This window comes from Gobius niger (assembly GCF_951799975.1).
Source record: "Gobius niger genome assembly, chromosome: 5".
In the NCBI taxonomy this organism is placed as follows: Eukaryota; Metazoa; Chordata; class Actinopteri; order Gobiiformes; family Gobiidae; genus Gobius; species Gobius niger.
Window position 1 is genome coordinate 12,012,197 of NC_136856.1, and position 72,089 is coordinate 12,084,285.

Consider the following 72,089-nt stretch of genomic DNA (forward strand, 5'->3'; position numbering starts at 1 on the left):
GCTCGCACAAACGAAACGAGTACATATCACTCTGGAATTCGTGTAGATTCTTATGTAACCCACGCACAGGCAAAAACGAAGGGACAGACAGAGGAAAGCGAACGAGTCGGTGCCGAGACCACACAGTGCGAGCATCTGTCATTAATATCATACCTTTGACGAGAACGCCGTGTGCGACGTGGAGGCTTGAATCTACTTATACAATGTAAGTGGCCGGGTTTAGGCCAGTGCATGTATGGGCAAATTTGGGTTTTTTAACTGAGCCAGGGGGGCTTGGCATGTCGCGATGTGGGATGTAAACTGCTGTTGCCTAAACACATCCAAAACACAACAGAAATAATAAGCAATAATGCATTTCCTTCCTTTATGTCAGTGATAATATTGGCATTATTCAATCTTTTTGGGGCTTGGTCGTGATTAACATGCTTGCCGCATTTGGTCCCAGGCCCATCAGACTGGAACTTGTGGTCCAAGGACTTGACTTAGTTAGCTCTCAAGTCCTTGGCTCTGCTGAACTCTTAATACACACTTTTAAACACAGAGTGGATATTAGGTGGACGCTGCTTGGAAAATACTAAGACAACTCTTCTTAAGTGGGCTGGACATGGACTCGGACTTGCACATTCAGAACTTGGACTTGCAAAGTAAAGATCTGGACGCCGACAAGTCTAAGTGACTCGAACAATGAGGATTTGAGATTAACTTTGACTAGAAAAATCGTGACTTACTCGACTAAATCGCTACTAACAACTTCATATGAGTCTTCTTAGCTGTAGTGAGAGGTAGATAAGAGTGTTTTACACAGGATCATGGAGCTGCATACTAATTATGACTCTTGCTCCCTTAGGGCAGTGTAAGAAGATGCTGAATGTGGAAACAACCTTGGAGGAACGTTGGCATATGGTGGTTATTATATGAAATTGGATTAGGGCTGCATAATATATCACCAAATTATCATTATCGCAACACAGGTGAAAACTGTGACATTAGAATATCATGCTAAACTATTTCTGTAATTCAACTTAAAATGTGAAACTAATAAATGATACAGACTCATTAGATGCAAAGTGACATGCTAAGCCTATGTTTGTTTTAATTTGGATGATTATGGCTTACAGTACATTTAAAAAATATCATAATTTTCGGAGATTTTTAATTTGGAGGTTTTATAAACTGAGCCATAATAATCAAAAATGTAACAAATAAAGGCTATACATAGCTCAGTGTGCATGTAATGATCATATATTAGTTTCACAGTTTAAAATGAACTACAGAAGTGAATGCACTTTTTAACGATATTCTAAGACTTCTGTACAGTCTTAGGTGATGCAATATCCCCATCACAAGGGATAAGGGACTCCATATACTGCAAACTCACTCAGATCTTCCATCTGACTGACATTTAAACATTTTTGCAGACATAGCCAAAAGTAAAAATAAAACACCTCCTGGTAACCTAAAAAAACAGTAATAGATCAGTTTTTGTCATGGTTCAAGTTTTTCCAATTTTAGTCATTTCAGCTTAGTTTTGTTTTCTTATTTGGGTTTTTTTAAATTCTCCTTTTGACAGGATTGAAAAAAAAAATATGCTGCACTGCTATCTCCAACTGCTCCAATTTGAAATAATAATCTGTTTCCTCTGCTGTTTCATTATCTAATTTTACTGTCTATTTACATACAGTATTACATTATTTTATTACATTGTTAGCACTGGGGAAGCGAAGAGTCAAACTCACAACATGTTCTTAGTTTGTGGATATGTTGAAACTGCGTAAATCTGTGAAGACCATAACATTATTCCAATCCACTTGTTCAGCGCGATTTTCCCCTTGATATTTACTGTACGTGTGAGCGGGCTAATTATGACTTGTGGTCCCCGAGGGCTCAGCACATAATAAAGATGCTGGATGTGGGTGAGTGGAGAGGGGAGCCACAGAGCAACGCAGTGTATATAATGAAAAGCCTGGTAGTTTCTGGTGGCAACATGTTATAGAGGAGGCGGCCCTGCAGAAAGAAAAGAATGCATGGATACAGGGGTTGAACAAGTTGGCCTATTTATATGCAGCGTAATGATATGAGAGATGAGCAAAGTGCAAGTGTGAGCGCACAGTGTACACGGCATCTCTGCGGTGTCTCTGAGAGGAAGGAGAGTGCCCCCCTTTTACCTTGAACACACTTGTTTACCTTCATCTGTTGTTTTTCAGTCGGCCTTGGTGAGGATCCATTTGTAAGAGGGTTTGGCGGACGCACTGGCCTCGCTGCTGCCCAGAATACTTAATGCAGCGATGCCTATCGTTTGAGGAGGCAATCAGAAAAAATTGCATATTTGGGGGATATATGACCTTATTGTTTTTTAAAGATTTGGTATTATGCTTTTTGCTGGTATTTCAAAATAATCTCAAACCTTATCACTGTCTTAAAAGGCGATCTAAAACAACTGAAACACAATATCCAGAAATCCCCATAAGCCCTTCCTCTCGCTCCCATTTGCTGTGCAGCTGTTTCAATAATGAGTGATCAAGAAAAGAAAAAAAGTCTGTGCAGCACGTAGGTATGTTATTTTAATTGAGTTAAAATAATGTGTATAATTATATTATAATAATATTTTCAACAGAATTCCCACAAGAAAGAAAGGACATTATTACCTCCTGAGCTGCAGGAACGGACCAGATCCACATCAGGACACGGTTTTCTTTCAGCTAAACTTTTCTAAACACACTATACTCTTCGACAAAATGAAAGCACTCCACGCGTCAAAGATTTGTTACATTGTGCGAGCGTTCACTCTGTCACTAATAATTTACCAAAACTGCTCCAAAAATGGCTAATGCAGCATGAGCGCTCACTTTATCCACAAACAATCTTTGATCCCAAATGGCTCCAGTGCAGCCGTAAATAACCGATGTGTTTCTTGTTGTCACTACCATTTGTACAACAACAGTACCCAGTCCTAGCAGCACGTGTGGAGGCAGTGAAGCGATGACAAGTACAGTATTTTCACTTCGCAATGAAAGGATTAAGTTTAGCAAGAGACTGAAAGGTGAGGAACACAATTTTTTAGATGTGACGGACTTTAGGTTTACTCGAAAATGTGCTACTCGTGGCTCAAAACACAACTCCGGGTATGTTTTGGATGAGATAGCAACATAATTATGGTAACATGGCATGGTATAAGGCTCTAAAAAGTCAATGTTGCTTATGCTTCAGTGTTGCATTTAGGTTAGAGTTTTTTTTGTGTATGATTCAGACACGGTTTATTTCGATCTACTGTACACCTTTTGTAAATGTGTTTTTTCTTTGATCTTGATCTGGGCCTGGTTAAATGTCTGTGAGATGGTACATGGCATGAAAAGTGATTCTCACCACATGCAAGGAAATCACAAATATTTTTCCATTCCTCAAAATTGGACATCCCATGAACAAAAATATGCAGATTTAGGAGAACCATGATAATCTATTTTGGGTCTTGTCCACACACACTACAATGCATTTCACAAGCTCCTACTGGGTGCAAAATCACCTTTGTGGAGGAGTGTTGAGTTGCCAAATTCTTGAAATAAATGTTAAAAAGTATTTTTAACTGAACAAAGAAACCTCTGAAAAGTTTGTAGAGCAATACCCACTGATAGCAACCACTCATCAATATATTCTCTTTTTCATCATTGTTTTAACTGTTACAACAGTGGCTCAGAAGGTAGAGGGGCCATTTTATAACTAAGCCAACATTTCTGTTACCTAAACTAGAATGGCTTCCAAGGAAAAGAATTAGGAGTCTAAGTGGGTAGGAAGGCAAAACAAAAATTGACATTGAATTCATAAAGTTAAGTTTGAAGTTGTTGCTGACTGTTTTTAACGCAGGCCAACGAAGACGCAAATGCAAAGTGACATTTACATTTAGATTACAAACCTTAGCCCAGTGACAGATATTGCGTGTGTTTGCCAAATCAGCAGCAATATCCCTGGGTGGCAGTGCTCTGAATGAAAGTTATTACAGTAATTATGTCCCTATTAAAGCTCCCCCACACACTCAGCCTGTCAGGTTCATTTGGCAGCCTGCCTTATATCAGGAGAAAGCTTGTTTACCACACAAGCGTCAACACATAGCATAACCTAAAGTACACAATAGACTAATACCTTCTACAAGACACAGTAAGCATTTTATAATTGCATTTTTGACATAAGCAAGACAGTACAAGTAGCCAGGCCTGCACGTATTAAATGTAGTGAGTTGATTTTCAGCTTATGTAACTTTTATATCACTGATGCTCGTGTCAATCAAAGGCCCTTCAAAAAATTAAAAACTGCTGACAGCTTGTATTGGACAGAGAAACTACACAAAAACACACACATACTAGGCAGCACAAGGGTCACACACCGATGTATCCACAACAAAGAAAAGCACAATTATATTATGCCTTATCTGGCAACAAAAAACATGGTGATATTGACAATGTTGCCAACTTTGAGAGCAAGAGAGAAAATGGTGATCAGAAGACAAACGTTCCTGAAAAATGTTTTTGTCAACTTTGTGTTTGCTGCTTTCGTCCCCCTGAGCCTGAGGCATGTTTTATCTGTCGGGCTCGCGGCCTGCGGTGCATGAAATCTGCCTGTCAGGGTCGGCCGCTGCACCTGCTGCACACGCCGCAGCCAGATAAACACAGCATAAACACAGCGGACAGTAATTGGCCTCATGAAGACGAAGGAGAAGTGCCGAATCGCTGTGCGGTCGCCGGGCGGTGCATGTTCTGTGTCCATTTGTCAAGTGGTTTTCTGTGTCTGAGTTCAAATGCCCTGACACGGCTTGCCCTCTAAAAACACCCAATTTCCTGTGAAGCCGCTGGAGTGTGACAGCGGCAGGTGCCTAATGGGCAAAGCTTAGGAAACAGGGCATTACCAAAATCCTGCAAACTCAATTGTATTAATCCTGTGGATTAGCAGCTTTAATTCTCAACACGTTTCCAGTTTAAAATTCCTATTTCCTCGCTGAAAATAGGGGCTGCACGTGAGGCGAATAGGAACAATCCCAACAGTTTATTGCCTTGTTTTATCAGCTGGAAAAAGAAGTTTGGGTAGACTTGGTATTAGAAAGTGTGCAGACAAGCAGCGGGAACACAAAAGCCTCTTGGCAGCTTTTCAACACCTTGGTATCTCTGGTTTACTTGTCACATTCATGACAAGCATGTCGCGTGCTAATTAACCCCCCGCTCAATCCCTGCTCATATTAAAGAGCCATTATCTTAACCCCACTCTGCACATGGCCCCCACAACTGCAAACTGCCACTTGTAATCTGCCTCCTCCTGTCTGCAGCGTCTCATATATGGGTTTATCCGCAGTGATGAAGTGAGTGTGCCCACCACAGATCTACAAGAAAACTGGGAAATAGCAACCGTTGCTGTGGCAAATGTGGCGGCCATCTTACTATTGTCAATTCTAATTACAAGTAAAGTAAAACTGGGGGACACAAATTTCATTGAAAAGTGAAAAACACACTGTGATAATGTTGGAGTCCGAATAACGCAGGAAAGTCCATCTGTGTTGGTTCACTTCACTTGAACATGAACAATAACCCCCAATACACTATACCGGTAACTATATAGAACAGAATGATGGTATGTTTTCATGTCAACATACTGTTTGGATACACTCACCATTAATTAATACATTTACTTTACATCAATTAACTCCTGACTTATCAAAATCCGAAATAATGTCTTTTAAGATATTGTCACATCAGTATGGTCAAACGTGGACGTTAGAAAAGCAACGTCCACATTAAAGTCAAATGAACAAAGTAAATCGCAAAAAATAAGACATGTGTCCCGTTACTTTACAAGCAGTCTTGAGTAGAATAGACAATACCAATATGGCCGCCAGAACTGGACATTAACTCCAATGGATTACCATGGCAACGTCCTGTCTAGGGTTGCATTATAGATCTGTGGAGCGCACGGTAAGCCTTATTGGAATTCTGATGATGTTTGCCGACTGCCTTCACATAAACAGGTGGCTGTGTGGAGATAACGTACATCGTATTGTGCGGATGAGGCAGAGTTGAGCGCGCCCCGTGCACACTGCGTTGTTGTGTGTGCCGTTTTTTTTTTTTATCCTGAAGCTTCGAGCTGGGACCTTTATTAATCTCCCCATTTCAGAGGGTAGCGCGGTAAAGCCCTGGCGTTGTGTTCACAGGGATTCCTGAACAGCTGTCAGCGCGCACCGAACCCGCCGTGACGCGCCGGCTACAAAACAAAAACAAATGTATTCAGTTGTTTTGCCGTTTGAGCGCGTCGCATATTTTGCATTTTCACACGCACTTCCACTTTGGTAAGATAGCTTAGTTTAACCTGCAGACATTAGCGGCTGGCTTGTCATATGAATATTTCGCAAGTGTACAGGAAATATAAAGAAACAGAAGAATTGCTTGGGGTTCTTGGGTTTTTTGGTGCAGTGCTGGGAACGCTGTTATTCGCCGCCTCATTGTCACAGCAAAAACACTGTCATCATTGTGATCTGTAACACTTCTGAATCCGAGCTGAAAATCTCCACATAATACGAGCTGTGTGCCAGAGCCTCAAAGCCAGAGCGTGATAACCTTGCACCTTGCAGTTCCTTTTATTATCTATACCAAATCGTCTTATTCTTGTGTGTCTTTTATACATCTTGGCCGCTTTTACCATTACTTTGCTCACACGCTGACCCTGGCACTTCCCATCATGTGGCAAGCCGAGCTCCGCATTGATCTCTTGTTTCAAAGGCTCTAAAACCCAGGGCTGACAGCGCTGACAAAGCCATTACAATTCATCATGGGTAAATCAAATACACTTCAGAGCGTGATGGAGTGATTTAGCACTCCTATAGGGTTTTTCTCTCTTTGTCGCTCTCTTTCCATTACCATAACAGCTCTACATTGGTTCAGATTTGACCATTTCAGTCAAGGCAGCCAAAGAAGGACATCTCGTTTCATCTGAGATTACTGCAACTGTGTCATAAGATGTTTTTCTAAGCGCTGTCCATCTAATAAGCCTGTTTATTGATCGGTGTTTTACATTATTGCTCTCTAAAGGTGTAAAATCATCTCTGGCAGGGCCGGCCCAGCCTCTGAGCAGACTAGGCAACAGCTTAGGGCCCAAAGGCAACCAGGGGCCCTCGAAGAGTTCATATATTTTATTGCAGAAAATATTAAAAATAGTGTTGTGAAAACTGCAGTGCAATATATTCAGCCAAGTGTAGCTAAATTTATGTTGTCTACATTTATTTTTGAAATGTTCATGTAGTTAACACCATCTCAAAGGACCGTTTTGTTTAAGAAGTAAGAGAAGTTAAATAGAACGTGCGCACAAGACCATGCACTAAGAGCACAATCATCAATATATTAAGTTTAATGAGGAGCCCCAAGTCAAACCATGCTCAGGGCCCCCTAAAGGCCCTGATCTCTGGGATGATAGAAATTAATCAGCAACAGTTTAAAATGTATAAGTGCATGCAACTTATACATGATTTGTAAACCAAAAAAAAAAGGCCTTTAAGTACCAACTCTGTATCAAAACCACAGGGCCCCAAGTTTTTGGAAAAATGTAAAGTAGCTGTCAATTATTAAAATTGCTCATTTTTGAGCTAGAAGTGCAAATCTTTGTGAGCAAACTGAAATATGAACAATAAGAACCATGTATTTAAAATTGTCTGAGAATATTGAATTCTTTGCAGAAGATAAGAAATGGCCTAAATTTATTCTAGCCTGTGCCTTCCTAGGGCTGGGCAATTCATCAAAATCTAATCGAAATTGTAATCTCTACTTTGGTCAATCTCAATAATAGCCTTGGGGTTTTAGAATTGTCAGATGTACAGCCATATCTTTGGCAGAAACAGAAATTAACTAAGACAATGGAAGATTTTGGTGCGTTAAATGATATTTGTTTTAGTTTGAGCTGGGATTTGTATAAAAGGTAAGCATAATCAGATACATGTATTTATTTTATTATGAAAAAACAACATTTTATAAAAAATTGGAATCTATCAATATAAGAAAAAAAAAGTACTTTTTTTGTCATTTCTTCCAGCCTTACGCTTAACCTAAAACTCCCCCCAAAACAAGTTGTTGCATCTCAAGGGGCGCTCCATTAATGAAGTTCATGTTCAAGTTGTGATTTAGATTTGATTGAAATTAATTTTAAATCAAATCCAACCCAGGACCTCCTTGTTTTCAGGCACAACTGCAATCCACTCAGCCACTGTGCCGCCGTGTTAGTCACTATCAGTTTCATAATTCTGCTCGATCGATCAGTGTATTCACAGCCATCTTACTTAATGGCTCTGAGAGACAGTGGCTCATAGAAACACCAGGTTCTTGCCTCGATTTGAAAAGCTCTGTGACTCACTCAGCCCACACATCTGAAATCTACTGTTCACCACAATAGTGCTTTCAACATGCCAGATCATAATAGACCCCGTCGTTATTGATTACTAAGAAAGAACACAAAGAAAATGTTTCATGTTTCATCATTTAGCAGCACCTTTTTTTTCTTAGTCACCTAACCTTGGGCATGTCTTTCGAACATTTTAAATGCAGATTTGCTCAGTGAATCATCATATCAGGTTATCATTCATTCAGCTGATTTAGGGCTGCACGATTGACCACATTCAACTCAAAATGTTTAAAATGTGCACTAAAGATTGATTCATGAATTGCAGATCATAATTGAAATACTTCAATAAAAAAAAATAAAAAAAACGCTATTGTGTTTTTTTTCCAGAATCTCGGCCGTTTAACACTTTACAATAACACAAGGAAGAGGTGTATGTTCAAAATAAACTTCATGTCGACTGCTTTTTTTTCATCCGGAGACGAACGCAATGACTGAAAAATGGACTGAAGCAACGTCTGCAGCTCTGCACCTGATCCCCAGGTTTCCTCAAATAAAATAGCAGCGACAGCTCAAACCACAAGTCAACAGTGTGGATTTTAGGTCAGGGCCACACAGTACTGACAACTACTGAAGGTACCTGCAGTACTTTGCCCTCTTGCCTCACAGTGAGAGAAGGTCCTGGGTAGGTTTCATCAGGGAGGACTGGTTTCCTGGTTTGTGAAATATAATTTTGAGGGTGCACAGTCTGATCTCTGAAGCCCCATATCAGTGTCAAACTATTGCACTGGATAATTTGTTTAGATTCCTTCAAGCAAAGTGTTGTTCTCTCGCGACACCAGACGTGGTTGTAGTTTTAACAAATGAGTACACTTGTTTGTCTTGTCACTCACGGCTTAATTGAAATTGTAGCGACGTGGTCTGAATGCAACGATCATTTGCCTAATCTTTTTAAAGTCGCGGCGATGGCGGCGAGCTGACGAACCGCTTGAGGGGAAACTGGTATGAAAATAAGCAAAAGATGGATGAGTAATATTTACTTTGATGTGATAAGCTTTGTAAAAAAAAAAAACGGCTTAAGCTGTGCCTGGAAGTTGGAAGATAAACACAAACAAAAATGACTTACCTCAAACTTGGAAGGAATGCCTCAAATTCAAAGATTTACTTTTCCTCATGACAAACTGAAAGCATGACTGGTGTGTTTTATCTAGATCTGTGCAAAACATGCTGCTCAAAATAGCTGTGGATGGGTTTCAGTCACGTGACTTTATCCTGTTGTGCGCACAGCTCTGAGGACATTCATCATCATTCAAAGGATAGATTGAACTTTACAAAGTCCACTGAGCGATTCAAGAAGGCTCTGGATTACACAATGTAAGAAAACAGTTTAGAGACGAAGAGGTTAATCTCGTCAGACTGAAGCTTGGATCAGTGCAGAGTCAAGATGGAAGGACGTTCGGACTAAAAAACCCAGAAAAGTCAAGTAAGTGCAATAAAGTAACTTATAAGGCATGGTTTTCGTAGCGATCCAAAATTCATAAGAAACATTAAACAAAATGGGGGTGAACAAAACAAAAGTGTTAAAATCTGAACATATATCTTAACAATTGTGGCCACACCGCCTTTGCTCTGCCCAATTTTGTCAGACCTTGGAAGCTAAGCAGGGAAGGGCCTGGTCAGTACTTGGATGGGAGACCGTTTGGGAACACCAGGAAGCCTGGCGAATGCAGTGAATGAGTGAGTGGTTGGTGGTGGTCGGAGGGGCCGATGGCGCAGACTGGTTGCCTCGCTTTTGTCTGTCTACCCCAGGGCAGCTGTGGCTACATTAGTAGCTTACCACCACCAAGTATGGAGTGAATGAATAGTGCAATGTAAAGCGTCTTTGAGTGTCCCAAAAAACGCGATATAAAACTAATGCGTTATTATTATTATTATTATTATTATTATTATTATTATTATTATTATTATTATTATTATTATTATTATTATTATCGGTTTATGAAGCTGCAAACTAATGTGGGAAAATGAACTTAATACATTTTTTGAGAAGTGGTGCAAGTTCCAAGTTGACGAGATCTGTTTTCAAAGACACATAATTATGTAGCGGTTTTACACCACTTGAGAAAAGAGTGAAGTGTCAATTAACGCAAGAATTATATTTCAAAACAAGTTTGTAGATGTCTAGGGTTGGTGGATGTATATGCTTAACTTTTTGTTGTAAAGTAATGTTGTTTTGACCACCATGTATGTTGTAAACATAGCAAAATACAGACCTTGTTGTATGGTGTTCACCTAAATTTTATTGAGCGATAGAATAGAAGACAGAATTAGAATCTAAATTAGTGAACTTTATTTTGGGGTGGTCCCCGTTCTTCACTTTGCCACCTTTCAAAGCTGTACACGGGCGTGACATGTGCAAATAAACAATTTGCTTGAACAATTCGAGGGATTGTGAGAGACAAAAAAAAAAAAACACAGCTTGTGCAGGAAAAATCCGGTACCCCTGCTTTAAAAAGACATTATCTTGCCCAAATATAGAACAATGTGATCAATTTTTAAAATTAACAACTCTTTACTATACTTTTGGGGATATATCTATGGTGATGGAGCAATATTTTGCAAACCATCAGAAATGTGCAAGAATGTGCTGCCTTTCCCTTTCTTTGTTGCTCAAACAATGTTGACTACAAAAGGGCAGAATATGTCTGTATATTTTTTTCTTCCCCCACACTATTTTCATTTTGCATATAATTTGCATATCTTCCAAACAGCATTTTTGATATTATCTTACTGACCACATTGCATGTACCTCTCTAAACTAAAAAACACCTTTGTTTCATCATCAGAAGACACACAACAAAACAAATCAAACCTTTCCGAACTCTTTGTAACCTTCGGAAAGCCTCAAACTCAAAGATTCAAGTTTCTTCCAGATAAAAGCATTACTGGCATGTTTGGGGTTTGGAGCTCGCACTAAATCTCAGGTCTATCTCTCTTACGTATTCTCCCTATTGGTTTCTGCAGTCTCCATCTAAGCCTCCATCTCGGGCTTCTCCACTGCTCCCCTTCATCTCTGTCACTGTCCCCAAGCTGCTTCAGAGAGATAACTCCCACACGCTGCTCTCCTCGCAGCTCATTGGGCACCAGGAATCGACCAATCAAACGAAGCGTCATTAGCCCCTGACCCTTATCTGGTCCGAGTGAAAACGTCCCATCCACTCCAGCCTATACGTTTGTCTTCAAAACGCTCCGGTTATGTTTACACCTAATTCCCCCTTGGGCAAATCACAGATAGGAGAGTGCTATTACAATGACGGACAAAGTATGGCCTCTGCAAATTAAACTCCCCGTTCTATTGGTTTAGCGCCGTCAGGGTTTAATTTGTGTGAATACTGTCGCTGAATAACAATGACTTCTTGCTTTTAGGATGGAGTGCAAATAGGCGACTTTATAGCTCTTGTCTCTGCAAGCACTTACAGGGAGGCATCTTCGAACGGGTGTTATGAGTGTTATGAGTAATAAAATAAACATGGAACATTGGCTTTTTTTTTTTTTCTACCATTCACATGACTAGAAGCGACATTGTTAATGCTATTGTGTCAAAAAAATCCAAAAGGAAAGGGCTACCATGGGGCACAGAGCATTCAGCTGCTCTGCTCCCCAGCTCTGGAGCTCTCACCCCTCTGACCTCTGTCCCATAGACTCTCTGCCACTCTTCAAATCCAAACTCAAAACTCACCTGTTCAGACAGTCCTAAACCACCTAGCCACGCGCTCACCTTCTCAATCGTTTGTACTCTGTTTTATTTTGTTGCTCTTGTTTTTAGTGTTTTTAATGTGTCCATTGTACAGTGTCCTTGGGTGTTCTGAAAGGCGCTTTTAAATAAAATGTATTATTATTATTATTGTTATTATTATCATTTGTTCAAATATTGTAACTTTCTCACTCTTCTCCTGCAGTCCTGCATCGAATCATTACAACCACAGGGTATACTCACATCTAAAGTACAGCGACACCTTGAGAAATAAAAAAAATGCTAAGGAATCATTTGTAGCTAGACATCGTTGAGATTCCTGGCTCATTCCATTATAAGAAAATGGAGATTATAATATGTACAATACTAACTAGCGTTTGAACACCATTTGAGACCCGGCAGCAGCGCTTTTCTCTTCTTTTTGCTTATGTATGGACAATGTTAAATTAGGCTAAAAACATTCAATCCTGAACAGTTTTGCTCCAGCAACGGCCTGAAATCTCCTGTGTTTATGGTTGTTGAGCTGGCAAACAAAGCAATCAGGTTTTTAGGATATTTTAAGATATTATGTTGGAATTGGAATTTACAACAACCTTCTCAGTGTCAATATGCCGCCGACTATGGCCTCTGTGTTAACCATGTCGGCCTGTCATGATAACAAATTTGAAGTTTGATATATTGAGGCAGGAAAGCATCACAATAAACGATATTATTGACTCTAACGATACTAGATACTGTCAACTCTCAGGCATAAAAATGACAGTAAACTTTTGTTCTAAAAGTGCACCATCATATCCTAAAATACCACACAAGCTGCAATAAACATGAAATATAATGTAACTCAATTTGCTTCTGTTAGAAATCAATGTTTTACAAGAAAAATAAATATCGAGCCCCAAAATGTATCGTTTATCTGTTATTTATTGAACCATAAGTCGATACAGTATTTATCATGACAGGCCTATTTCAATGGGTTACACTGTATTAGCATATTCTTTGTTGACCTGTTTGAGGAAAGTTGAATCTCCACTTACTTAAGACAACATATACATTGGTAATGTCCAACTTCCTACAAGTCCGGCTTATTTCCACCAATAAAAACCTGCCTAAAGAAATACATGTGTGCATTTTTACTTCATGTATTGGGTGAAATGGTACTCAGGCTTAAAGAAACATGAATATGGGGTATTTTTTCTAAACCATATCCGATAGAAAAGTACACACTGATCATATATATGTCACTAAAAGGCCCCCAAACTCAATATTATGACAAAAATCAGTATACTAATAAAGAATATTACATGCCTCTCATTTCTATTCAGACATGATGTTATCAATTTTTGGGGCACCTTTTTGAGATGCACAATGTGTCTGAAATCAATATGTGAAAGATAGAAGCTGAACTAACATCACTAATACTTGTATAATTGTCCTTTATGTTAATTTTAACTTTCTCGCCATATGTTTCTGAACCGCTCCATACATTTTCAAACAGTAATGAATTGGAAATGAAGTCCAATGTTTGGGATTGCCATAGTAGCATATGCAGTTAAAATCCTCCACAAGCTGCGAGCTGGATGCATCGATTGACTACATTTCTCAAAGTTAATGGTAGAGCTCCCCCTGGTGGTTATTATTGATCGGTTACCTCAAAAGTGCTTCGCTGCAGGTTTTTTTTTACAGACAGTCTAATGCTGCCCTCGTGTGTTTTGTCCAGATAATTAAAACACTACAGCATTAAGATTGCTTTTGTTATTTTTTTTGCTGGCTGTACCAAATACATTTTCCATGCAGTGAAAATTGAAGCGGAAGTTGACCATGTCTGTCTGTGTATTTGTGGACAGCGCAGTGTCAGAATGCTCTGACAGTTGCAGTTCACTGTTTGGGCTCTAACCTTTGCCGCCTCACATCCGGACCTCAGGCCTCACATCTGATAACATTTCACACTGAAAGGTTAATGTGATAGCGCGGGTGAGTGTGAAGAAGGTCAAACGCTGTATCTTCTCATCAAGACATAAACAAGTCAATGGGATTTGATTTTGACGATATCATGGGGAAAAGTTATAATTAGCCTCAAAGAGTTGAAAGTAACAACATGCTTTATAAGCTTTTAGCTAACTTCGAAATTGTTTCATAAATAAGCAAATTCCAATGGATACAGTGGAATTGTACCCATTCCACTGTGCCCTTTCCAATGTACCCAGTGGAATGGGCAGAGTGGAATTCAACTCAATTGTTCAGAACATACTGTGCACCTTTGTATACAGCCCCACTGTGGCGCAGTTTTAAGAAGGCTTCTATGAAAAAGCTCAAAGCAGCTTATACTGATGAATTTAGAATCCTGTTGTAAAAGCCTTAGGTACACAAGTGCCAGTCCACTGTTTCCTCAGGCTCGTGTTTGTACTTTTGATGCTCTCATGAGAAATCTGATGTACAGGTGAATTAGGTAAATCCTAATGTCAGTGAGCTCCCTCCCACCGCTCTTCCCCCACTCCACAATCAAGGATGAGAGAAATATAACAAATTTAAAAATCTTGAATCTTGAATACGTTACCAGTCAGCTCAGTGGAAGCACTGGTACAGTTGTCTTTTATAATATTCTTTTTATTTGTGGTGTGTGTCTTCATATGGACCTCAAGTCTGATAATAAAGATGATGATGATGTATGGCTATTTGAGTTGTAAAGTAACATCAGAAGTGGTAGAGCCTTGTTAAGTTACTCAAGAACACATACTTGAGAAACATTTTGAAGTAACTGTTCTTCTTGGACAAGTTTTATCTTTTATCTTTTATATGATGATGTAATGTTTTTTGTGATCCTTTGTAAAGCAATTTGTGATTTTATGGTGCTATATAAATAAAGTTTCTTCTTCTTTATCACACTGCACTTTTTTACTCGAGTAATATTATGATTTGATGATTGATGATGATTTTTTTTACTTAATTCAGTGTGAATTAATTAAAGTGATAAAAGCTTCATGTTGATGTACTTTACTTTTCAGAAAAAAATCTATCGAGTATTTATTTGCCATCTTCTTTGGAAATGTTTTGTTTCTCATAATTCATATCACTACTGTAACATAAATCAAGACTTTTACGTAATTACAGTTCTCAAGTAGAACTTCCACAATTACTTTTTACTCTTACTTGAGTAAATACTTTGGCCATAACTTTCTAATCCTACTTGATCAAAATTATGCAAAAGTAGCATTACTCTTGATTAAAGATTTTGGCTACTTTACCCACCTCTGTGCGACATAGTGGCACTTAGTGGCTTTTTGTCCTTGATTTTTCTCAGGATTTTCACTGTAAAATTGTTTGAGATTTTAAACGTTGTGTATTGTAGAAGTGGAAGTATTGTAGAAGTGGTCCAGATAAAGAATAATAATCAAGTGAGAGTCTTGTGTTACCTTACAGAGGATCGTGATAATCCCTTTCCAAATGTAGCATATGTATGGCACTGTGGATGTACAGCCACTATAACGACACTGCGGTTTTATAATTCAACTCACTTTTATCACACTTTTATCTAATTATGACTTTTCCCCCAAACAGATATTGTGAACTGTCAGCTTTTCGCTTTATCCATATTAATATTAATAATAATACTATTATTTGTAAACAGATTGGGGGCTTCATTTTTACACTCAAGTTCACCAAACCATGTAGAATCATAAAACCACAATAAGAGCCACTCAGTGTTGGGGAGTGAACAACTAAACATGTCAAGGGAATCCATACCAGGACTCAATCATTACATTTTATCTCCATATTGCACAACATTACTAAGAAAGAACTTTTAATGTTGTCATTTGCCAAGAGACTTAAAGAGTTCCTAATTAATGGTAATTGAGTTTAAACAGGTGTTCCAACAATCATAGTCTTCATTTTTGTAATTATACATCATATTTACACATGAATATAATGACAATCAATGTGAAAGTATTCTAAACATATCCAAAGTATTCAGAATGCAGTACTCTGATAAGACAAAGTCACGAAATATGTTACAACATACATTTTAAGGCAAGTATTCAGTAACTAAATACAATTTCAAAGTATTCTCCCCAACACTGGTACTACTGGCCATCTGGTTGGTCAAAAATAATACCATTGCAGTTGAAACATTTGGCATGCAATGTTGGGATTGTGCCAGTAGGTGGTGCCGATGTTATGTTACAGAGCTCCCTACAAAAACAGTGACCTCATTATGATGCAGCTACCAGTAAAGACACTAGAGTCATTCACAAAACAGCCTGATGTCATACAGCAACACAACCTGACACGCAGCAGCAGCTCGTTGAGGTCAGCCTTTGCTTTATAAGTTGAGGTCAGCGTGATTCACAGTCACTATGGCTCTGAGGGATCACTGAGTCACTGGCCCCAAATAGGATTGTGGTATGTGCCCCTGAGTGGATTTAAAGTAGAACTGTATGATGTCACAAGTCATAAAGCTAAATGGATAATGGCTTCGCTAAGACATTGGTATAATAAGCCACAGAGCATCAGGCAGAGAGTGAAAGCCAAGATACAAAAAACTATGTGCAACAATTTATGGCCAAATAAACATAAATCCTAAAAGTCTCTATGATTATGTAGTTTTGTAAAGACTGAAATTCAATCATGATTATTCCCAAATACAAAAACAAACACTATTCATGTTGTACCTTACTGCTTTGTCAGATGTGTTTTTGTTTAATTATTATTATTTATCAAACATTTTTTTATGACTACTTATTCTAGAGAAAAAAAGTGTGCTTGTACTGTTTTGTACCTGTGCAGATGAATTTTAGGTTCTTGTTAGATTATGATTTTATCTCTAAAAATGAATACATAACTTTCTAATGTAAAAAAAACACACACAAAAAACACACATAATCGTGTCACTGTGATGTAATACCAACATAAAGACCAGTAGAAAAAAAAGTTTTCTAGTTTACTTAAAACTGACTTTATAAAACTTTATGAACAGTTTTGTGTCTTCCTTATTGAACATACAAAAGCCAATAGTGCTGATGAAGTGTATTTAGTATCAACAATAAACCAGGCTTAAAACTATCAGCATTTTGACTGCTAAAAGATGAACTCCACGTCTTCACTGCCCCCATCTATTTTAAACTAGGTTCCTTACAACATCACCGGAATCTTATAAGCAGCTGGTCATATCACTGCATTTATTTTGTTCCTTCCATTCCATAAAAGCCAGAGTGAACCATATGCCTGCTCCATCTCAAATCCACTCCTGACCTACTCAGCAAAAGCACTGCATCATCGACCACATTTATTATTATCAATCTCAGATAAGCTACTGAGGCACAGCTGCTTCCTCTCCCTGTGTTGGCTTAAGCTGGCTGGCATTTTCTCAGGGGGAACATTAATATTGATGACAAAAACGGGAGGCTGACCAAGCTGTAAGTCACTTTCCCCTCTCGCTCTCTCTCTCTCTCTCTCCTTCTATCTCTCCATGTGCATTTATCTCATCCCTCCCTCTTAAACCCACCCCTGGATGCACCGGCACACTCACGCAGCTTCCCTGTTATAGGCATCTCTCTCTGTCTCCTCTCTATCCCTCCTCCTTGCCTCAGTCTGCTGGTGCGTTTAGCCCACTGCTCGTTCGAAAACCGGTAAGCCAAAACCATCCATGTTCTCTACTGTGCCAGATTTCATTGTTTCTATCCTTGGGGTTTTTACACGGAGGCAGACAAAGGAGTGGGGTGTGGCCGGGCAGCTCGTGGTAGCAGAGAAATGATCCGAGGGGCGTTGGTGGTACATGGCAGTGATGTTAACGCTGACAGTGAATAAATAATAGGAGTTAATGTTTGGGTGGTGAAGCTTAAAGGGCATCTTAAAATATTGCTGTTGTGTTTTGACAATGCAGCTTAGAGGCTCCATTTGTGCCTTCTTTAGGTACAAAAAAAATCTGTGCACCTCATTTCAAATATTCAGGCCGACAGCCAAGTGTGTCTGAGCCAATTCTATTAGGTGCTATTTGAATCCACAGTAGTGATTTTACAGTAGCTTGGTTTGCAAATGACTAGCTGCGGGCTACTTGGCTTTAGCACATCTCCTCACACTGGCAGACAGAGCAGCGATTTTCGCAAAAGAGGCGTGACCAGCCATGCTGTTCCAAGACAGATTAGACCTGCTCCCAGGGCTAGGTCAGGGATATGACTGTACTGCAGCAGAGAGGAGCTTATGGAGGACTGCCTCGACATCCCAAAGAGCTGCAAGGTGGATGGGGATGAGAGGAGGGAACAAAGACATGTAGGCCGCACACAGGAGAAAGCACAGACAAAGGGAAGCAAGGTAAAAAAAAAATAGGCACATGCTAGAGCCATGCGTGCTGGATGTGAGAAGTCAAGCACGTGCGAGGGAGCCACCCCTCACACGTAGTGGATGTGAATGCAGCATACAGCCACTCCCTTTGCAATCTGCTAGCAGCCTAACGCAGGGAATATGAGGATTTAAAAGGCAGCATTTTATCCAAGTATTTATCAATGCGTTAAAGAGTATAATAGCATTGTCTCAAAATGGCAGACACGTCCCTTCGACTCGCTCATTCACTCACCTTGCACAGCCTTGCATAAAAACGCATTATGATACTTTCATTGCGATAAGTTCATTAGTTTCATTGCAGATACAGAGCAGTTCATGGAAGGAACTCAAAATGGTGGGACATCATTTTAGCATTTATAACTGAGACGATGCTCTGTTATAGCGCTGAGATTTTAAGGATCTGAGCGAGGCCTACGATTCTATTGCCTTGTTATACGGCTCTGCCAAGTTGACCATCTGTATCTTACGGATGAGAGGAGAGGTCAAAGTCGTAAGCTCAAGTGCATTGCTCTATCTTTTGCAGCCAACATGTCCGACAAGCCCAACATGGCAGAAATCGCCAGTTTCGACAAGACAAAGCTGAAGAAGACGGAGACTAAAGAGAAAAACCCTCTGCCCACCAAAGAAAGTGAGTCATCGTGTGCGCCCATGTGTGTACTTGTCAAACAGCGGCGAGCATACTCCACGTCCATCATTTCCGCCGCTGCTCTGCGTCGACCGGGCAGAGGCGCAGAGGAGATAACTCGCCACATCAGCACATCACTGAAAAACAACAAATCCCCAGTAAACACGCTGACTTACCATGTTTTCATTTTATCTTCTAGCCATCGAGCAGGAGAGGAAAGGCGACGCTACCCCTTGACTTCTAAGCACAGGAGAAGAAGAAGAAAGATGCCACCGCAAAAAGCACTTTGTTTTGATTATAACAGTATAAGAAAATGTTGTTTGTCTATGTAAATGGGTGCTCTGAGCTCCCCGGGGTGCTGTAAGGGTATATGGCATTCTAACAGGGGGTTCTCTTACTGGATGGGAGAGGAAAACCTAACGCCTGGGTGCGTGCCTTGTTACTGTATAGCCAATGTTCTCCAGTATTGCCAAACTAGGGAGGAGTGTTGAGTTGTAGCACAGAGCGAAAGGCAGGCATCCAGGCTAAAGCAAGGGACAAAATTGGATAATCAAATGGATGTTTTTCTTAATCGACTTTTTACTTTTCTTTGTCAAATAAATACGAAGATGTGGAACCACACTGTTTTGAGTCTATTCGAGATGCAAGTCTATTGGCATAAAGGTCTACAACAATAATAGGCCACAAGAAAGTTGAAATGACAATGTTTAGGTGACTGTTTAATCTAATTTGAATGAAAAATCTAAATAAATAAAACATAACAGAAATGTATTTGAAGATTGCGGAGAGTAGCGTGATTTCAGTAGAATTCTGGCAATCATTTAATTAAGCATTTTCATATCCTATAATCTTAATGGCCACTTTTCAGTTGTTGCCTAGGTGAGATTAGTGCAATAGAAAGTGCTGGCCATAAAAAATTGCCCACTGGCCAATGTAGCTATAGACTGTTGGTTGACAGTCGTTCATAGCCCTATATAAATTAATCTACAATACATGGAAAATCTGGCAGTGATGGTGTTCGATATTCTTATGGCACACAAAACCAGGCCTAAGTATTAGGTTCAACATGCAAACGTGGCTAGTGTTAATGACAAGCCTTGCAAACTATACTATAGAGGAAGAGCTGTGGCAATTGGCACCAAGAAAATGAATATTGACTGGCAGGAAAATAAATAGCCAAATCCTGACATCTGATAAAAGTACATATAATGGAGGCTACTAACATAAGTTCACTTTACTTTGTAAAAGTGTGTGCAGATATACGCACTCATATAGGTCTAGCGAATAACGGGATGCCGATAGTTGTCAGTCATGGTATCGCAATGGCCCCATAATGGTCTGCATTGTGCGGTAGAGACTCCGTACCTTCCTGCCTGACGCACTGGCGTCACCGCTGCGTGTTCCTCCAGCCTGTGAAGCCTATCACCTCCTGACCTTTAACAGCTCTGTCTCTCGCAGCTAGAGCTGCTATAAATCTTCAATTAACGCCATGTGCGCGACATAATGTCTCGTAAGCCTCTATCATGGAACTTAACGCATTTACGTGTGAAGAATGTCTTATAAATATTTGATCAAAATTAACAAATGGGCGTTTATTTGTAGCAGCTTGTTCGTATCGCTGCCTTACCAAACTCAGACAGTTTCGATGTTAAAATGGATCTGGCCATCATGTAAAGCCCGCCCAGTTGGTGTTCTCAGCGCATTAACTGCTTCAGTCCCGTAGCAGCACATGCAGATGGATTTGTAAAAGTTGTATGTTATTTCTTCTTAATGAGGTGCTATGCTTCTAAGTTTCAGTCATAAACATAATGAATATGGCTCATATCTAATTAGTGGGGATTATCTGCTGCAGCACTGCCCTGCCATTGTGTTGAGGTCCTCGCCCTTCAGACGACCATTGACCACGACACTTAAAGTGAATGACAGTTTTTGTCGATTGAGTGGCTTATAGGGGATTTGGCATGCATATGAGATGTGTCTAAAACTAAAACGTTGTGTTCTAAATTAATTACTAATTTCGCAACTACAGCCTGAGAGAATGTCTACAATATGAAGCAAATTGACCATCACAATAACGCACCAAATCAGCAATCATTTAAGATGTCGTGAACCCCCCCCCCAAAAACAAATAGTTTTATTCTCTATTTCAACGATATTTGTTTATGCTCTTGTAAATTCCAGACTGTTTTCACACCGTGTCGTTTCCCAAGGAAACATCTATTATCCTATTATCACAGCTTCGCCAAAGTCGCAAATGTGTGAGGCAGTATTTACATGACTATATCCAGGCAGCTCCTGAAAGACTTTATGGCTTTGTACTCACTGCTGGGCCCCGTAGGACGCTGGTGCCATTTCCCACATTCACAACGCCCCAACGGGGCATTTCTGTATATTGCGTGTGATATTGGTTCCACAGAGAAGGGATTGTGTGTTTTAAAAAACACTAATTTAACTAAACGATACATCATTGTGTCTCTGACTTATATAGCTCAACATTACATTATTTTCGTAAAATTATAATTTCAAATGACTGACACTATATGATTGGACAAGTGCGCCATGACATATGATATATTATAATTAGTCAATTTGTTTAATTTCAGAGACGGACGCAGTGGGAACGATCCTGGGAACGACAGGTGAATAATGAGGGGCTGTTCTGTCTGCGTCACGTCTTTGAAGTGCACGTATGCACCCGCGGCTCCTATTTGTCTCTAGGACAAGGCAATCAGGATCGTCGCTGAAGCTTTTCACAACGAAACGCTACCTGCAGAACACACCTGTCACTCAAAGGGGCACAACCATATAAATATCATCTGCGCGCACCACAGTCACAAACTCATTCGGCCTCTCTGGGTATAAACATCTGGCAAACTACCAGAGGGACTCTATAGGATTCTCTTACTATGGGACCATTCATTTTCTTCACGACACTTTTGCAGATGTGCTGTCATTTTCACTGCGCATCCTCCTGGTATGTAATCTACGTTAAATTCAAGAACTAGTGCATACGTTTACACAAAATGGTATTTGATTTCGTGCAATTGTATTATCATTAATCTGACCATTTCCTTCAATAGGACGGTCAATAACTTTCTTATGACTGGACCAAAGGCATTTCTGACCTATGCAAGCAGCGTGCAATCTGGCGCGCAGAGCGGCATCCAAGAGTGCAAACACCAGTTTGCTTTGGATAAGTGGAACTGTCCAGAAAGAACGCTGCAAATGTCAACACACAACGGCATCCGCTCTGGTAAGATGTATATGTTTGGTTGTTGTTTATGTTGAATTAATTTTTCTTCAAGAAATTGAAATAATCTGTTGCACAGAAGCGCGCGTCCAGTTTTACGCGCATCTTACGCATGTTTTACGCACAAGGTTTAAGCATGTCAATCAACAGTTGTTCATTATTTAAACGTGCCATATTTGTAGCCACGAGAGAGACGTCATTTGTCCACGCAATCAGTGCAGCAGGGGTCATGTACACCCTGACCAAGAACTGCAGCATGGGAGACTTTGAAAACTGCGGCTGCGATGACTCAAGAATTGGACAAGCAGGTATATGTATTCACTTGTGATGCGTTGACACATTTCAAGACTTATGTAGGCTATATCAAGCATGGAATAATACGTATTTCATTTTTATTGACAGGAGGCAAAGGATGGATCTGGGGAGGATGCAGTGACAATGTAGAATTTGGAGAAAAGATTTCTAAACAGTTTGTCGACGCACTGGAAAATGGACATGACTCACGCGCAGCTGTCAACCTGCACAACAACGAGGCAGGCAGACTGGTAAGACATTTTTTTTCTTTTCTTGAACCACTTACGACAAAGTAATGGGCCCGAATAAGGATGTCAAAAATCTCACCAGTTTTTTTCTTTCTCCCTTTTCCCTAAAAAGGCAATTAAGGCCACAATGAGGAAGGCTTGTAAGTGCCATGGCGTCTCTGGAAGTTGTAGCATCCAGACCTGCTGGATGCAGCTGGCTGACTTCAGAGAAGTCGGTAACTATCTGAAGCTGAAGCACGAGCAGGCCAAAAAACTAGAGGTCGACAAGAGGCCTGCGAGGGTGGGAAACAGCGCAGATAACCGCGGTACTTTGGCGCGCAGTCTGGGGGGCATTGCAAAGACGGAGCTCATCTACCTGGAGGACTCTCCTGATTACTGCATCCAGAATTTGAGTTTGGGATATCAGGGCACGGAAGATCGCGAGTGCGTGAAGAGGGGAAGGAATCGTTGGGAGAAAAAGAGCTGCCGCAGACTGTGTCATGAGTGTGGCCTGAGAGTGGTGGAGAAGCGCATCGAGGTGATCACCAGCTGTAACTGTAAGTTCCACTGGTGTTGCACAGTGAAGTGCCAAAAATGCACACAAACTGTAACGAAATACTATTGTGCGCGTAAGCCTGGAGGGAGGAAGCCACAAAACAAATCCAGGCGCAAGCATCGTATGCGCCGTCCCTGAAAGACTCACCAGTTGCTATTGTTAATATTGGCATGGCCACAACTGCATCATCGGCACTTTAACTCGGATGCGTTTTTTGTCTTTATAGGAAAACAATTTATTTCATAATTTGGATTATTAGGCGAATGTATGGTGAGGAACTTCACAAATTATGAATAAGTGTTGTATTATTGTAAATAGTATTTATTTGAATATTTTTCTAAATAAATGTATATAATAAAAACATGTTCAATTCTTTTGTATATTCGCTCCATGGTCTCCAAAGCCTTGCGCAGAAAAGCAAACCTCCCCTAATGCCACCTTTGAAGTGCACATAAGGCGTTTCCTGAATCAGTCCTCCAATCAGCTTCCTTGGAGCGTGGCTCAAAAAGTTTATTTGCTCTGTGGTTGAATAAGAGAAAGTTGAAGAGTTTCTCACTGAAAGCAGAAGGGTCTGCTCACCCAGAGTAACTATCAAATCCACAATGGCATGTCTCTTCATCTGGCTCCTGGCTCTTCTGCACATATTCTGTCCGGGACAAGCTTGGTAGGTTTACAGCTCACCTTTTAATTATGCTTAAGGAAAACCTGAGACTTTAAATACCTTCAATTTGCTACGCAGGGTCGCAAGTAACTTTTTGATGACGGGATCAAAGGTATAATATTTTCATTCTCTGTCGCCTATGATTTTGATGAAAGGCGTTGTTCTCAGTTTTTGGATGAGGATAAAACCTGACAGTCTTAACCTTTTGCACAGACCTATCTGGCATACGCCGGGAGTGTGCAGGTGGGCACACAGCGCGGGATAGACGAGTGCAAGCATCAGTTCGCGTGGGACAGATGGAACTGCCCTGACAGCGCGACACAACTAAAGGGACTGAGACGAGGTGAGCGAGGCTAAAAGCAAAAGGTTTATGTAGTCGTGTTAAAACTAAAGGTAAACGTTTATCTTATCCGCAGCCACGAGAGAAACGTCCTTTGTCCATGCCATTAGTGCCGCTGGGGTCATGTACACTCTGACTAGAAACTGCAGTCTGGGAGACTTGGACAACTGCGGCTGCGACGTGTCGAAAAACGGAAAAATTGGTGAGTCACGTGACACAACAGAAGAAATAGTGATGCTTTAATGTTGCCTCCCCCCCCCCCACCCCCCCACCTACATCACAACATTACTGTGCACGCGCAGGTGGACGTGGCTGGCTATGGGGAGGCTGCAGTGACAACGTGGATTTTGGAGAGACAGTTTCCAAACAATACGTGGACGCGCAGGAGACAGGCCAAGACTCCAGAGCCGCCGTGAATCTCCATAATAATGAAGCGGGGCGCCTGGTAAGAAGCGAAGATCTATTTATGCAAAGATCATGAAAAATACAATAGGCCTACAGACTATACTATGGTAGACCATATAGTCTAAGTTTGACTTCCTGTTTTGGGCACAGGCTGTAAAGGCAACGATGAAGCGCGTGTGCAGATGCCACGGTATGTCCGAGAGCTGCAGCGTGAAGACCTGTTGGATGCAGGTGTCAGACTTCAGGGATGTTGGAAACTATTTGAAAAACAAGCACGATCAAGCGCAGAAGTTGGACACCGAAAAAAAGCGCACGCGGGCGGGAAACAGCGCAGACAACCGCGGCGCCATCCTGGACGCGTTACGCAGCATCGCGCCAACAGAGCTCATCTACCTGGAGGACTCCCCGGACTACTGCCGAAAGAACAGCAGCATGGGCCTGTACGGCACAGAGGGGCGCGAGTGCCTCATGCAGGGGGTCGGTCTCACCCAGTGGGAGAAGAGGAGCTGCCGCAGGTTGTGCCAAGAGTGCGGCCTAGGAGTGGAGGAGAGGCGCGTGGAGGTGGTCAGCAGCTGCAACTGCAAGTTTCACTGGTGCTGCCAGGTCAACTGCGACCGGTGCACCCAGGTTGTGGTCAGGTACACGTGCGCGAGGAGGGACGGTAACGATGGTAGCGGCTTCAGGAGGAGACACCGAGGTCACAAGTCATAGGAACTATACCGAACAGGGGATCTTTCCGGTTTTAAGTCGAGGGATCTGTGAAAGCCTCAAAAAGTGTGGTTTGCTACTCAAGAAGAAATGTGTATTTTGTTACAGATGATGAGAAACCACTTTTGACGCCATGTTTGCACTTTATGTCTCGTTTACGTGTGTGTTTATTTATAAATTACTAAAATAAAAGTTACTTTTAACCAAGTCTATTTACGTTGTTTCTGTTTTCTGTGAAGGAACAGTGTCATGCTGTGTCTATTTGAATAAGAATGGTGCGGACACATTATAATGGGAATTACACGGATAACGCAGCCATTCTTCACACCTTACCAGGTGTTGATCCAGCGCTGATCCACAATTAGTCTGTTGTCGATGTGTATTCTTACTTTGTTCAAAGGGATAAACCCTTTCTAAGATAAATAAAGAAGGACGGTGAAGTTGCTTATTTGGTTTCCAGGATAATCTTTGTTGTAGGGCCCTGTGCCAGTTCCCCAACTAAGCAATGCAAATCTCTCCCAGCTGAAAGACCAGAGAGGAAACACACTGACAGGGCACGCCAGGAACATTAAGAATCATGGAGCCTGTTGTATTTTATTTTATTATTTTTCTTTCGCTTTTGAGACAGTGAATTCCGAATTTTCTTGCAGAAAAATTTATGTTGGCACTTTTCGTTTTCAGTTCAAAAATGAACTTGTTTTTGACCCATTCATTCAATCATTAGTGTAAGATGTGTCTTCAGAGATTCTCATGTTCAGAGATTCTCAAGCCCAGATGCAATATATGCTTTCAAAATAGTTCTGAAAGCATATTGTGGATTATTACAGAGACTTGTCAAATGTAGTGAAGCAGTGAAGCAGAGGTGATGTCAGTAATAGGCCAATGTTTTGTCTCTCACCTTTAGGCCATGGCAAGTGAGAGCAGGCTTTAATGCGAGATCTGGTTTACACCCATTTCTTTGTGTTTTCAGAGTGTTGGTCCTTGTAGTAGTACCAGGGAAGCCAAATATGTTTTGAGGACAAAATCTTGCCCATTAGTTCACTGAATGAGAAAACACATTGGCAAATCAGAGAGGAAGTCACTAATTTCCTGTTCAAATTTCAATAACATCTGAAGTAATTGGAAAAATCTTATCTCCGCCTTCTGATCTATCGCCACCTTTTTGTCTTCGACCCCCTGTATCTCCCAAAATCCTGTTCTCAGCTGGACGAGTCATAAATCTGTCATTGTCCCAGCTAAGTGACTGATGGCATGGATATTACGTTCAACAGGGGGTCTGTGCCTGGGGCCAAGGGGGTGGCACCCCAACGAAAAAGTTTTATTTTTACATACTGCAAAGGATACCAGTAATGCATTCGGCTATTTGCACTTGTTGCTAGCGAGAAATACTGTTAAAAATGAGAATGAAGTTATCCATGTCACAAGTTATAGGTTCATAATCATTTGATATAACAGAAGGTGTACTTGTAAGTCTCAGTAAACATCTAATGTTATGATGACACACCAAAACATTGTCTCCTGCTCTTCCCATTTGCCCGTTTGTGGAAAGGCTATGTTTTGGTTTCTGAAACCCTGCTGTGGCTTAACGAAGATTTTCCCAACTGGAGAACTTTGCTCTTGTCTCTCAAGGAACACTTCTACAATGTTATCATGTGGAAATGGGCCAATACTCAGGTATACATGACATGTTGTGATTAAAGTAGAGGCAAATAGCAGAGGACCTTGAGTAACAACAGAGGAAGAAGCTCAAGTATCACCAGCACCACAGTTTAAAAATCCTAAGTGTATTGCTGCATGTCATAATACATTTTGAATTGTGAAACAGGCTACTGCTACAGTAGCTAAACAAGCATTACTTCACATATGAGATAAAACAAAAGCCAAATAAAACACAAGGTTAACACTAACAATGAGTTATCGATCTAAACGGTTATTATTTGACTTGTACAAATTGGAAGCTCACTGGGAAACAACAAAGCCTTCCACAAATGCAAATAAAGGAACTTGCGCTGAATGTTCTTCTATATTGAACGATAAGCCGATAGTGTGATTTACTTCTTTACTAAAAGAGTGGGTGAAAGATACCCAAGTCTGTGTTCACTTTGAGTTTTTCAGACTCCTATTGCTGTCCTAACTTTAAGTCTGCTTTCTAAGTTATATGCCCTGGGACAACCAATGGAATTGAGCATTTTTATAATTCTCTGGCATATTTACAGTTGTTATGTTTAAAATGAAGTACTTTAAGCACTTTATGACAGGGCTGCTTACAATTAGCAGTGATTCAACCTCTCATACATCTGCATATGTCGCATTGACTTAGCCGTAATTACACGGTGCAGCCTCCACAGTGGCCCGAGATGAGGCGAGTGGGGGGTGTATGTTTCTCTGCCAGATGAGGAGAAAAGGTGGAGGAGGTGGTACTAGTGAGGAGGGGGCGATTTCCCAAAAAGGACCCCCCAGGAGGACTGAAATATTCGAGCACACACGGCCCGGGGCTCTCGGGGATCTGAGGATGATTGATCAGTGTTGCCCTCCCCTTACACCTGGGTGCGAGATACCAACGGGCCCCTACAGGACGTGCTGGGGCTAGAGGACAACATCTGACAAAGGTAACGTACTTACCCGTTTGCAAATAGTGATATGAATCAGAGAAAGCACTTAACTTGCATTTTAGCGTGCAAAGATGGCCTGTTCATGCATGTGGCAGCAAGCGAAATAGAAACTGTCAGCGGCTATCTTTAGTGGCACATGCATGAACTGAGAGTCTGCTTGAAGTCATTTTGCACTTCCATATTTGTCACATAACCACTGAAACCTTCCGCGTTTATGTGACGACGATTAACATCAGCTCAGCAGAGGCAACAAAAGGCCATTGGTGAAGTCCATTTCACAGGTGTGGGCTGCAAAGTAAATAAATAAGTGTGACAGCACAAGTAAAGCAACATTTGTATGAGGTACGCATGGATTTAAGCAACGCTCCTTCAAAATCGCAAGTTATGAGCGGGAAGCCACGGCCTCTAGTTCCCAAGAAAAAAGTAAGTAGCAGTCAAATGTTGGTACTCAAGTGCAATAAATAAGATAGACCTAATGTGTGTGAAGTTATGAGAGACTCTGAGAAAATAGGTAATTGTTGCATTCTATGAGACTTTGCACTGAAAAGTATAGAAACAAAATGTGGCAATATACATAAAATGCATTAATATTTACTGTCTCTGCAGATTAAGTTTACTGTTGTGACAAAGTTGTAACACAAGAAAATGTAACTGGGGCAGGCTTTCTGGTAATTGCAAATAATAATTCACAATATTCAACAGTGTTCGCATTATATTATTGGCAGGAAATGAGAGGGAGTGACCTTCAAGTGTTGTCCAGTCCTTATGCCCAGTAAGTATTACTTTAATACTAAATGCTATATTTAAAAAGTATTCATTGATCTAATGCATAGTTATCAAACTTTTTTTCATAAAATATTTAACCTTCCAAGTTCCACAAGGCCCATTATGATCCCATCAGATCTAAACTGGGTAAAAAAATAAACCAAAATTGGACAAAATTGAGTCTAAACTGGGTGTAAACCATGCCTGAACCGGAATAACACAAATTATTTCCAAATAAACTGAATAAAGTTTAAAGATTTTGGCAGATGAACCTGAGTATCACAGAAAAAAGCTCAAGTACCACCGATGGTACACATACCACAGTTTGAGAACCAGTGTATATTCACATGAAACCTCTCTTATTTTTAACAGAAAAGTTAAACCAATATTTGATAGAAGCCAACAACCAAGGTAAAGTAAAGGAATCCTGCACATTGAGTTGTTATAGCAATTAAAACAATATTTGTGTTACTTTTTAGAGTAAACAACAAACATCACCAGAGACGAGGTAATTCAATTCCGCAGCATTTTAATGACACAACATGCACTTATTCTGATTTCTACCTCTAGCTGCATCTGTACAAGAGGAGGATGACTATGAGCTTGATGTAAGGGAATCATTGTTACTCGAATCAATGCGATACCGATTCTGAAGTATGACAGCAAATTGTGATTTTAAGATAAAGTTCCAATTTGCCTCTTCTCTCTATAGGCTGCTTCTATCTGCACTACCATCTTTGTTGTTATTACTGTTAATATTGACTGATTACATAGTCGTCGATTCGACATTTTGTGGAGATTATGCTTACTATATTTACCCCAAAACTGTAAAAGCACAATTTTTAAAAAATAAGTTAAAAAATAAATAAATTTAAACAAAATTTACAAAAATCAACTTCTAAAAGGAATCCTATAGTTACGCTGGTATCGGTACTGGTCTGAGACTAGATGACTGAAAGAAGAGCCTTCATCGGCCGGGGCAGACCTCCTCCCAAGGGGTAGGGGGTTGCTCTTACTGGTGCCTCCTCCTTCAATCTGCCTCCTCCACTATGTGGTGTGGGCGATTGGGGAGGGGAGAGGCTCTCCCCCTCTGCTGCCCTCCCCCTCTCCAATGGGTAGGCACTGAGGGGAAAATCGGTTCATTGTCCGATCACACTGGAATAGGGGAGAAGTGATGATGATAATAATAATAATAATAATAATAATAATAATAATAGTAATGATGATAACAATAACAATAACACAAAACTTTCAAATGAAATACAATACAAATAGGGAAAGGGAGAAATATCCACGTGTGTATATGTATATGTACTCATATGTAATGGGAATCCCAATCGTAGTCTGCATAATCCCTACGTATCCCAGCAACAATCATTCAACAGAGGTAGTGACGAGCGAAGCAGCACTTGAATTAGTAAGCCAAAATGATATCTTATAAGCAAACATGTTTTGAGTTTTGTCCCTTTTCTTTCTTTTTTATTATTATTTCTCTCTCTAGCTGAAACTTACGCTTGTAAATTAGGTCAACATGTTTAGAACAAAAGGAAACGTATAACCACACACACACATACACTCACTCACACACACTACACTTTTATTTTCTCTTTATGTTGCCTTCATACACATTCCATTCCCTTTTTTGTACTGTCTTATGTCAATGTGTTGTCTTGTAAGTGGTATGTATGTCAGCATTGTTAAAATAAAATTATAAATATAAAAAAAAAAAAAAAAAAAAAAAAAAAGATAAAGTTCCAATTTGCCTTTTGCAGGATACTTATGACAATGACGGTTTAAATTGTTCACTGGCAAAGATAACGCTACAAAAACATCAAAATCTCTACCAAGGTGAGCTCTCTTTTGTCGAATGGATTCAGGATTCATGAGGCGAGTGCAAAATAAAAAACATCTTACTTTTTATTTTATTTGGCTTCAACACTCTCATGTTCGGTACTGACAAATAAAACAAACAATGCAATGGAATCCCAAACAGATATTGAGGCGTTAACGTTTACCATTCCTCTCACCTCTTTACAAATCCACAAGAGGGCAGTGTACACAAGGAAATGCGCCTTTCCACCGGCTATGCTCCGCCACAAACCGACTCATGGAAATCAAGAAGGCAAGTCAACTTGAATAGTCCAATGTATTGTTTCCCAGATATAATAAAACAATTATGGAACAAAAATGACCAATGTTTAGTGTGCACCTTTCTCTCTCCCAGAGCAAACCAGCCTTTACCTGCACAAAGTTCAGAGATGACAGAGGTAACAATTTTCATCTGAACAATGTTTTTAAAGTTGATGCTAAAAAACAAACCTGCACCAGTAAAACCAGTATTTCCACAAGGCTACCAGCAGATGGCAGTGTTGTAAATGCTACCACAGTTAAAAAAAAAAAAAAACTAGCTCATTGGTACATGACATTTCCCTTAACATAAACCTTCAGAGCTTAAATGTCATCCTCAAGACAAAAGCAGTCCTTACTATGGCTCTTTGTGTGCAGGCTTTAGATCCCACATGGTATGGAGGAGAGCTGACCAGGCAGGAGGCAGAGGAAGCTCTCAGAGATGTGGACCAGGTCTGGAGTGGATGTTCTCTTCTGTATTTACAAAAACAAATGAAATCATGTGTTATGGTTGAAGCAATGCTCGATTTTTCTGTTCAGGATGGAGCATTTGTGGTCAGGGACAGCTCTAAAGGCCGAGCGGAGCATCCCTACACTCTCATGGTGCTAAACGAAGACAAGATTTATAACATTAAGATCCGTAAACAAGAAGAAATGTTTTTCCTCGGCACTGGCCTCCACAACGACAAGGTAAACCGAATGGTATTATGTCATTTTCTCTGCAGTGTTGGAAAGAGCTAAAAGGCCTGTTTTCTGACTCAAAAGTCCACATCTCTGCCGTGCGCCCGGGGGGATGTTTGGCGCCGACTTGTCCTGCGTCATTAGGCCCCCGTCATATTTGAGTGTGCTTGTTTCTGCTCTAGAGTTTCCCCGGGGTGAGAGAGATCATTACCCATCATGCCCACGCCCCACTGCTGCTCATCGATGCCCCGGACCGCGGCGGCTCGGAAACGCACCGTCTCCTCTGTCGCCTCCTGCACCCGGTCGGGCTCAACAAGACCATCGGCTGAACGTGGGGGTGCAGCCATTTATGTAAAGCGTCATCATTTGAGGGGGGATGTACTTTGTGACAACTGGAAACATAGATTCACATTTGGTTTGTGTGTATGCTCTCACTTGTCCAGGAGCGTTCTACTGCAGTACTCATTTAAAAAAAAGATCAGGGGTTTCCAAACTTTTCAGGCCGTGATCCCCAAAAAACCCCAAACCATTAACTCGAGAAAAATGTATTTGCATTTACAATGATTTCAAATCTGGTTGCATTAATTTAGTCTGGGGAAAAAAATATATCAAATTTAAAAACATTGTCTCAAAAATCATTTTGTGACCTGTCTAGATGACCACATATTCCCTAAACTGGGAGATTGGGAGATCTGTGGGCTCAGTTCCAACCCCAATGTGGGGTTGTATGAATTTCTCTGTCATCACTTGGGAATGCTCTGTATGTGACTACAGTGCTTAACCTGTGACCTGCCACCTTAGGGTTAGGGTTAGCAAACATCAAAGCGTATTACAGCCAATATGCCACTGTGATACCTCATTTGAAAGCCAAGACCTACTACTTTCGTAAAATGTGTGTGAGATTTGTGAAAGTGACAGGTTAAACTATTCACTAGTAGCCACTTGGCAACTTCTAAAACATGGGTCGACCCTATTTATCTCGTCAGCTACTTTTACTTAACAAAAACGGCCGAGAGCTACTTACGGATGGAAGATTACTTGCGTGGATTTCACCCTTTAGAATCATGATAATATTACAGAAAATTACTCTAGTTTTTATACTTTTTTTGTCCATTTTCCATTTTCTTCCGCTTTATCCGGGGCCGGGTTGCGGGGGCAGCAGTCTCAGCAGAGATGCCCAGACTTCCCGTTCCACACACACCTCCTCCAGCGGTTCTGGGGGGACCCCGGGGCGACACCAGGCCAGCTCGGAGACATAGTCCCACCAGCGTGCCTACTTTTTTTGTTTGTTTTAATATTTACCCAACGTTCGCAGATTCTATGTAGAAATGAGGAAAGCCTTAAGGGAACGACCCGGAAAGGACTAGAAAACTACTGGCAGCTCCCAAGCAACAGATTGGAGATCCCTGCTCTAACCGGACAAATATGTACAATAGGTGATGATTCAGGTCTCAAAAGGCTCTCTTTGCTCTAGATCATTGTATATGGTATTGCTTTACGACTTCCCCCTAATCAAAAAAGTGTTTTCAACATGTTTTAATTCATACAAACAACATGCATTACCTCCTCTCCTTGAACGTCCATTACTGGTGATTATTGTCTGGGCTGCTGCTTATGCGTCTCTTGGACTTTAGGAGCCGCATGTTTCCCTGGACGCCCAACGCAGATGATCAGATCGCACAGCTTCAGTTCGCTTCGTACTGCAGGCACAGCAACAAATACTATTTCACAACACCGGCCTCCAGCCATGTAAAATTTCAGTCTCCTAAAAGCTTACACGCCTCCCTGGCATGTTTTCCTTGAAGCAAACACTGGCTACCACTACAACCAAGCTGGGGTACATTTTGATCGTACATCCAAATGCCACTTCCTCTTATGTGCTTTGAAGCTTCAGTCTTATTTCTAGGCTTTGATGCTTTTGAAGGTTAGCAAGGGGGAAATGCTCGCTCTGGTCGCTGTCCCCCTTGGCGCAAAATAAGTTACAACAGCATGATTAGAAAAGCAAAGGACATGACAGACAAGAAGAAATGTGTCAGTTGGTGCTATCTGCCCATCACTGGAGAGGCCTGACTGACACTAAAAGCACGGCCCCAAATTAACAACGGTTGGTGAACACAGTAATCCGCTACACTGTGTTATCGCATTGCAGGTCTGGGGGAAATTTTAATATTTGCAAATCAGTGTTCAAGGTGATTTTACCGCCGTAATTAATGCTCACAGATATTTGAGGGCTGTACAGGATTAACAGATACTTACGCAATAACTCATCCAGAGTTTTAGACAAACAGTCCACTGCTTTCAAAATGCTGTCCAGGTCAGTGTAGGCCCGCTCTTCAATCTTGTCCACATCCATCTGAAAAGCAGTACCGGTAATTTAATTTAAACAATATATGATTCTTGTGTCTTTCAATCAACTTTTTACATATCTAAATGCAAAATGATACCAAATCATCCCGCACCTCCCCATGCCCAGTCCATAGAGCCCCAGTGAGATTGATTTTAGCAGGTGCGGCCAGTTTAAGATCTTTACACTGTGTTCTCAAGGGGCCGTTTATAATTGGGTCCCTCTCCTCATTCTGGGCAATGTGCCTAGAAGCTTGTGTGTCCATTTAAAGACAAGTAAGCAAGGAGGGATTCTCTGGCAAACAACAGCCTGCTAGAGTCAAGGCCTCTTTTCTCACTGGGAAACCCTTGGGCAAGGATTTTAGAAAATAAAATGGTATAACAAACTCTGAAGTTCGATATATTGAGGAAGGGAACTATCACGATAAACGATATCATTGAAGACTTTGTAATGCCACAGATACAAACTTTAAAGCTTAAAAAAGACAGTTAAACTCTTGTTTGAAATGTAGAAACATGAAATACAAACATGAAATACGAGACACATCTTACTTTGGGTAAAAAAAAAAGTACTAGCGTAAAGAAATGTACTGACGATAAATATTGAGCCCAAAATTGTATTGTTTATCTGTCATTTATTGAACAACAATATACAAAGATTAAACATTTTATCAATTCATATGAATCTAAATTTTCATTTCTCTCAAGTCGATATAAAGGCTGACAGCCCCAAGTAGTAGGAATAGACTAACAATGCAAGTGATATAATTCCCCCTGTATTTACAAAAGTTTAGATTTTCTGTAGCTTTCTGTATAGCGATCCTGTCCTACCATCTGTCCCATAATTACATAGCATTCTATTAAGCAGCATCTGCTTACACCATTATGGGAGTTCATTTCAGAACAGGAACACCCAAGTGATTTTTGTAAACAAACCTGCAGTGTCAAATTAAAGTTGACTCTAATGTGAATTTTAACCAGCTGTCAAAACTTTCCTGTATAACTTTCTCTTTCAGACACAATTGAAAACATCATCTCCATGTAAAGCGAGCACAGCATACTGTATGTAAATCAGGGGTTGACCAAAGTTGGTTTACTTGAAAACTCAACCCACAGAGACAGCGGGGAATAGATATAAAGGAGATACTGGGGATTCATTTAATTTTTATGACATTCTCATATGGTCATGCTTTGCACATAGGAATATGGTATGCCTTTTAATTACTGGGATACATTAGCATATTTTTCATATAAGATTACTTAACGATTCAGTTCATGTGTGTACTGAATTCTATAAAAAATGTGCAATTAATCGTTATATGCTGCTTCTTTCTGTTTGAATTTATGAAATCTAATTAAGCCTAAATCAATATATAAATACCATGAGATGCTGCGAGATAAGAAAATCCCTCATGTTCTTCATTAAATGCATTTATTTTGAACAGAACGCAGAAGAGACAATATTCAAGGGCATAAGAACAAAGCCTATAGTCAACAGAATTAAGCACTGAAATTACAAACCATATAAGGAATAATTAACTAAACCCAACACACTATCATCACACTAACAAAGCTGCACCAAAGCAACAATTGAACGACACATTTACATACTACTGCACTGCATTTGTACATTTGTTTGTTTGTGGCTGCTGCTCGCTCCAAACAGTGGTCTTGCACCTCTGAACAGCATCCTTGAGTTTCTGCAGTGACACAATAAACTCTGGGTTGGTCCTCAGTGCCACCATGTCGTACGCCATCCAGGTGAGGTGAACTGTAGTCAAAACAGAAAAAAATATTCAATCAGAAATTGCATTTATTAGAATTACATCTTAGATTTAAGGAAAGAATGACAGATTAGCAGGAAAAAGCCAATCAACAATAATTAAAGCCTTACCACAATCTGCCACTGTTTCTGAGTTAAACCTGACATGGTTTTGTCCCTATGCAAATTAGCAATAGACATCGGGATTGAACGTAATAGATTAACCATTACTTTAGAAATCTGCCATTTTAGAGGGACGAGCTAACATTGTTCAAGTACTAACATTAGCTAAAAACATATCAAAAAGCGGAGAAAGCAACTGTGGAACAAAGCAATAAGCTGCCTGGTCACTTATTCTTCAATAATTGAACGTTCGTATGTTGATTTTGAGATAATTGCATTTTGTATTTTCTGCTTCGGCCTGCATGCAGTAGATCAGATAATATTTCACAGTGAGTAGTCAGAGGCAGGTAGTATTCACTCAGCTACATTTACTCAAGTATGTTCAAGAATAAGTTTATTAAGTTTCTTTGCGTTGTTTTATTATCATACAGTACTTTTTACTTCTACTTGAGTAATATTCATTTGAAGTAACAGTACCTGAGTAAAACATTAGTTGCTCTTCCCATTATGAACATTAATCTGTAAGTGTTAAAGCAAAGCTAAGGTAAGAACATATCTCAGTATGGAAAAACGGTGGCCTATTCCTTTAACAGCACTAAATTGGCATATGAACTTTTTTTGTATAGAGTTCGGGAAATTCCACTGTTACCATGGAGATCAGCCATCTTTGCAACTGTTGGCATACATTTCCATTGACTAACATTAGCTAAAAACAGTATTAAGGATGGGTTAAATACAGAAGACAAATTTCCCTACGGGGACAAAAAAGTATACAAACAAACATAAAAAGTGGAGATAAAAAAGTAGTGGAACAACTCCGCTAGCTCCTGAGCTGGTAAATGCATCTAACACACTGTGGTGTCCAAGTGTTTTGATGTGAACAATAACTCCAGTATTTTTACTTATAAAATCTCCATTTGTTTATAATTGCTGCTAATTCCATAATGCTTAGCGATATGACGTCACATTCCCGAACTCTATTGTATATTAAGAATTATTTTCGTAATCTAATTTGATGTTGTATTCTTTTGGGGGAAATAGAAGTGATACTGTTTAAAATGTATTTATTTTCTATTTCGTACTGACCCAAGTGGTAATTTCAGGAAGTACTTTTCTTTGAGTGACTTTATAGTTATTGGCGCCATTACTTTTCCTTGGGCACATATTTTTGGCTGCTCTACCCACCTTTCTCATTTACTTACTAGATATTTCCCAAAAGTTTGTCACTTGCTCCGCTAGTGTCCGTTACCTGTCATGTTCTCCGTGTCTTCGATCATCCGCTCCAGCTCCAGGTTGACTTCCAGACTCTCGTCGCCGCTGATGTTGCAGGTTTGAGGAGACTCGGGAGGTGGAGATGACGAAGACGCAGAAGTTGCCATCTAAAACCGGTAATATTGCCCGAGTAAATAGGACCGTTGTCGTTTTACAGAACAATACCCTCCCGTGATGTAACATTATGTCGTAGCAAAATGTTTATGTCAACGCTAGCTTAGCCTAGCAAATGATTGGTCAAATTGGTCAGGGATGCTCATTTAGCCCGGACACTTTCTCTTTTTACAAGCGAAATATTAGCACTTGGTCATTGTGCCATTTTTCAGTGAAGCATCTCACAGGTATTGCAAAACAAAATGTTAAACTTACACTTTTCAATATGTGCCCAACTGATGAGTTCTGCGTTTGGAATCGCGCTTAGATTAGATGTGTAATCTGCGCATGCGCGAGTGACTCCCAACCAGCTTTATTTTGTAAAAAACCACAACACAGTTTGTTTTGTAAATCCCTTATTCTATATATTTGCATTACTTCGTACTGACTTGTTTTTATACTATTTGTTAGTGATAACCTGGCCCTATTCTTTTATTAATATGTTTTGAATAAAGCACAGCAGTATGTTTTATTTTGTTTAATTTTATTCATTTGTTTGTTCAGTTATTTATTCATAAAATTGGGTATGCTGAGACAGTACCATTGTTATCCTCAAACCAAGGCTTTTATAGCCGCAAGCTATAGCCTGAAGATAAATACTCCATATGACTTCACTAAAATGCTACACCAGTCGAGAACCAGAGTGGAAAATTATTTTGCTGTTGGTGTGCAAAAGCCCTGAAGGAACTGAATGAGCTGACAGGAGCAGAAGCAAAGATAGTCCTCGAACAGGCCTCTCACCTGTGGAGCCAGGCAGCCAATCAGAGAGCACTGGGGGTGTTTCCAGACAGATAAAGCAGGTATGACAGGTGTCATCTTGACATAAAGCAAGGGCAAACAGAAGTGGGACAGAGTAGCCAAAGATTCAGTGGCTTGGAGGAATTAGAAAGGAGTGTGCAACACACACTTGAGAGTGTAGACATTTATTTTTCAACAAGAAACCTTGAGCGGGGTTTTTCAAGTCAGAGAGGAAGGAAGAGAGAATGTCCTCATTTGAGTCCCAGGGCCAGTCTCCTCCTCGGTGCGGCCCGCAGTTCCCCTCTCTGGGACAGGAGCCTCCGGAGCTCAGCATGTACACCGACTGCTACTACCCTCCACCATCACTGCCCAGCCCGCAGCGCACCACCATGACCTCCTACGAGCTCAGCGACTACACCACCGCCTCACCCAACCCTTACCTCTGGTTCAACAACTCCACCTCTCCGTACTTGGGCACCACAGCACCACCAGGGAACCCAGGGCCCCCCTTTGTCCCGCAGCACTATGGGGTGCAGAGACCGTATCTTGGCCCGGCCGGAGCTGGAGGACCAGGTGGCGAGCTCAACTGGTTCTCCCTGCCATCCCAAGAAGATCTAATGAAGCTAGTGAGACCGCCGTACTCCTACTCAGCACTCATCGCTATGGCAATCCATGGGGCGCCAGATAAAAGACTAACTCTGAGTCAAATTTATCAGTACGTCGCTGACAATTTCCCCTTTTACAACAAGAGTAAAGCGGGATGGCAAAACTCCATAAGACACAACCTGTCTCTCAATGACTGCTTCAAAAAGGTGCCAAGAGATGAAGATGATCCAGGTAATGTTTCACTTTTGTACTAATCCTACCACTGAAAATAATATATGTTTATTTGATTGTGTTAATAATTGTCCATATTATAGCTTATTGACTGACTATCACCAGCAACCAATCAGTCATTTAAACCATACTTATTAGGACAGTATGAGTAAAAAAAAAAAGAAATGAATGAATGAATAACCATGCTTTATGTCATTTTACAGGTAAAGGCAATTACTGGACGCTTGACCCCAACTGCGAGAAGATGTTTGACAATGGCAACTTCCGCCGCAAGAGAAAGAGAAAGTCTGACTCTCTGGCTGGTGGAGAGGGAAGTGCAGTGTCCCAAGATTCAGGGGACAGTGACCGAGGCAGCCCCAAGCACCCAGGCAGCTCATCCCTCACCATCTCCCCTCCATCGGACCGCATCCCCTCCCCCTCTGCGCCCACCTCCGCTCCTTGCCTCAGCAGTTTCCTGACAGAAATGTCCGGGGTGGCCACTGCAGCGGGTGAACTCATGGGTGATGGCTTGACAAGGCCGTTGCCGATTAGCCTGCCCAGTATAGATGGATCTCACAGGCCGCCCAGCTTTAGCAGTTTTTCACCCAACTCGGGCAGCACAGATTGGGTATCGCAAGTGCCACCTCCTCCCCCGACGGTGCTGTCTTCCTCACCCACACACACTGCACTGGGATACGCAAGCCCCATATTAAGCCAGTACAGTGGCACCAGCGGGCATTTCTACCCTGGACTCAGCTCAACTGGCATCATCTATCATAGAGAAGGCACTGAAGTTTGACACGTACATCAATAAGACTTAAAATTACGGTTACAAAAAATGACCCGAGCCTTAGGGCCGGTTGATTGCCTTGAAATAACTCAAATTTCACTGGCTTTGGACTAGCACAAATACTGCTCTGTTTTGTGAGTTTGTGCTCTGTTGTAGATTTTTTTTTTTTTTTTTTTTTTTTTTTTGAAGGTGCACTCTTGTTTTTGCGCTGACAGGGACAATGGAGATCACCATGCCGTGACTACAAAGAGTAAAAAGGCTTTGATTCCCACAGGAACGGCTGAGTCAGCAGCACTGCTCTACATCTCTAAAAAAAACACGCTCAGCTATCACTATCAGATCCCCAGTCAGCTTTTATCTAAACTAAAAGCACTGTATATTAGTTCTTCTGAGTCATTATTAACACAAGATCAGGTCTGTTAACATGAGGCCCTTTCACACTGCTATCTGACCGTGTTTGATGCTATCGCTAAGTCAATAAAAACATACGTCTTTACTACAAACTAGTCTATTACAGAGCGCGGATCCGTAATGTGTCAACAGAAGGGTTTCACTCTCCCCAGTTTTTAAACCTTTGAGTAATTTTACTAAGTATTCTTCATAATGTGTATGTGTGTTTGTATGTGTCATTATTATGTATCTTTATGGTTGGGTTGGTTTTACTGTTATTGTATAAAGTTTAATGTATGATTTATAAATGGTGTCTTTGATATTAATAAAAAAAAACAAGTTCTCACAGTTTTTTTTATTTGAACTTTGTTTGATCACATTGTACATAAAGAAGCCAAAACTGATACTCAAGTTTTCACATTAAAAAAACATAGAAAAACAAACATTAAACATTTATTAAACATAAATTAAGTGTAATTGCATTGTCTGTATTGCAGCCAAAACTTGACATGAAAATACCATGCAAAAAGGCAACCGAGATACAAGAAAGACTGCAAGAAATGTAAGTCACTGTGATGCCCTAATTATGATGTGTATATTACCAAAAGGCATAAATAATGCTCAATTGGATATTTTTGAAAATTGAAAAATAAGGAAAACACTTTTGTCTCATCTGATTTTTATGGAAATCAAATTGAGTGTTATAAAAGACTTCATAAAGGAAATTGGATTGCTTGATTTAGTTGATCTACGGGAATTGTGTAGAATTGAATGCAGCTCAATCCAACAGGCCTACAAACTTTGTGAATGGTAGAGATATTGATGAGAGAAGATGATGATGACTGCAAACAATGATTTATTGCTCAAAGTTAAACAGATACTAACTGCATATTCTAAACAAAACGGTGCATGTAAACAAGACATTTAGCATCTAGTGACAGAAAACAGTCCTGTTGGAAAAGCGATGACCAGGAGTCGAGAGCCAGCATGTCTGTGTAACCTGATCCCTGTGTGATGGATGGGAAACGGTATCTCCAAAACGGTGGAGCCACACATTCCCATGCACACAGCGGCTCTTCCTCCACAGCAGACCTCAATAATGCATCGCCACGGACACTGCTGACTGTATGCAAAACGACTTCATTAGTTTGTAGCAGTGAAGACAGGACTGAAAAATGCAACTCAGCATCTACCGCCCTTCATTTTCTCACGGCAGCAGTGGGAAAGTATGTCCAAAACACAGACGTTTGACATTTGGTATCAAGTCACCTAATCTGAGTATAATGGCTATTCTTAAACATTACAGTGATACTGTAATGCTTAAGTGATACTACTAATACTATGAATAATAAGTGTTTTGAAAGGTGCTTTATTTATTTAGCACTTTTCAAAACATACTTACAAAGGGCCTCACACTGTCCAACAAGAGCATAAAGATACAACAAAAGAAGAAAGTTGTGCTATTTGAAAAAACTGCACTTTTAGGTTTAAATTTCAATTATTAAACAGAAGAATTATTAAAACAGAAGAAAGTTTGAAAACTCCCAATTAGAAACTACATAACAGTATAAAGAAAATGGTACACAAGATTAGCATCCTGTTTAAAGATTATGTTTTGGTTTACACTGATTAATGTTCTTTACTGTATTTGACATTTTGTTTCAGGCAGCCCCCAAAAGATGTCTGCACAAGAGAACAAGCATATAGACTCTGCTCCATCGCAAATATGGTATTTTTTATTTTTTTCACAATCATCTGCCAAGTTTTCAATTCAATGTCAATTAGATAACCCACAGCAAAAGAGACTATCAAGCAGCTAGACATCATTCAGGGAGCTTACGTACATCAAATTAAATAATAGAATTTAATAATACTTTCTCCTTCTTTCTAGCTTTGAGTTGTATTTTTCTCCTCAACCTCAGCTGCACAAGTTTCAGAATCTCCTAAATTTCCCAAAAATGATGAGTTTTTGGCAGCAGCCTAATAAAACAGAAAATCTGACGAAATTCACAAAATGTATGGCCTGCTGAGTTCACTAAACTTGAAAAGTAATAATTCATGTACTCCTTTCCTATATAGAGCAGCTGGTTCGCCTTGCAGTATTTTATTTTAAAGGATAATGTTAAATGGCCTGTACTACTAGACTTGAGGTACATTTTCCACCTAGCAAATGACCTTATTTTCTTTAGTCTACATTGTATTATCAGCAGTGGCTCAGATGCTAGAGCGGCTTGTCCTAGACTCGACGAGGTTGGAGGTTTGCATCCCGGCTCCTGTAGGTGCAGACAGGCATTGCGTCCTTGGGCAAGACACTTCACTAACCTTGCCTATGTATAATTGGCAGCCTCACTTTCAGTTTACCCCACGGCATCTGCGGCTACAATTTCAAAAAGAAAAGTACAATACCATTTCTGCCAAAAAACACAGAGGTTTCACTACTGGTTTGATCATCACCTGTGTTGATGTAGTGCATAAGTGTGTGAGTGATCGATGTTTTCAGAGACTGCTGGCACAGATTGGCAACCACACTTCCATCAGTCAGCGGCAACACTTTAGAGCAGCTTCATATCACCACTGGGTATTCAGAGTGAATGAAAGAAAGAGTATGAAGAAGCACTTCAAGTTCAGTAGTAGTTGTAAAGCCTTTTTTTTTTTTTACACCACCAAGACCGCATCCGAAAAACATTACCTGTGAGCAAAATGTTTAGTTAACTCATTTGCATTTACTTAAAACCCATTCTTCCTATTTCTTGAATTGTATTGTACTACGTGCCCTTGTCTCCTGACCTTGTGTTTCTCCGTGCCGTTCTTGTCCTGGAGATATTTTGGGCCACACTTTGATCCATGTCACCATCGGCTCTGTCTATTTACCCGATAACACTGGCAGCATGACCTGACATTTACACTATACACAAAGGAGACAGGAAAAGAACAGAGTTTGGATCAAGTTGGGGCAATTGGCAAAGTTAACTAGTGGTTTGAAATTAGAGGGTCAAGCTGTTCGTATTTGCATAACTGAAATGAGTTTTATAGTCTTTCTTTATGAGGTAAATCCTCCTTTTAAGCTGATAGTTTAACCGTGTAAAATGTGCTCCGTCTAGTCTTAGACATTTTGTGCCAAACTGGTATGCAAAACTTTTTTACAGGAATCCATGGATGAGGGCATTTACAAGAAGAGAGAGAAAGAGACAGTGTTAGGATGTCATGAAAAATACTGCCCCGACATGTTGCAAATCTAACTAACTTCCTTTTCTTGGCACTTTCACCAGCCAGGCGGTGTTTTTTTTTCTTTCTTTGGGGGTTTTGCGTAAGCAGAGTAGACAGTGGCTTTAGGAGCATAGGGGTGGCTTTTTCCATGTTGATTCTACCGGAGCTTACTTTCTGTGCCAACAGAAACATTAGCAAGTTTTGTAGGGTTTTTTTTGGTTGTCTTTTAAAGCTCATTAACAGCACCTTGATGTACTCAGGCAGTTTCAAATGGATGCAAATTTGTAACCGTTAATCATGGCAGCGATGGGATGACTCGGTCAGGAGGGGAGCAAGAACGGGAGACTTTTTACAGATGGGGGTTTCAGATAAGGCTAGTTTTAAGCTGAGGGATTTATTGCTTCAGCCTGTCTGCCTGAAACCAGTTCATTACTGTGAATCTTGTGGCACAAAGCAAATTCTGGGATTCCTTTGACTTTTCCCTATTCCCTGGTAGTTTTCATTCCTCTGTAATAATTATACACGTAACTCTATGCAATTACACCAACTTGTCACTATCTAGATGTGTTGTTGCAAATGCAGCTGCTCATTAGTCCATCTATTTCCATGACAAGTGCTCATCTGACTTCCCTCCTCAACAACAGAAATACAAATGAACCGTCTCACTGTTAATACTGATGAGAAATGTTTTTTTTTATACTTTGTACATTGTGCCGCACTTCAGAACATATCAACATACAATGGGTCTCATATGCTTCAAGCAAAACCAGTGCAAAACCTAACTAAAATGTTTTGTCATAATTTTAGTCAAAGTTATATTTTTGCTGACTAAAATTGGACTAAAACTAAATCAAAAGTTGTTTATGTGACTAAAACTATGGCTAAAATGTCCAGATATTTTCTGCGACTAAAATAAGACTTAATAAAAATGAAAAGAAGAGACTAAAATCAGCTTCCAATGATGGAAGGAACAGCCCTGAGCTTTGTTCACGTGGGAGAAGCTCCAGGAAGCAGTGGACCTTCATTAAATATGATTATAATATTATAAATGTACAGCCGACTAAATTTGTCTTAACTTTAGTCGACTAAATTTACTCGCAATTGTAGTCGACTAAAACTTGACTAAAACTAAACCTAAATTAAAATGTGTTGTCAAAATTAACACTGGTCTCAAATGTGAACAGCTAAATACGCCTCTGGATAAAATCGCTTACGTTCTTAGGCCAATATTGAAAAACAGACGGGGAAAATTATGATAAAATACATCATTGCAATTACAATTCAATTCAATATATTTGTGTTTTATAAGTAATAATTTGTGTATCATCAATTAATTATTGCGGTGCTTTCAGAAAGTAGTCACCTAGACTACGTTTTAGTTTTGATTGAAGGCTTTTCACCTCTCACCTACAAAGCTTTGCCAATTCTGGTTCCATGGCAAGAGAGCTGTGAAACATTGGCAAAGCCTCCTGTTTGAGAAACGGCTTCAACCAAAACAAATAAATAAAAACCTCCAGATGGCTACTTCTTGAGAGCCTTTTGTATTATTTCGTAATTGTTGACGTAAATTGTCTCATATACACAATGCGTGCCGAGCATTACTTGTTGTGCATGAATCTGGGATCACCAGCGCAGCATCCATCAATCACAAACTGTCAGGCTGCGGACCTTTCCTTGCTGTAGGCGCTGAAATTATTGCTCAACAGAGTGATATGATTAAAATCTATAAATCCTCCTCTCCACCTGCTGCGTGGCTCGTGGCTGTGTTCCACGCACCTGTCTGGCTAACGGAATGGGCCCCACACGCCTACATAGACACCGGTTCAAACGCCCTGCTCTACATGGCAAGACGAGAGCCTCTTGTTTATAACATAAACTCAGATAGACGGCCATTATACCCCCGGCAGATACGCTTGACAGATTTGTGTTTTTGTAAGAAGCTTCCAGATTATATGAACCTTGCGATGACAATTTAATGTGTCACTGTTGGGTAGGAAAAGGAGTTGTCAGTGACACACAAACACAGAAGTGAGGAAAGTAACTAGAAGTTGTACTAAAGTAGGAGTAGTGTTGCTTCAAAACAACATTACACAAGTAGAACAAATAAGTAACCCTCCGTATACAGTGATTACTTTGTTAAAACAACAAAAGCAGTGGGTAAGAAATATCTGTTTAGCTATGCAGTGTTATGCGAAACAGGTGATCACTCTCATTTCCACTTTCAGAACTCATTTCCCACAATACAAAGCTTTTGAAAACCGGGATAGACAGACTTGCCAAACAACACTGTTTCTTTTAAAGCGTAGTATGTTATTTCCTGCTAGAGTCAGAACATTCCAGGTTATGTTGTTATGCCACAAGCCCAACGAAACTCACATACAATTGTTATAGATAAAGCAAACATGCTGTTTAAATATATAAATATGCAGTACTAAACATGGCCCTTATGATCAGCAAGACACTGACGCAGTGGTTCTCAATCTATGCTCCGCTGATGGCACTTTTTCATGTGCCACTGAGGGTCAATTTATTCAATTAGAAATACTTTACTTTTGTCTTTTATAGATGCCATTAAGTTAGGTGTTTTATCCCCTGGCTTTGGGATGATTTTAATTTCTGGAAGCCGAATTTGGGATCCGTTCAAAAGGCTGGCTCTTTTATTTTAATATAAATTTTGATTAACGCCAAGCAGATAACTCACAATATCTAAGATGTGATTAATAAAAGGCACACTTTTTAAATTCAAATCATCTTACATTACAATGGGATTAAAATTCACATGTTTATGAATCACAACTCGTGCATAAAACGAGGCTGCAACTGACAAATATTTGTTATTGCATTAAGCTTTGACTTTAGTGCAAAAAGCTTTTTGTGTTGCCCTCACCGTTATTGATTCTTGTGTTCATTCAGGGGAGTTCTGGGTAAAATTGACTGAAAAAAGATCTGTCTCTTTTCACAATTGAGATCCAGTCGGTCATGAACGTTCCATCAGTAATTTGCACGCAATTTAGATGTACTTAGTCCAAATAAGATCTATTTTTGACCCTTTTTGACCCTTTTAGACCTGGTTTGGTCCTGCCTTGATCTTTATCTTGGCCTGGTGGTATTTAGAAGGTCATGTATTCTATGAGGTGGTACTTGGTGTGAAAAGTTTGAAAACCACCAAGAAGAGCATTTGGAACAAGACCCAATGTGTTTAAAGGGATATTTCAGGATTCTTGACATAGGGCCTCATTTCCTGGTTATCCAGAGTGCTGCTGATGTCTGGAGATATTTTTTTGGGGAATTCATGCAGTTCTTATATTTGAAGAGCTTTGTGGTGCTAGGCTAGTGCAAGGCTAGCACATTTCTATGGTATCAGCTACCCTGCCCTTACTCTTACACAGTCCACAGTGCACCAGAGGCAAATCACTTATAACGTCAGACTAACCATATAAATGTCTGTGTTGATGGAATAATTTTTGGAACTCAACTGACCTTGCATCACATGAATGATCGCATTTTGAGGGACTATTTTCTAGCAGATCACTCCGCCGCCGGGTAGCTTTTACAACCACGAAGCTGATGCTGCTCAAATATAAGTTATTTTAAATGCAAAATGGCTAAAATTATTCTACCGACACAGACATTTATATGGTTAGTCTGGCATTATAAGTGATTTGCCTCAGATGCACTGTGGAGTGTGTCAGACTGTTTTTAATGCAGGCTAGCTGATATCGTAGAAATGTGCTAGCCTTGCACTAGCCTAGTGCCACATAACTCTTCAAACATAAGAACTGCATGAATTACCAAAAAAATATCTCCAGAAATTAGCAACACTCTGGATAACTAGGAAATTAGGCCCTATGTCAAAAATCCTGAAATATCCCTTTAAACCTAATTTTTGGCTGCCTATAATCAAAGCAAATCCCACTTCTAGCCATTTTTTTTAGTAAAGACTAAGGAGAGGCAAGCCCATTCAGTGTTATTCATCAATCTAATCACCTGTAAGGAATTACATTATTGTACATTTAATTCTGTTTATTAGGTGAAATGTTGCACGGTATGGCGTTCAGTTCATGTTAACACTACTCAATCCTCTTTTTACCCACCTCACAGCAAGCTAACTGCTCATGTAGCTGGGACTCATAACCCATAACACACGCGCTGCTTCTGTATACAGTAAAACATTCATGTCCTCCTCAGGCTGTTTAGTAAACGCGGGAGGAGAGCGTCAAGCCCGGAGTCTGATCCTGATGCCCAGAGCACCAGAAAGGGAAGAGGACCCAAGCATTACCACCTCTGTGTTGTGTAAACAGGCGAGCACACTCCACACACAACCATACAGGTGCCAGAGACAGGACTGCTTTCGATAACCTTTCACTTACAACTCTGGGGGGTCAATACACAAAGCCAAAAGTCTGAGATATGAAGCGTGAAGTATATAGTCTTGTCATGTAAAACAAATTGAGACATAATGCTCCTCTATACTTATGTCTCTTTTTTTCTTTTCCTCAAAGTTGAAAACCCACCAAATACCCCTCGAGCAAGTACTTGGCGACAGACTGATGCGTTGAAACATGAAAGATTTTTCTGTTAGACCCAATGCAAACAGCAAACGGTATAGAGCGTGCCGTCATCACCTTGTCAGCAGGATAGTCCACTGAAAATTTTCCATTTCGAAAGTATAAAAAAATCCACGTTTAATAAAGTCCCAGGTGTAAATCCTATCTAGTAGAGAGGAGGCTTGTGAGTGATCCGGCGTTCTTAAAGCAGGCTTATATACACGATTTGGGAAAAGTGAAGTTTAAAGACAAACAGTGCAGTGCAAGTAGTGTGTATATATGAATCACTACCTATTTCACCCTAAAATATTTTCCATGTCAACATGCAGTAAACATGGCGATATGCACAGGGCTCTGCAGAGAGGGAGGGAGCAGCTACCTTGGATGCACCGAACATCTGCTGATTCAAGATACTGGGAAGAGAACTTAGCTTTTTGCCGCAGTTTATTTGAGTTATTAATAGTACAGAAGTGGGGGGATCAGCCATTTAGTCGGTGTGTGTTATTTAAGAAATGTAACTCAAGTAGATATGAAAATTTATATTAGCCATCATCGTTCATGTAAATTGTGAAAACTTGACACCAGCACTTGATTTGTAAAAAATCAGAAGTTACTGGAACACTTTTGGTTTAATTGGCTTGATTGTACGAGGGCACAGGCCAAAACAGTTTCTGAAATTTCCCCATAAAACACTATTTTTCCACCACACATATTTGCCTGATCCATAGAAATACTTCTCACATTCTTTACCCCAAGAAAATGAGACAAAAGGGAATGTGTTCCTCCAAGCGGGAGATCAAATGAAGCACTGCTTGACACCTAATGTATATTTCAGTAATGATGCAATCCCAGAATAATACTGTATTGTACTGTTATTGTTCTTTGAATAGTGCTCGCACAAAAAAGATGTGAAGGCCAGATATATCAAACCTGGATAAAGGGGATATTTCAGCAATATAAAACACCGAACCGAAAATAGTACTTGTAATATGTTCATATTAAAGACTAACAAAAGTTTCTTCCCATCATAAATGATTTTAAACCTAACCTATACGGAATAATGTGGGAAGAGAGATGCCTTTGTTGCTGCATAGTGATGCTGCTTGTATACATGTAGTCCCTCAAATAAATGCAAATAAACCAAAAACTCACCTCTGTTACTGAAGGTTGGCATTGGAGGTTTTGCTTGTGCGGTTACAATAGAGGGAGCTAGCTTTACATTGTGTGAAGTGAAAATAGTGGTTATTTGGAGACTAAAGGTTGTGATTTCTCATTGTGCATTCGCCAACACGCCTCTCGCTTCTCATAAAGCTGCACGGTTACCTGGTGTTACTTTGATTTTTTACACAGCAGTGCACTCTGCAATAATGGAAACCAAAGAGGAAAATCTTAAAGCTGTTGTTCTTGGGAGAGTTTGCTCTGAGAAAGCAATGCCACCATTTCACACGCACACAAAGAGGAGCTGTTATTAAATGCATAAGAGAAAGAGCAGGGTGAAAGCTCAAACAAGAAACCCATTATTGCTCATCTTTGCTCTGTTGCACTTTAGTGGTAAATACTGCCGTGACTCAGGCATTGGTTGAATAATTATTGGGTGAAAAACGCTTTTGCATATTGACAACAAATCCATTTATTTCCTTTACTGACCTCTTGTGGACAGAGTACTTTTAGGCGCCAATGCATGTTTGAGCGTATCAAAGATTAAAAAAAAAGAACAAAAGATAATTATTGTCAATTCAAATATGAATCGAATTGAAATTTACTCAAACGTTTCGTGTGGGGCAAAGGTGAGGGGTGGAAGCACAGAGAGGGCAGGGAAGGGGGGCTGTTCAGCTTCATGATAGCCTTGTGTATAAACTGGTCTTCAGTCGACTGGACCTGGCTCGTGGATTGCGCAGTCTCCTCCCTGAATGCATTACTTTGAGGAGACTGTGGGATGGATCTGTAGTGTAACTGGTGATTCTGAAGGCTTTGCTGGTGAGACAGATGGAGGGGAGAGGTTCTCCGCTGATCTTCTCAGGTGGAGGCTCCTGCAGCAGGAAAGACCCTCAAGCTGGATTGCACTGGTACATTACAGTTCAACACTATGGTCTTTCACCATCTTCTGGGAAGAGCGTAGCAGACGAATATAATGAAGATTATTCTCCAATGATGTACATTAACCAGAACAATAGTAGGGATAGAAGGCTTGTGTGGCTTAGCTCCGTGTCTTCCCTGGATTCCCCCTTTTTTATTTCCTGTCGTGCCTCTTATGACGCCTCCTCTGTGCTGCAGGTGCGGAGCACTCTTGGTGCCTCTTCAGAGTTTCAGAAGAAGGAATCTGTGGATTTGTAGGTCTCAAATGCAGCTCAAAGACCTTTTAGTAGATCATCAGCTAGCTGTTTGTTTAAAGATTTCCAAAAGCATCTTGGAAAACAATGTGGAACACCGAAACTGCAAATGCAGTTTGTAGAAAAAGGTAAAAACGCTGCTGTGCCAAGGGAGATGGAAACAGCTATGCGCCACACTGTGATAAATGCACAACCATTTACTTTTTGACAGACAATAAGTAGCTATAACTAAACCACTTACCTGGGATGGCTGAGATTGGGCCGGAGATTGTGTGGACACTTCCCAGTCGCAGCTAGATCTTTTGGCCCATTCCTGCTGTTTTTCTTTTGTGAAAGATTTCAAATTCAGGCAGTGGTAAAAAAAAAAATCAGCACCAAAACCATTTATCCTACTGGTGTTGTCTGACAACTAATCAATATCCAATACAGCTAACAAACAAACCATCAATACCTGCCAAAAACATTACCTTATTTCTAGAGGCAACAATGCCGTAAATCGTAAGGCTGTGTCCGCTGCGTATTTCTGCATTATTTAGTGTTATTGTTATGTACACGCACCAACGGTCGAAGAGTGAGGCCATTCTGTGTGCTACGTGTGGCAGAACTGACAATAATAAGCAGCAGACTTTGAGTTATGGCCAAATTGCAAGTTTCTCTTTTTGTAACCATGGTAACAGAGGTCTTAGCTCAGAGCCTGACATTAATTCAAAGGTGGGGGACCTTTTTGTGCGTGCATGTGTGTGTGAAGCACTTGTAGGATCGCAAGTAAGACTGACCTGGCCAGTGCGAATGCTCCTCCTTTGTGAACCAAGTCAGGTGTCACTGCGTTCAACTGGACCAGACCAGATCTGTTTTCATTAAAGTCTCAAGCCAGGCCAGGCAGATTAAGGGAAATCCATGAGGGGCAATGTAGATGACAGATTACTGGGTGAACTAAAATAAACAGGAACATGCAACAAACAAATGTATCTTTTGGCAAGGACCTTTTTTCTCTACTCATTATTTATTCGCCTGCACCAAAGTTTTGATATATACATTTTTGATAGGAAAGAGAGAGTCAGCTTTAATACATTTCTTTGAGATTAATGTAATGCCTGAATTAAATGCCTTATGTTTTGTACTATGTAAGAGCAGTAAGGTCTAAGTAACAGCAGTTGACTAATCCAACAGGTGGTGGTTGAGAGGTTCAGTTGGTTCAGTGGATTATGGACTGCAGAGAGTCCATACAAGCCATGCATGACCCAGCTCTTTTAAAAACAGCTCGCCATTATGAGCTAAAGACATTTGAGACCTACACATTTCTTCTTCTGAAACACTGAAGAGGCACCAAGAGCCCCCCACACCTGCAGCACAGTGGAGACGTCATAAGAGAACATACAGGAAACAAAAAAGGGACAACCGAGGAGGTATCCGGGCAAGACTCTCAGCTAAGCCACACAAATCTTCTATCCTTTTGATCTGGCTAATGTTTTTTCATTGGAGAATAAGACAGATTATATTCACCTGCTACACTCTTCCCAGAAGATGGTGAAAGACTTTTGTGGAGCGGAGGGAGCTGCGCAGGAGGAAGAGGAAGGAACCGGATGCCATATTAAGTTAAAATTGTCTACTTTTCCTTTTAATTCAAATTTAATCCATCCATCCATCCATTTTCTTCCACTTGTCCCTTTCCGGGTCGGGGGGGCAGCTGTTGGAGCTGCCCAAATCACATTGCACCAGCCCATTATGGCTCCTCCTGCAGGTGGTGGGTCCACAGAAGGACGGCCTCATGATTTTAACCGAGCCTGTTGGTCTTTCATAAGGGGCTTCTGAACCTCTCTTTGTCTGACCCGTCACCTAGGACATGGTTGCCATGGGAGACCCTACCAGGGGCACGAAGCCCCCGACAACAGAGCTCCCAGGATCATTTGGGTGCTCAAACCCCTCCACCACGTTAAGGTGGCGGTTCCAGGAGGGGTCAAATTTAATAACAATGAAAAATAAAGCACTTACTTACTTACTTGATCTCAGCTTTGGCCTTTGCAAATTGAGAGCGAGTAAAGTTAGTTGATGTCCAAAGTACAGTTGGTTAATGTTAAACCTATACCTTACTTTCCTTATACATTTCTAACACCCCATTTCTTCTCAGGGATGCGTCTATAAGCACATCTCAACTTCTAGCGAGCAAAGTGGAGATTTACTGTCAGTGTAAAGCTAATTGCAACTCAGCCGCTAGTTCACAATCGATAAAAATGCTTCAGATGTTTATGCACATCAGTATAGATTGCCACTCATAGCTAATTGGTGCAGGTATAGAAGGAATATTGCTCACCCTAAAGTTGCTAATGACATACATCAAGGCAACACAGTTTAGAAAGGAAATCATCTATGGTCTAGTGTCTTTTTTCAGTTCCCTAGCATGCAAAAACAAAAGAAAATGAATTTGGTGATGTTTGTGTCAGCTCTCAGTCATTTAGGCGTCATTAAGTGATAAAAGGTTTACTATGCTGATGAAGTTTCCCGCAGAACCACATTTCACTGAACAAAAGAAAAGCACATTACAATATACAGCATCAATGTATGTCATCACGACAACTCTCCGGTTTGTTGAAATTGAAGTCAGGCCTGTAGTCCCATTACTGTCTTTGATAAAACGAAAGTTGTTGCCTCTAGCACTTTTTTTGGCACAAATTGCTTTTGCTGCAGCGTTAGTTACGTGAGGAGAGTTGAAGCAATCTTTAACAAACTACTGCCTCTTCATCGCATAGTGAAACTGCAGCACTGCGGATGTCCATAAACTCTGCTTTTCACCAGTGGGACACTTTTAACCTCGAAAACTAATAATCTCTTCTTTGGCTTCAATTTAGGATGAAGAGCAGTTTGTTATCAGGATGGGTAATAAATCTTACTGGACAGGCCATCGCAGCTTTAATCATGTGTGTGTGGATGTGCGTAGCAAGGCCATTATTTCACTCCATGACGTTACTCTGATGGATTACAGTCTCATTCCCTCAGAGTAAGCTGCTGCTATCTGCATTCTGTTTGTACTAGCGCTGCACAATTTTGGAAAACAACATGTAGTTGTAAATATTCTGACAAGTTTTGCAATAAGATTTAGATTCAGTTCACAGCACCGAAGAATGACTCCTCCCTTACTCCGTTACATTTACTCATGTGACTGTTCGTCTTATCGCAGTGTACATCTTTGTTAGATTCTGCTTTGTGACATTATTATGGCGTTATAATGTAAACCTGTGTAGAATATTTGGTCACTTTTTCCACCGAGGCAGCATAAGCTTCTATTGATTTTTTTAATATATTTTTTTTATTTGACCTTTATTTAACCTTTATTTAAACTGGATAGTCCCACTGAGATTAAGAAGCTCTTTTTCAGGGGAGTCCTGGCCCTAGAGAGGAACCTATTGTACATGTTGTACTGGTAGGGGAAACCCGGAGTACTCAGACAAATAAAAATACATTTAAAGTTTGAATTGAATTACTCTTAATTTATTTCAATTTATTTTTATGTTGAGATTTTTGTCCCTAATTTTCATTCAAGTGTAAATTTATACTTACTTGAATACTTATTTGGGTCAATACATTTTTCTACGACTTAGACAATTCATTTTGAAGTAACTCTTTCTTTAATCAGTAGTTCATCCACCACTGATTAATCTTGTGGACCTAATTCTCCCTATATTAGAATGGGTTTTGTCCTTTGAAAAGGTGAATGGGCATATACATCATTTTGAATACTGACACAGATTACCTCTTCATCATGGCAGCCGTTAATGAAGACGATATTTTAGACACCAACTACGCATTCTGTCCTCAAAGTTGACGTGTTATTGGCAGTAGAAAGGGCAGGTTTGACAAGGGCTGATGTCCAGACGACGGGATCAGAGCGTTCCCAAAGCGCTGCTGTTGCGGTGATAAGTCCTGGACCTCTGTGACATTTTGCTGCAGTGTAGAAAAAGTGAAATTTGGAGTTTATCTGTATGTTGTTCAATGTGTTAGCTTCAGTCAGAAATGAGCTGAAAATGTCTCTCCAAATCATTGCTGCTACTGCTCATCAAACTTAAATTAAAAGTATGTTCAACAATTTGTTTAAAAAAAAAAAGTGATCTAATGAAGGAATTGTGAAAAAGATGAGCTCCAACTGGAGAAGGGGCTTATGCCGTTTCTGATGTAATTTACTGTAGAATCAGTGTTGCATGAGGACACAGTGTTTTTATTTAGCAGGTAATTATTGTGCAACAAAATGCATCCTAATGGCTTAGGATGATTGATTTTACATTTGGCATTTGTAAAGCAGGTAGTTGTTACATGAAATAGGCAGAGAGGGCAATAATCCACACGCACAAACATATTTTCCAGGCTATGAGGTTTGAATTGGTGCCATTTGTAGTTAAACAAATGTGGGTACTTTGTATAAAAGTTTGAGAACTTGCTCAAAAATTCAGTGAGTTACAGGTGCTGAAGCAAAAAGTGTTACAACCATACCCGGTCTCCCCTGTAAAAACATAAAAATTGGTCCGCCTGTGTAAACCAGGACTATGCAGTGATTTCATTATATTGCAATAAAATGGGCAACTTTCCATAAATTACAAGCCAAATGCTTTTGACCCAGTACTGACTGAGAAAGCAGAGGAGCACTGATGAAGTAGCTGTACAGTACTCTAGCCCTATTTTATACACCCTCTTACCTTGTGTTAAGTTTTTTAAGTGCACACATCTTTGCCTTGTTGATTTTCACACAGAAGGGAAAAAAAACTCTACCGTGTCATACAGAAACTTATAATATCTGTGATGTTCTGAGTCGCACCCAGCCGCCGTCGTTGGAGCCCGATACGTCAGCACAGACATTTTGCCCTCATGATGGAGCATTGTTTTGACACAGAGAGAGGGAAGCGTGACCGGACAGTGCAAGATCTAGGGGCAGACGGAGACTATCGGGAGACGATCTGTACAAATGGATTAAGATTAAGGGCGGCTCAACGTCTGCTTCAGCCTTGGCTCCTGCTCAAGTTCCACCCCCCCCCCCCAAAAAAAAAAAAAAAAGAGAAAACAGCATGAACGGTAGACATTATATTTCAAAACACTTAAGATACACAATCAATCACAATGTTTTCGGAGATCTTCGACACACAAAATTCATCTTGCCTCACTGCAGCCACTAAACACATTTTTTACACTGAGTCCCTGAAAGTTTGTCATGTGCACCTTGTCTTCTGCTGTGATATTTTTTAACGCTTATCAGTGTAGTGTTCTTTTGGCGAAGTTTGTGCCTGGATGACAAATTTCATTTAGTTTGACAAAAAAAGTAAATTGTCAGCAATTTGGTCCAGCTCACAGTTAATATGTGACCTTAAACACCAGCAAAAAGCAAAACATGCCCCATCTAGTGGTCAACTACAGAACTGCCCAATCACTAATTACTGTCAATGCAGCCTGAATTAGCAGAGACAGTTTTATATATGTATAAACCTAATTACAAAAATCCATTTGTGTTACCATTTAATGAAAAATGATGAAAAATACCCTCAGTGCTAATTTAGATAAAATACAGAGGAAAGCACTTTCAATTGTTTTTTCGATTAATCTGCAGCGCTGTGGAGGTCAAAGTGACAATCAATGGGGACAGAATTACTGGTCATTTTCACGTCTGACTGACTTGGATGGAAAATCAATCCTTTGTAGAGGTCTAAATGAGTTCAATAGCACACTGTTTTAAGATCACCGACGTCAGACAAGGCATAAGCTGAAGCTATTGGCAATATAGACAACTCGACTTAACTCATCTTTTATTGTTCCAATGGGAAATTCGGTTTGGGCGGCGCAGTGACAATACAATATAGGGACAATGCAATACTGTAAAATCAAGTTTTCAATCTACATGGGCTTGAAGACATGGAAAGGAACTGGATAACGCTGAACAATATATACACAGGATTTCTGCTGGCATTAAAAAGCATTAAAAGTCATTAAATTAATTGAAGCAAGGCCTTAAAACAAACGGCATTAAATTGATTTCAAACTGTCAGTACTAGATGAATACACATATTACCATGACGTTCGCGAGAGCTTTGCGGGGGTTCTTTGAAATCTATATTGGAACATTATGGTTAAAGTAAATATATATAAAAACATGTACAGTAAAGATAATTAGCTTGAGACTATTTTTGCTGCCTTTTTGTAGTATTTGTCATTCGCTTTCTAACTCATCAGCAATACCCTTGAGGCAGGAGGTGCTCGGAGTAGAAATGAAAAGCCCAGGGGGTACAAAAGACAACATAAAGGTTGGGAGCCACAGCATTAAGTAAGAGCATCCTTTGAAGCTTAATATTAGACCTTTTCTACTTGTGACTACCTTTTTGAACCACCTTCTCTCTTGGGCCACACGATGTAAACAGACTGTAGCCTGCTGATTTGCCAGAGGAATCACAAGACATCCCTCTGATGCCTTATAATGTTTTACTGTGGTTACTGCAGTTGATTTCCACCGACTGGCGACTCATTCATATTCACTGTTAGATTACTTTTCTGTTGTTAGCAGCTTGTTTCCTCTTGTTTGTTTGTCTCTTTGCTTGGAACTGCAAAATCATTTCATAAAGCTGTACCACAGAGTAAAAACAGCAGTTCTGCTTTTAGTGTTGCATAAGTAGGAGTGATTAAAGTGTTCCTGTTCTGTAGCAGGTAACAGCGGTCAGCAATATCCAAGTAACATCCACATTAACTTACACTACTGAGTTTCATGATCAAATCTACATTGAGCAAATACATCAATTTGCCGTCTCTGTGGGGAAGTGCCTCTTTCAAAATTTCCAATTCAATATGGTTTTAAGTTTGTCAAACGGTGATGAGGAGTCTTTTGGCACAGCAGATAATTGTTTCATTAGCTTCAGTGAGGAGGTAATTTCATTATCAGACAAGTATACTCATCACTGTATAACCTTGCCCCACAGTGCTCTCATTGTTACCTTTGCAGAGCTATTTCCATTTAAATAGGCTACATCTGCAACATAGGTGGGCTGTTTATGGCTCTGTAGCACTTTTTACATAAGAGGGTGAACTGTAGGTAGGCTAGGAAACAAAGGCTGCGGGAAAGAGGATGCCATAGGGGAGAGGCAAGAAAATTATTCAAGTTACTGAGACAACAACGGCGTGAAAAGAATGGATTTTATGCTTAAATAATGCAAATGGCGTGAGTCCAGCTGGGAGTTTGGTTAAGGATGATTTTTTTTCCCCTCCTTGCAGTCATTAAATCGCACTATGTCAACTGAAGAAGGTCCACTGGGGATTGCACTGTGGACATGTTACAGCTGCGCTGTGGAAAGTATGCAACTATGCTGGTTTTACACTTTTCAGATCTCGGGATAATCTTCAGTGTTTCTCCAGTGGACTGGAGATAGAATTAATTTGGGGACCAGTTTTCCCCTGCTGAACTTCCACATGTATTTTTCAGATTGTGCGTTGTGAGAGGTGTCATACAGAAAATGGCACTTTTGTAATCTAATCTGGCACCTGCACAGGTCACACCTGCAGCCTCAGCCTGAATAAATAGAAAATCTGCCATAGACAAAACCTCATGCTGGGGAATGCAACATTCATGAGGATGAGCTAGATTCAAAATACAAAACAGTAACTCGATCACAACAGAATTCAATGAATAAGAATGTGTATCTTCATGTTGGCTGAGTTTAGCCTATTCCCGGTTCCACCTAACACCAAATCCTACACCAGGGTCTTCAAACTGAGCTACATACGTAAAACAAAAATGGCAAAGAGCTACTTACACTTCCATCATGTGCTATAATGCGACTTGTGTGGAGCTCAGAGAATATTTCAATACAACTAAAGAAAATAACTTGAGCTTACGGTTTATTCTTTACAGGGGTAGGCAATGTCAGGCCCTGGGGCCAAATTCAGCCCTCCAGCACAGAACCTCTGGCCCCCAAGAGGATTTTGAGAAAAAATATTATGCAAAAAAAGAGATGAAATACCTGCTAAAAGTTCTCTAAAAATGCAGGATATTTATTTCCTTTTTTTTTTTTTTCAGACCGATATTGGTCATGTAAAACACTGGCATTTGCAGAATATCAGAATATGGTTCTTTACTTTGGGCAACTATGGCGAGGTCTGGCATTTGGTGTTTTGGCAATGATGATGACATTATTGTTTGCAGTCAGTATTCAGTATATTCAGAGCAAATTTTAACGTTGACTCATCAAGCAAATGTAGAAATGTGGAAAGCCTTTGGTGAGCTACGGTTCTTGGAAAGGCCTGGAGAGCAACTAGCTCCTGACCTACTGGTTGGAGATCCCAGCTTTGGGTTTTTAACAATGGTGCAGTTGTATGCAGGGAGTACAGAATGAAGTGCTGACACAAGAAGAAACAGGATTACCCAAGGATTACTCAAAACTGTGGGAATGCTGTGAAATACTATTCCAGGTCTGTCTTTGGTGAGGGAATAACATTATAACAATGTTCAAAGGTAAAAATAAACACGATACATTTTGATTGATTTGTCCACTTTAAGTTCTGTGTTCAGAATGACAGGACTAATGAGGTTTTTTTGTTTTTTACCATATTGTTATTTTTCCTCACATTTTCAAACTCCAGGTCAAATTGAAGCCTGTTGGATTGAAACCTGTAATAGGATGAATGTGTGTTATCAGGGGGAGATGCGGCTGAAGAAGGTCTACTGTATATGGGGTGTGCTGAATTATATGCGGCTTCTTTATGTCAGCAAAAGTGAGCAATAAATAAGATCTGACAGACTCAGGCAAGTATTGAAACATGTAAGTGCACTGAAAAAAGTGAAACACTGCTGTTGTTGATTCAATATGTTCTTTGCTATTGGCTTAAATAAAGAAAATCAAATTGGTTAGTCCAATTGAAACCATATAGATTGAACATTGTGTTTTGATACATTTTTGTATGTACATCTAATGGTCTATTGCAAATTGACAGTTATTTATAAAAGTTAATTGATCTAATGAACAATCGTTCGTCGAGCCATCGAACACAGGGGGCAGCACTGACAACCGCAGCACTTGACTCTACCAATTAACGCTGAAGAAGATGACACACCACGTGTTCCAGATTTCAAATGTGGCCAAGACCTTTTCACTCAAGATCTAGCCAGACCCACTGTTGGAACTTTACAGCGAGAAAAGGTAAGTTAAAAGCATATTTAGACTTGTAAACTTAATACATGTGTCCTGTATGTATGCACAGAGGCGTCAACTAGAATTCTCCTGAAGTTGAATTTTAATTGAACATGTTTTGGCACTGAAACTGAATAAATTGATTGTGCATCAAATCTCTAAAATATTGTAGGCTATGAGTATTAGGTTGAAGGTTTTATTTTTGACCAATTGCACCCTTATGATTTAGATATTACACTAACTTAGGAGGGTTAAGCGCAGCCGCCATTTTGTGTCGTGACATCGCCTGGACTTTGAAATGCAACTCGCATAAAATAAATACTATCTACCTTTACTGTGCTTTAAGCTGACATGAATATTATTCCTTAACGTGTTTTGCAAGCGCTTAAACCAGTGATGTGACGTTCACGAACGGATCGAGTCTTTGTTCGTCTCTTCACTGAGAACGACGGGAGCCGAGCGGAGCCAAGTCCCTATAGAGAACATGAACTCTTTTTCTTTATTATTCCTCTTCGCGCTTAAGTTGTGCATGCTTATTTTGCGAAACAAGCGTGACTGCTGGAGTGGGGCGGAGAGAGGAGTGGCACAGGGACAGACCGGGACGTGAGCGCGGCCTGCGGGGAAAGGGTTTAAGCGCGCGGCTCTGGGGAAACAGCGAGTGAGCGCGGCCGAACGTTCCCAGCGCCAGCTCTCCCGGGCCATGGGAGAGGAAAGGTGCGCGGGGTCGGTGATTGAGGAGGCGGCTACAGGCGCCCCGACACGAAACATCTTCCACCTGTTCGCTCAGCTCCACTCCGCTCTTGGTCGCCTCCGAACGGCAGCGACATCCCCGCGCCCACTGCCTCCTCCGCCCCGGTCACCTCCGCCGCTGCTGCTGCCCCACAGGGAGCGCAAAGTGAGCAGCATGAATGAAATAAACAACTGTTTGGGGCAGACGAGCCCCTAAACGAGGAGATCGCGTTGAAACACTATTATATGACCTGTAATTACGATTAAAGGACAGAAAATGTTTGACCCAACTTCCAAAAGTGACTGTCATAAAAAAGTCATAAAAAGTCATTTTTAAAATAATTTGTTCAAAAAGCTGAACCAAGCAAATGTAAATAATGTTCAGCTGTTCTTTATTGTGTACTTTTTGTAATTTTAGCATGAATATGCGTTGCACTTTTTTTCTTAACTTATTTGTTAAATTCACAAGACTATATGCATTTTAGTCTGTTAAATTTGCTGAAAAAATGACAGACCATTTACAGTTAAATAATGTATTTTTCTGTCTCATCTGCACAGGAGCCGTCCCCCACACCAGCACTATAGGACAAGGACTCCTGTTTGCTGGTCATCTCCATTTGAGGAGGTAGGTCTATGCATTATTTGAAAGGCATAATGTTATGCAACCTTATTGTACCAGCACATTTTCAAGAATATATATATATATTTAAATTACTACAATGTCTGTACATACTTGTTTACAGTTAAATAATTATCTTACAGGCTTCCATGAGCGGTACACTGGATGCAGGTACACACCATGTGTACTGAAGTTAGTGATGCTGTTCCAGTGGACGCGCTCATTAAAGAACATCAGGTATGACTGGGCTTGAAAATAACCATGTCTTTGTAGTGCTTGTGCTCTTAGCTGTAAAATCTCTTATTATATTAGGTATGGTATTAACAACCGCCAATTTTACATAATTTACAAAACTTAACTGTTCAGATTTGAGCAACATCAATGCTATTAATCATTTCTCTATTTGATATGTTCTTTATTGGTTCTTTGGGTTCCTGATCAATGGCCTACATAACATATGTGCATCTTGTAGTTTTACATTTGATCAGAGCCAATAAATGGATCTTTTTTGACAAGTGTGCGAGCTGACAATGGGCTCTAATCACACAAGTGACGCGTGACTTCAGACTGGACTCTCTGGGAGGCACTGCTCTTCCTCTCCCATTATTTCCCTATGGAAGATTAAAAGTGTCTCATCCAAATAAATGAATAGTTCTAGACTACATGGCAGGCTGTAAGTTACTGACAGTCAGTGTTATAAACATCATACTGGATGTAAAGGCTTCACTGAAGGACATGTCAGTGTTCCATCGTGGTATGTTTTTGTCCTCAAGCTAAGGGCTAACTTTTTTCTTCGGTCAAGTATTTACATCCAACATAATGTTTTTAACATGTACCTTCAACTGTTCATGGGTAATTCACTGTCCATGGAATCTAGAGCTTTTCATTAATTTGGACGAGACACTCCTAATCCCCGACAAGGAAATAACGGGAGAGGAAGAGCAGCGACTCTCGGAGAATCTAGTCAGAAGTCCCTCATATAGAGCCAATCATGTACTATAATGCATTTGAAATAAATCTGCAAATAAGCCTTTGGATGTTATGTACTTAACATCGGCCACTGAGTTGGCAATGTTTTCTTGAACTGTCCCTGTCAAAGAAACATATAAATGAATAAGGGTATTGAACAAATATTATAAAATGAACTGAAAGCTGAAGATATTAGAGTTGCAGGAGAAATATGGTTTTATTTTACCCAAAAACTAAAATTAGTTCTCTTGTAGTGCTGTGCAATACCTGAAATTTTGCAAAAGATCAATATCATGTAAATACTGGAGCCAGTCCTTTTGTCTAAAATTGGTGTATATATATGCTTCTTTATATTTTAATTAAGAAATACCATAGGAATGTATCATTTTCTAACTTTACAAAATGGGGGAAATCAGGCTTTTTCATAGAAGGAGAAGATGAACGACATTTCAAATATTGTAAGATTCTGGTTTGTGCTTAACATGAAGTGCACATTTATTACTGATTTGGGTATTTTGAGAGCGGACATACTTACTTACATACTTTCTCAGAGCTCCCCTTTAATACATGTATTTTCAGTTTTATCTACAGCTGCAGTAATGTTATTTACAAAACCCTCATACTGTAATTACAAAGTTAAAATACCAGTGGCTCATTCAGACTCTGTTTGACCTGGTTAAGGCTTAGTTTAGCCGGGTTTAGACCCGACCATGAAAATCATTGCATTATTTGTAGATTCTAATATGTGTTATTCCACTCATGTTTTGCAGATTCAGCAAGATTTCCGTGTGGAGGAAGAGCCGATGGCAGTCGTCGTAACACCCATCGTGAAGATTGTGACAGATCTGCATTCAATGGTTCAAGACTTTGCAATTCGGACTCATAACGCCTCAACATGAAGTACCCAAAGAAATGTGAACGCACAGTTGAATTCATCCTGAAGGTACTCATGGGACTGGATAACAAGAAATGAACACAGATCACAGGGAGACTGATGCAGTGATTAGTATGCTGTACCTTGGCTGCACAGTTGTTGTTTTTTTGGAAAATTCTTGTTCATCCAGTTTTGCTGTGAAAGTGTTTGAAAATGCATAACAATGTGGCTAAATACATTATACTACAGTTTTAACACTTTTTCTCAAAATGTTTAACCAGCTTTTGAACCTTGAGCCAAGAATTGAAAAATTAGAAAGTATGAAATGTTTGTGTACCTACATTACTCATATTACAAAATATTGCAATTTGCATTTGTACATACAATGTCTTTGGCAATAAAAAAGTAAATTAATCCAAATGTGTTTTAATGAAATTAATCAATTTAAATGAAATCAATAAATGGCATTGATTAAGCCATTAAAAGTACATTGGTTCAATGAAAAAAATTAAATTGGCTCATATCTGCTAATGAAGAGTTTTAAATTGACTCAATTAACCTTTGAACATTCAAGTCACGAACATTTTTTTGTTGAACCAATTTAAAATGTTCACAGTTACAGATGAAACATTTATAGTTGGACTAATGAATATATATCATTATGAACAACTAGTAAAATGCGGATGTAAATGATTTCTAAACAATTTGCAGATTAAGCCAATGTTTTATTTTTCTCAGTGTGTCTCCACTGTCTGACCAATCAGTCAAGGCCTTAAAGATGAAATAATAAAACCCTCCTCCGCTGCCCTAAAACCAAGTGAGATCTGCTGGGTGACACTTAAATGGCAGATTCACTGCAAAGTAAAGCAAAATCCTTCTCTGAAAAGTGCCTCGTGGTTGTGGCTGCTGCAGCCCAAAAAGTTCAACATTAACATATCAAGAAACAGACAGATCCCATAGAATTTTAGCATGTATTTATTATATTTGTGATATGTTTTACAAAATGTTGTTTGTTCATCATTATCACCACAATTTATAGAAGTAGATATGTGAGATGAGTAATTTCTTGTTTTAGTTGCATAATAATTTGTCACACCATTTATAATTGTACAATTACATCATTATAATTGATATTTTATGTTTTGTTAGTTAGTTAGTTAGTTAGTTAGTTAGTTAGTTAGTTAGTTTCTTAAGAAATCTATCTTGCATGAATATTCAATTATGAAGTTTACTAATATTGTGGATTGACCACGTTTCTGCACTATTAATGCTAAAAATAGTTCCTAGGATTCAGAACTTTAAAAGCAAAGACTGGCAAGGCAAGGCAAGTTTATTTGTAGAGCACAATTCATACACAAGGCAATTCAAAGTGCTTCACAGTTGCATAAATATAAGAAAACAAATAGAATCAATAAAAACATCAACATAGAATTAATTAATTACAGTAAGAGGCAAGAGTGTAGATAAAATACGTCAAGTTACATGCATTTTTAGGTCTTGTTTAGATTCGCTCTGTCTTTAGCACTATTTTTAAGTCTTGTTTTGACTCGCTCTGTCTTGAGCACTATTTCGCTCTGTCTTGAGCACTATTTTTAAGTCTTGTTTGGACTCGCTCTGTCTTGAGCTCTATTTCACTCTGTCTTGACACTTTTTTAAGTCTTGTTTGGACTTGCTCTGTCTTGAACACTATTTTGCTCTGTCTTGAGCACTATTTTTAAGTCTTGTTTGGACTCGCTCTGTCTTGAGCACTATTTCACTCTGTCTTGACACTATTTTTAAGTCTTATTTGGACTTGCTCTGTCTTGAGCACTATTTCTGCTTCATGTATAATGTCCTCCATAATGTAAGTGTAATATATCTTTATTATCCACAGCATGTTGCTATAATAAATACCTTATGTAAATTAAGAAATCCATAAAATGGGATTTTATTATCTGTTTATTTTTGTATTATTATTGAATAAGCCACATTATACAATAAGCTGCTTCACAATATAAATTGAATAAAATATTCTTGTATATTGGATTTTGCAGCTTTAGAAAGCCTTGTGCATACATAACTGTCATAGAAAATTATATTACTGCAGTTAATTCTAGAAAAGATGCTGTGTTAATAAAGAATAAGCCCTCAATGCATGGTGTTTTATTTCCATATTGTTTGTCAAGTAAAAGTTCCATTGTAGCCTGATGAAAGCCTATTCTCACTGAGAAAAATGAGTTCCCCCATCATTTAGACTACACCCGGGTGAAAGAAAATATGAGATTATACAGCCACATTCTCAGTGAATCATCCTGGAAAAAGACGTGTCTAAACTGACTCAGTGCACTGTCAGGAGGATGACTCCAGTGGCTCAAAACTCTCCAAGAATCAGTGCTCAAGAATTGCTCGTCAGTCTGTTCTCGAAATCAGAAAGTTATAAGTACGGGCAGTCGTCGCCACCATTTATTTGGAGGTCATCGCTTGTTTTCTCTGGAGTAAAAATAAAAAAGTGTCTCAGTTTGACAAAGAAATGATCAGTTCCATCTGTAAGGATATACAGAAAGATCAAGACTGATTTCTGCATTGAGATTCATATTTGTGTTTCCTCATCGGCAGTTTGGTGGGGATTATTCAGAGCTGTTAGCGTATCTTGGCCAAGGGAGACAATCAATCAATCAATCAATCAATCAATCAATCAATCAATCAATCAATCAATCAATCAATCAATCAATCAATCAATCAATCAATCAATCAAATTACATTACAACAGCACAAAACGCTCCTCAAAGTGAAAACACGAGCCACAAACACCAATGAAACAATCAATTCAAATGTAGATAAAAACTGTAGTCGAGTCAGTTCCTGTTGAAAGCTTGCCTGAAAAATGTGCTGTCAACTGATTTAAAATACTCAAAACTCAGTGATCCATCATAGGTGGGAGCGTTCCACAGCTTGGGGCCCAGGAAGGCAAATAAACGGTCTCCAAACGTTTTATAATTGGACTTGGGAGCAGCCAGCGTAGTGTGTTCAGAGGAGTGCAGACAGGTTGGTAGACTGTTACTAATTTTCGGAGGTGTGCCGGGGCCAGACCCTTGAAGTCCTAAAACAAGAACAGTAGTACCTTCCACCCTGAACTGAGAGAGCAGGCGTGCTGCTGTGTTTTTTATGAGTTGGAGCCAATTGAGTACAGAGAGGTTAAGTCCAGCATTAGGAGCATTACAGTCTTTCCTCGAGCTGATGAAAGCATGACTAGTTTTATTGAGATCAGCTTGGAACAGGAATGGTTTGAACTGACTGAGGAGCCTGAGCTGGTATAACTGACCCTATCAGCCTATCAAAGTTCAAGCTCTCATTTATCAAACTTGCGTACGGCGAAATCAGAGCGTGTGTGAGGTGTACGAAAAATCACCCCCGTTTTGGCATTTATCAGTCTGGACGTGTGCTCAAATCCTAAGTCTACAGAAAAAGAGGGTTTGTGTGATCATGAAACCCTGTTTTATGGACAATTCTCAGAGCTTTTTCTGGAGTACAATAAGAGTGTTTACATGTATTTCCCCGGACTTCAATACCATAACTTATATGAGGCAAAACAAGAGTACAAGTATATAGGGATTTACTATCTAATATCTGTTTTACTTTGCCTATTAGTGCAATGCCCTTAGCTAATTTTAATTTAATATTAGTTATGTGGGATCTCCAACTGAGTTTTTGATCCAGGACTACTCCCAAAAAGCTGTATTTGTTTACTCATTCAATCACTTCATTATTCATAGTAATTTGTATGTGCACATCGATTTTCTTATTTCCAAATACCATTAGTTTAGTTTTCTTTAAGTTCAGAGATCATTTATTTGTGTCGAACCATTGTTTAATCCCGTGAAGTTCTATGTTCACATCAGCTGCTGTAGATTCTTTCCTGAAAACAGCAGTGTGGTGTCATCTGCAAATAGTACCCATTTTTGTTATGGATTTTATCGTCTTCTTGCAGTAATTGGCTCTACCTCAAAGCCACCTTTTTGATCATTATACATTTCGCAAAACTGCACAATTATTTACAGTACATTTCAGCCGTGATGCTCCCAGCCCAGACACTTTGCATTTGACCTAATGAACTCTCATATTCCCACTGGGCTTTGCTACAGTCACTGAATCAACTGGTGCATAGTAATTGGAGAGCTTTGGTCCCTATGGCGGACAGACACCGCGAGTGTGTTTATGAGTGTGTGGGTGGGAGTCTCTATCTGCCCTTATGAATCTGCCCCTGTTATCCTCTGTCTATAAGACCAACACACAAAAAACAGTCGATAAGACGTACAACACAGCACCTTGACTAATGCAGGTCGATTTGAATACTTGTGTCATCACCCTGTATTTCCAGGCTCTAACAATACAAATCTTCTCATCGTTAATCTTTCAGCGCCCGTGCGGTTTGCCAAGAGCAGTTGTTTGCATTTGGTGAGTAGTTTTTAAAGGCGTTGTTTGAAATTGATTAGTGACCCGAGAGTGAAGGATCCATAGAAAGAAATGTCACTATGGTGATATTATAGATTTGCCTCCTTCAAAAAAGAACCTAGTTAGTGTTGATGTTTATTATAGTGTGGTCATTAATGTTTTACGCCCTTTAGTGTCTCCAGAGACCCAGTTCATAAGACACCTTTTCACACAAACCTCAACGAATGCTGTGGAGCACTGTATAATCATGCTGACATAGACAGTAGATAATGTGTTAAAGATTGTGTATCGTGCACAACCTTTTCTTTGCCGATGGTGCTGCAGTGATCCTAGTCATGGCAATTGACATTCTTATAGATATTCACTAGCAAGGACCACGCCGCTACAAAGTGCAATTAAGATTTTATTCACATGGTGTGGAGTGAAACTGGGCGAGACTGGGTGGGGGCTCCGTCTCGGATGAACCCAGCTCTTCGGGACCCCCCCTTCTAAGCAGGAGAATCATTGCTGAAATGGAACAGACATGAAGGGAGGGAGGGGTCGACAGTTTCAAACAAACGAGGCTTGGCTTGGTGTATAATGGCTCGTGAGTAATTTGAGGCGTGGTTAGGTGAAAGCAAGAGTGGTTGGTGTGTAAAGTGTGATAGGTTGAGGCGTAGTCCTGCTCCCGAACCTAGTCAACAACAAATATTGACTCCATGTAATATACATATCATTTACACACATGATATAAATATAAACAAAGATATAAATGTCTGTGTCGATAGAATCATTTTAACCATTTTGCATTTAAAATAACTTCTATTTGAGCAGCATCAGCTTTGTGGTTGTAAGCTACGCAGCGGCGGAGTGATCTGCTAGAAAATAGGCTAGAAAATAGTCCCTCAAAATGAGATAATTCATGTGATGCAAGTTATATTCCAAAAATGATTCTATCGACACAGACATTGCACTAGCCTAGCTCCACCACGTAACTCTTCAAATATAAGAACTGCATGAATTACAAAAAAACATAATATATATATAATATACATAATATATATATAATATAATATATCTCCAGCAACACTCTGGACAACTCGGCCCTATGACAAAAATCCTGAAATATCCCTTTAAGTGTCCAGTGCTGAATGGCTAAATACAAACTGAATTGACACCACAAAGGAACATTGTTGCGGCCTATTGAGTGTTTTCTATGATCAAATACAGTTGAACTGTGAGACACTTTGTGGTAAATTGAGTTGTTTTTATAGATTTCTGTAACAGATGCACAAGTTCAGTGTACTAGTAAAGCCTCATCAACTGGGAATATTTTGCTAATAAAGCCATGTAGGACAGAACACAATATGCAAACATGTAAATTAAGTGTAAAAAGAATGTGTTTTCCGCAGAAGAAAAACATGAGAAATAATAACTATTTCAGGTATTATCGTGACACTGCTGCTTTGTCCGCCTTCATTCTTCTCCCTTAGATCTACTCTCTGGTGAATAATCTCATAGAAGGTATATCTTGTGGTGATGTAAGGGGATTGTTGCATCTTAGGCCATTCCTGACAAACCAAAGAGCATGTTTATTTATAGAGATTGATTTGTTTGCTCGGCAGCATATGCCACAGCCTGAATCTGGTAACTGGAACATTGCAGATATGGAACAACATAATGTGATCAGACCACGATGTGCCGCACACCGCAGGGCGAAGGTGTCGCTTCCCGGACACGCCCCCTTTCCCCCCGAGAGCCTAAATGAGATGCCAGGTTCAGACGCTAACTGCCCCTGACATGCCACTCATCTGAATTTCAATGAGAGCAGCTTTGCAAAGGGACAGCAGCGCTCCAGGGAGTGAGAGGGTTAAGGCAGCAAGGGCAAACCTCGGGTCACTGCACAGGTTTATGGTTGATGAAGGTGAGTAGAGCTGTGGCAGGAAATGAAATATATGAATTCACGTATGGGTCCTGTGACGCGGTTTCTACACGGGGGGTAGATGTTGTGCAAATGGACAAATTATATGTAAAAGTAAATGTCATGTAAATGCCATCGTGGTACAGTAGATAATGCTACTTGCATACAAAGGACTACGAATCAGTTTTTAATCAAAAGAGCAATTTCTCCAATTCTGGCAATTGACCCTGAAGTTTATTGATTATTCCAAGGAAGTGACTCCACATTTGTCAAATTACAAGCTTAATTCCACGATTTTCATCATGGCAGAACAGTTGATTGGCAGAAATAGGAGCTCCACAGACAAAAGAAAGGGCGAAATAGAATCACTTAAACCAGTGGTTCCCAACCTTTGTTGTTTTGCGTACCCCTTGGGCTTTTCAGTGGTTGTCCGTGTACCCCCTACCTCAAGGGTGTTGCAGTTTATTTAGAAAGTAATTACTTAAAAGTGGTATTTATAAGAAAAAGGACAATGATGTGGTAAAAAATAAACCTAAAATTCTCCCAAAGCAGCACATTTTACTGCAAAATATAGCTTTTCCTATGAAAATTATGTTCAATTTTCCACATTTTGAAATCTGAAATAGTTCCAAGTACCCCCTGCTAGGTCCTGGAGTACCCCCAAGGGTCCCCGTACCCCTGGTAGGGAAACACGGACTTAAACACCTGGCCTTTGGAAAGATGTTTACGTTGTTTTGCACCATTGCACCATTCACCTCTGAAATCAGTGTTGTATTTACTATAGGACACTGGTGAAACTATTATTATACATGCATGGGTGCCTTGAGTTAAATGGAAATGACTGCAGAGATTAGTCATGTAGTGAGAGGCAGTAATCGTTCTAAACATGCTACCGTGCAGTAATGTTTTCTTTTCCAAGTCTCTTTCTGTAGTCTGCACCCCTGACCTGGCCTTGCCCCTTAGGTCACAGGGGGTTTTCGCTAGTAAGTATCTAAACCTGCAGATTGATCTCCCCAGAGATCCTGTGGTGTGGTCGATGGATTCACACATGAGCGGCTCGATAAAAACAGATTGGAGCCGAGAAGCAGAGGACAACAAAGTGCACTTGGTGGTTGAAAGGGGTGAGAAGAGGTCTACAGGGACTGAGGGAGGCGAGATGGAGGGAAAGTGACACGTGTGGAGCCGAGTGCTGATAAGCTCAGGCCCTATCTTTTCACTGGTCCAGTCAGCAACACTGACACTGACAACACAGAAATGCAGAGGTGAAATAAGATAATTCTCCATGTGTTTCTTAGACTTTTACTTGGATTAGGTTGTTATTAAGAAGGTTATGTGACCTAAGAAATTTCTAACTGAAATTTCATTTTGTCCAATCCAACTTCATTTGTATAGCGCATTTTATAAACCACAGTTTTGCTGCGCATGGAAAGGAAAAATAAGCCAGAAGTAAAGTGAAGAAAAATGAAAAAGTGTAAAATAGAACCAAAGTAAAGCTGCTTATGTGGATTTGCCAGATAGTGGGGAAAGTATGCACCAAAATTAACAAGTATCTGGAGGCCATTGAGATCAAGACCAACATCTCTGAACTAGGACAGTGGAGCGTACACCTTTTCACATGCCTGGGATGGCGTCCTGGAGGTGCTTTCACTACTGTCTGGCAAATCCACGTACGTTCTCTCGAAGGTTATAGGATGTAGCCAAAACTAGATGAGCAGGTTAAAAATTCATTGGGCCATATCTTATAAAACTTGCCATCCCCGTTTAGACCTTTACAAACATGTACACATGTGATTCTTGACTTCAGCATAATTACAGTTCATAAGACATTATTGCAATAATATGTAGCATAAATCTAATCATCTCAGCATTAGATTATACAGTCTTGTAGCCTGTTAGTATGTGCTAAACCATTTGCTTGCATATTTTATGCTGCCAAATGAAAAACTACAGTTGTTATCATATGGGTATGAAACCAATTTTTCATTAGAATACATTGCAGCGTTGGGAAAACAAATTGAAATCTCACATCACATCACAGCTATTATAAATGCAATTATGCTAAACAAACTAAATGAGGCAAGGACTTTGTAAATAGAGCTGTTTGGTAATGTCTTTTAAATTCACTGTACTATTGTGTATTTGCGGCACGTTATATTCTCACCTCTATTAACCCCTGTGGCAAAAAGCACATTAATATTGCTCATATATGTAATCCAATAAGCCAGATTTGCTTGTTTGCTAACTCTCATGATAATAGCATAACCTCATGACATGTGTGATTGATTGACTGCCTGGATGTTGCTGACATTAATTGGCAGCAAAGCACCCCCCGATGTGCAGGAAATCGCACCAAAACTGAGGGGAATAGTGGAAGCCTCCCATTTCAAACAGGTGTGAGGAGAAAATATTGAATTTCCAATATGATGGTTATAGCCTCCTGGTGGGTCTCAAAATACGGTGTCCATAGAGACCATCTTTCAGTCTGTCAGATCTAATGACACAAGTGTGGACTGAAGCCAGAGAGGCGCCGCATGCCAACCAATTATTTTCACAAGGAATATTTAAATGGGTTTTAAAGTGGTGTTTTTTTTATATATATATATAAACACCAAAAATGAATGTTTCCCCGAGGAAAAGCATAGTTCAAAATATACGATTGATTTCCAAAGCAAGGCCAGCAACAGTTCGTAAAGGCAGCATTAATCTGAAGGCAAATGGTTTGGCTTTAGTGGATAGCTACAGATGTCGACGTGTTCTAGCTCAGTCAGACTACATGCTTTTCCTATTCTATACAAAGATGTTGATTGATGTTGTTTCCAGAAGTTCATATGGATATGATTGACAGGCGACATGGGGGCTTACGCGAGTAGAAGAAATATGACAAATCACACAGAGCCATGACCTTTATGCTCCTGCTTTCGAACACAAAGTGACAGTGGCTACCTGGCCAGGCTAGAGCTTTTGAGTATATTATTAAAGAGGTGGTATTATGCTTGTTGCCAGATAGGTGGTAATAGTATCAAAGTCACATCACTATCTCACGCTGTTGGTTAAAATGCAATATTGATCTAAAACCGTTGAAAAAACATCCAGTAGTTTCACTTCCTGGTCCTCTGAGTGAGCTATAATAAGCCCCTCCCACTCCCCCTTCCTCCTGCTCTCCTTTTCTGCACAGTTTCAAGTTCAAGTGTAATGGTTTTGTATAGACCAATATCACAACAGAAGTCGCCTCACAGGGCTGCACCAAA

The 72,089-nt window shown here is 40.0% G+C and overlaps 5 protein-coding genes across 5 annotated transcripts; 4 read left to right on the plus strand and 1 right to left on the minus strand.

The window, feature by feature from the left end:
* The first annotated feature begins 20,935 nt into the window (after positions 1–20,935).
* LOC306963172 (protein Wnt-8a-like) lies at positions 20,936–23,670 on the plus strand. Its single transcript, XM_079556656.1, has 5 exons — positions 20,936–22,047; positions 22,154–22,326; positions 22,506–22,631; positions 22,726–22,868; positions 22,978–23,670. Exons 1-5 carry the CDS (start codon positions 21,980–21,982, stop codon positions 23,536–23,538), a joined length of 1,071 nt encoding a protein of 356 aa, XP_079412782.1. The 5' UTR covers positions 20,936–21,979; the 3' UTR covers positions 23,539–23,670.
* A 352-nt stretch (positions 23,671–24,022) lies between these two features.
* LOC306963173 (protein Wnt-8a-like) lies at positions 24,023–25,661 on the plus strand. The gene is made up of 5 exons (XM_079556657.1): positions 24,023–24,173; positions 24,275–24,404; positions 24,478–24,603; positions 24,704–24,846; positions 24,957–25,661. The coding sequence occupies exons 1-5, from the start codon at positions 24,159–24,161 to the stop codon at positions 25,515–25,517; spliced, it is 975 nt and encodes a 324-aa protein (XP_079412783.1). The 5' UTR covers positions 24,023–24,158; the 3' UTR covers positions 25,518–25,661.
* A 5,640-nt stretch (positions 25,662–31,301) lies between these two features.
* lcp2b (lymphocyte cytosolic protein 2b) lies at positions 31,302–32,103 on the plus strand. The gene is made up of 3 exons (XM_079556301.1): positions 31,302–31,471; positions 31,559–31,708; positions 31,882–32,103. Exons 1-3 carry the CDS (start codon positions 31,379–31,381, stop codon positions 32,026–32,028), a joined length of 390 nt encoding a protein of 129 aa, XP_079412427.1. The 5' UTR covers positions 31,302–31,378; the 3' UTR covers positions 32,029–32,103.
* A 3,519-nt stretch (positions 32,104–35,622) lies between these two features.
* On the minus strand, positions 35,623–37,590 carry syce3 (synaptonemal complex central element protein 3). The gene is made up of 3 exons (XM_079556679.1): positions 37,569–37,590; positions 37,177–37,306; positions 35,623–35,813 (listed from the first exon to the last, which is right to left on the minus strand). The coding sequence occupies exons 2-3, from the start codon at positions 37,304–37,306 to the stop codon at positions 35,653–35,655; spliced, it is 291 nt and encodes a 96-aa protein (XP_079412805.1). The 5' UTR covers positions 37,569–37,590; the 3' UTR covers positions 35,623–35,652.
* A 636-nt stretch (positions 37,591–38,226) lies between these two features.
* On the plus strand, positions 38,227–39,705 carry foxi3b (forkhead box I3b; the record flags this gene model as incomplete). The annotated part of the gene is made up of 2 exons (XM_079557498.1): positions 38,227–38,927; positions 39,131–39,705. Exons 1-2 carry the CDS (start codon positions 38,336–38,338, stop codon positions 39,703–39,705), a joined length of 1,167 nt encoding a protein of 388 aa, XP_079413624.1. The 5' UTR covers positions 38,227–38,335.
* Between the last annotated feature and the right edge of the window lie 32,384 nt (positions 39,706–72,089).

Bases quoted from the DNA above. Each gene is read 5' to 3' on its own strand.
- LOC306963173 (XM_079556657.1), top strand. The intron at 24,405-24,477 runs GTGAGCGAGGCT...TCTTATCCGCAG, and splicing joins ACTAAAGGGACTGAGACGAG to CCACGAGAGAAACGTCCTTT. The intron at 24,604-24,703 runs GTGAGTCACGTG...GTGCACGCGCAG, and splicing joins GTCGAAAAACGGAAAAATTG to GTGGACGTGGCTGGCTATGG.
- LOC306963172 (XM_079556656.1), top strand. From the start codon at position 21,980: ATGGGACCATTCATTTTCTTCACGACACTTTTGCAGATGTGCTGTCAT. The intron at 22,048-22,153 runs GTATGTAATCTA...TTCCTTCAATAG, and splicing joins TTTCACTGCGCATCCTCCTG to GACGGTCAATAACTTTCTTA. The intron at 22,632-22,725 runs GTATATGTATTC...TTTTATTGACAG, and splicing joins CTCAAGAATTGGACAAGCAG to GAGGCAAAGGATGGATCTGG.
- lcp2b (XM_079556301.1), top strand. From the start codon at position 31,379: ATGGCTCTTTGTGTGCAGGCTTTAGATCCCACATGGTATGGAGGAGAG. The intron at 31,472-31,558 runs GTCTGGAGTGGA...TTTTCTGTTCAG, and splicing joins CTCTCAGAGATGTGGACCAG to GATGGAGCATTTGTGGTCAG. The intron at 31,709-31,881 runs GTAAACCGAATG...TTTCTGCTCTAG, and splicing joins CTGGCCTCCACAACGACAAG to AGTTTCCCCGGGGTGAGAGA.
- syce3 (XM_079556679.1), bottom strand. From the start codon at position 37,306: ATGGCAACTTCTGCGTCTTCGTCATCTCCACCTCCCGAGTCTCCTCAA. The intron at 35,814-37,176 runs GTAACGGACACT...TTTTGACTACAG, and splicing joins AGACACGGAGAACATGACAG to TTCACCTCACCTGGATGGCG.